The sequence below is a fragment of the Polyodon spathula genome, chromosome 15 (genome assembly GCF_017654505.1).
Source record: "Polyodon spathula isolate WHYD16114869_AA chromosome 15, ASM1765450v1, whole genome shotgun sequence".
Classification (NCBI taxonomy): Eukaryota; Metazoa; Chordata; class Actinopteri; order Acipenseriformes; family Polyodontidae; genus Polyodon; species Polyodon spathula.
Genome location: NC_054548.1, coordinates 26,019,140 through 26,080,087, shown reverse-complemented (window position 1 = coordinate 26,080,087; position 60,948 = coordinate 26,019,140). Strand labels below are relative to the sequence as shown.

The following is a 60,948-nucleotide window of genomic DNA, read 5'->3' as shown; positions in this document are numbered from 1 at the left end:
AAAAAACACATTATGCAGAAAAACAAGCAGCTACTACTAATCAATACTGCATCCATTCCTCTTCCAAGGACATGGCCTGTTCAGTTATTTCCTACCCCAGTCAAGCTTATGGAAGAATGCTCCACTTCTTGCTCTGCAACACTGCTTTTCCACCACCTTGGAGCATATTTGGTTAACATGAAATCAGGTTTAATTTCATAAAAACAAACTTGTTTAGGGGTTGGGTTGTTAAAAAGTGTTCAATTTTTTTGTAGCCAAGTGCCAACACTAAAATTATGAATTTAATTGTTTTTTCTATACCAATTAGGATATTACAAAAGCTAGTCCCCATTAATATATATATATATATATATTCTTTTACTTATAATGAACATAATATATTTAGAACACAATAAAATAAAAAATAAACAAATATGAAAAAAGAACATGTAAAGCTCCACATTGTTTTACATAATACAACTCTGCGCCCTGCAGCTACAGAAGACACAGGATGAGTTTTATTGTCCATCATGGTTGACTCCAAACACGTAACATCTCTGAAAGAGTATCTGGAACAATATAGTAATAGTTAACAGTAGAGCCGCTTTTCCCCCTACGCAGCTTCGTAATCTTCACAGATCTTTGTTTATCTGCCCTTTTCTGCACCTAGACCACAGATAAACCAATTGAAGCTGAAATCATATAGAAAATGATTATTTAAATCTTTATTTAACTGATGCTTTTTGCAATTTAAGATAGTAAGTAACAAACGATATTACTGTAAGTCACTTATTCTAATTCATCCTATAATTTCAGTATTGACTATATTATTAAAAAGTGTTGATTCTAAAGGCTCTTGTTGGTATACCTACCTTTACATTGATGATTTTGCTGTGGAAACTATTCAACACAACAATGACATTGTCAGAATCAATAGGCGACTTGGTGCCATCATGACTAGAAGGGAAGAAATATAAAAACATGACAGTCTAAATAACTTAAGAAAAAAATACTATAAAAAAGTAAAATTCAATGGCAAAGGTTTTGATTTTAACTCTTTTTCAATGTCTTCAAATGTAGTTATGGATGACTCATCTACGCCATCACCTGATACACCGAATATAAGAAGAAACAGATCTCTGAAATACCTCTCTCACACTGCTTTCTTTTCTATCTGCAATGAATGCAGTTTTATTCCGAAGTGCTTATAAAGCAAATGAGCTTGCATACGAAACAAAAAAGAATGAGACAAAGAAAACATGACAGAATCACTCTGCAAACTAATGCCAAAAGAACATAGACAATCACTTCACTGAAGAACACAGGATTCATAGCAGAACACAACTATCACCATAGTAGTCAAGCAACACAAGAGAGAAACTACTTTTCCTTTATTTAAACAACTTCCTGTGGACATACACAGTGACAAACTACATGATAAACTATATTTTGTCATAATGGATCAATAAATCTTCATAATTCCTCCGCACTATCACAGACCTGTATTTCTCTAATTAATGAATGAAATCTCCCCATTACCTATAGCAATGTCCAAAGTGGTGAGAAATGTCTGTAACATACAGAAATGAATACCAGCTGATACCTTTTGGATTAGTCATGAAGGTTGCATCTACCACTAATGAACTTTAGGAACAAAGGGTCCTAACTAAGCAATGAGTGCAAGGGCAAAGGCTATGTTTTTCAAAGGAATGAAACCTTTTTAAATGGCAGATGTTCTGAGCAATTCCTTTCTAGTTTTAGTGTGCTCATTTTTTATTAGAAATGTCCTTTGATGATAAATAGGGCCTCAAGAGAGCAGAAGGGCAGTAGAACATGTCCTTCTATACCACTTGAAGAACAGTTTGCATTTGTCAGTTTATCATCATAAAGCAGGCTCTCAAATGGTGTCATCTTGAGTTACTACCTGGCAAAATCTGCTGTTGCTGGAAATCAGATGAGAGCTGCAAAGCAAATTAAAATCACGCTGCCATAAATAAAGAATCAAGTGGTATTTTGCAGTGCCGAAGCTTTAATAACTTAAGAAGCACCCAAGAATCTCAGGCATCTCAGCCCAGATCTCTAGTGAATGTGTTCATATGTCAGTTTAGACAATCTGCTGAAGCAAGAGCAAAATACCGATAAAACAAGAAACTTTTCTATAAGTGTTCACTGATAAGCCGTCACGACTCGCTGACCCTTTATGACCTGAGCAGTTACTGAAAGCAGGGAATTAGCCTTGTCCTGATGAAAGAGGCATAACAGTTATTGTTCACAGTGCAGAATGCATAGATTGATGCGTATTAGAACTGATGTTTTTCTTTTAAACAGAAAACTATCTGGCCAAATCGTAGAAGTAGTGGATATCAATTTCTATCCCACCTCAAGAGAGGATTCATATCTCATTCCTCCCTGTCAAAGACAAGCAGTAATGCCAATGCTCACTGGACTGGGAGACTGGGAGTGAAAAGTTTTTTCATCTAGATTTGCCCTATAACTAGAGAAGGCCCTGTAACAACCACATGAATAATGGCACTGTCAGGATGAAAAATTAGATCTCCTTTTACCTTTACGAGTACAAGAGAAGAAATAAATCATAACAGATCTGAAGGTTCAGTGGGCATCCTCTGATCCCAGACCAAGCCAGCTCGAGAACAGATGTCGGCGAGCTAGCGGCCTCTGGAGGACAAAGGCCAGCCCTGCAGGTGTCTGTTCTGTGCTCACAGGGCCCCTGAAAGAGTTTGCTGTAGCAATTAGGAGAAGCAGTCTCTGACTGTTTTGCCTCGCTAACCCACAGGAGCGCCATAGCCAATGCGACGCTCCCTTAGGAATCCCAAGCGAAGACCGGCGACGAGGTAGTGCTTTTACCAGATGAGCCACTATGGAACCCCTGCTGGAAGCATTTTAATGCATAAAAAAAAATGAAAACTCATATAAATTTTTTTTTTTTTATTATTATTTTTTTTTTTAATATATCAACTATAGAGAGGGAGTAATTGCATGCTATATTTTTCCAAGACGTTTTAACGCCCCGTCCGGTCAGTTTTGTTTTAGTCTGGCTTTCACACACTCCCTCCTGTAAATTATGATATGTATGATAACAGTTTTGTGAAGATTTCTGCAAAATGAAGCCAGTTATCATGTTCAAAGTGTATAAAGAGAGACAGGCAGAGATGGATGGATGGACGGACACCGTTCGGCACAATTGTGAAAGAGAAAGGCCGACGTAACATTGCCAGTACCGGTATGTTTCAGTCAGAAAGCAACATAACAGTTATCACTAGCAGTTCAAATTGCCCTTCCTGTTAGGCATAACTGTTTTCACTAGAATGTAGGCGAAGATATACAAATTTGAATATTGCATAACGGTTATATGTACAATAGTAAAAAAATTAATAAAATTAATCAGTGTTGATACCAGTATTTTCCCCATGGGTCATGCATCTCAAAAAGCTTTATGAAAACATTTGTAATTCTGTACAGTAATTACAGTTATGTACTACAACTCGTTAACTGATAATCATTTTAAAACAACATGATTTAAACTTAAAACTGTGCATTTTTTTTAAACCACAGGATTTAACATGAATAAAATCCATGTTTATTTTGTCCGCTCTGATCATTTTGAATCCCTTAGCAACAATTGCTACAGGTAATGCTGAAATTACCTAACAACCTGTCCTCCAAGCTTCTGAGGTGAGAAACTGTAGCTTTGCAAGAGCAGGGTGATGCATTATTGTTTTAATGTTACAACAGCAGTAAAAAATCAATGCAATGCATTGGAGTAAGGGAATGATGCTAAACTTTTTTGTTAAGCTATCCAATCTATAATATTCCCTTTTTTTAATATTTGCTGTATTGTTTATTTGAAGTGTCTACAATTCTAGATGACACATTTCAAATAGGATTTGTCTTGGTAATATAATTAAACAAATACTCAAGCAATTAAAACCAATAACAATACAAATGCTATTGCACCAATAAATCGTTTTTTGATAGCTTCTTTTGTTTTAACAGTCAGCCGACAGAAGCATTCTGGCATGGTTAAACACCAAGTATCCATGAAGTCAGAGTTTCTCCCAAGTTGCTCCTCATGGGAGGGAAAGGTTACTGTGAATAACATCTGCCAACAAATCCATCTTAACTCCTCTGTGCTCAGTATCTTGTAGCAGGTGATGTTCACCACCTGCAGAGGATAGACTTCTGGGTTTGATTTATGAAGGGAAGGTCATCTGCTTTTTAGATTCATAAATCAAATGCAAGCTACTGCTAAATGAATATAGATGTTAGTATTTTTTTAAGAGGATGTTTAAAGATAAACACAGCTCCCTGTAGCAGATATAGGCTTACCTTTCTCTAGCCCAAGTCATGCTCTGCAATACGATCTGTTATGAGAACATCATTTTGTGAATCCTGAACAATGTTAAACATTTTCAAAATGAAATGGATTAGCTTTGCTGTTTTACTGATGTATGGGATTCATATTACAGTAATACATCCACAACTATAATGCCTGCCTCCTAAAATGAAACGTACTATAATATGTAAGCCTGATTTATATTGTATATGTAACACAAAGCAATATCTCATAGATATCTTCTGACCTTCCTTTTAACGTAACCTTAAGCTCCAGGAACCAGGATTTGCTTTTAATTGAAAACAGCGCTGTATTAAATCAAGAGAAAACCAACAAAAAGGCATATATTTTTCTACCTCTACATTTTCATTTTCAGAGTGCTTTACAACAAAGACTGATGCAACAAAATAATTTGATTTTTATGAATCATGACATTAATGATTTTTCTGGCTAAAGGTTACTAAATGCAAACCCTCTGAACGTTGATGAGATTAAGGGAGAGCACTAACGAATACTTTTAAAATATGACCTTGCAATCTCTTTATATAGCAGTCAATTTTTTTTACCAGAGAATGTCAGTCATAAAAAATATTATTTTTCCAAACCCAGCCCAGTACACTAGTGTGCTTACATCAGAGGAGTGCTGATGTTTATATTGGCAGCAGAAAGCTTTAATAAAGCTAGCAGTTTTACATTGCGCAGCAAATGAAGCAAAGTGCATTCAGTGGGGATACTGCAATTTGCAAGTTCAAAATGAAAATATTCATCTCAGAAAAGTTATTGATTATTTGTTGTTTTCTGTAATCCAGGCTTTTTGTTGCCAGTTTAACTCTTTCCAGGGCTAACACCCAGCCTCCACAGGCAGCTATAGCTACGTTTACAATAACTTGTGGCACCTAGAATAGAACGCTTTCTTGAATTTTGATGTCATCATCCCATCATCGTGCTTTAGTTTTCTATATTTTGATGTCCTCATCCCGTCATCGTGCTTTAGTTTTCTATATTTTGATGTCATCATCCCATCATCGTGCTTTAGTTTTCTATATTTTGATGTCCTCATCCCATCATCGTGCTTTAGTTTTCTATATTTTTATGTCATCATCCCATCATCGTGCTTTAGTTTTCTATATTTTGATGTCATCATCCCATCATCATGCTTTAGTTTTCTATATTTTGGAAATGCATGTTCCAAGCATGGAATGCTTGTAGGGGGCTGGCCAGTGCCAGTTTGGTACGATTGACACATTTTGCCCCATGGAATGATGTTAATTTCACAGGACAAATTGAAGAATCATCATCATCTTCCTGAGACAGAGATACACTTCCTTATACCCTGTAATCCTGTTGCAAGTCTTGTGTTAACATGGCGCAACACCATAACAATAGATGGTAGATCAAATTCCCATTCTTTATCATTTATTATTCAAAAAGAACAAAGTTAAAAATCAAGCAATGTTTTGGCCATACGGCCTTCAACAGGCTGTAGTGAATAAACAAAGCACACACCATTAAATACAGCAACACTTGAGCTCAATTAGTTAATTAACGATGCAATCATTGAAAATTAGCAATTCAAATACTCATAATAAGTGCAAACAATGCTATTCCAATACAACACAAATATTTGAAGACATGCATACCGATATTTACTTCTCTTCAAATTTTATTTTATTCTATTTCCATATATATATTAGCTCAAAGAGCCAGCTGACCAACGTTTCAATATGTTGTACATATCTTTCTCAGGGGATATAGATAGATATGTATCATTCGATCTCCATGAATTCCAGTTTACCACTATCTTAACCAAATCAACTAATATTCCTGACAGCTAATAAATAGCTAATTTTGAATAATGGCTCCGTTTTTATGATATGGGCTATTTTTGTAAACATGGGGACTCTTTTAAAACAACCAAGAGTAATCCAAGTAAGAACTAAAAACCTACCAGATTGGCCACCACTATGGTGTCTCGTATAAGGGGGGCAATTTTTACTATAACCCACTGGGGGGGTGACCCACTTGTCACATTGAAGCAGTGCCCTTCAAGCAGCGGGTACTCCTATTCTGCTTTCACAATGCCGTCAATCTGAAAACGTACCACAAGTACCAGATTACCATGTTGAATCTTACTGGACTCTTAAGTTAATATTTTTACCATAAGTTAACTGCTATATGTCGAACTTTCACTTAAAGGGTACATTAGGACCTTTTGATTTTATTGCGTTACATTTTCCATCACCCTCCTGCTCACTGGTAAATCCATCTCAGTTGCATATGTGAGCAGAAGGATGATGGTAAATGTAGTTCTGAGAGCTCCATGCGGGTACATGGGAAGCCATCTTGAGGCACGGAATTCAATTTTAAAAAGTTTTAAAAAGTGGTCAAAATGTAAAATAAATAAATAAATAAATAAATAAATAAATTACACACACCTTACGTAAGCAGTTGTAGCAACACATGGAAACATGTAACACAATAAAATAAAAAGGTCCTTATGTACCCTAATTGTAATTATTTACTGTATTCTTTATTTTGCTCTTATTTGAATTTGATCTTTTTTGCTACCGATTTTAATTGTACTTTACAACTGCTCTTATCTGTAATATGATACTTTGCACCATGATATTTTGTAACAACTGTAAAGTCGCCCTGGATAAGGGTGTCTGCTAATTAATAAATAAATAAATAAATAAATAATAATGCTAATTACTTGCAGAATAGTTAAATCACTGATATACAAGCAGTTAAGTTATATAATCCTGGATCGGTTCAGTAGCTGGTTTTCAATCAGAATGCAAAATGTTGCTTAATGAAGTAGACCACCTTCCTGGCTTAGAGATTTTCACTTTTAAAAGGTTTAAGGTGTGGTTAGACATAAATACATATTTTGTACCTATTTTTTTGTTCGTTAATTATTAATAAGTCTGAACTTTTTTCTTGTACTTGCTTTAATCAACGTTACCCTTTCAACAGTCAGGGTTTTCATTTGCAAATATATCTACAGTCCCACCCTAAAATAAATAAATAAAGCCACAATTATTCTACAATAAGTTTCTTCAAGAAGAGATCCAGCTTGTTCCCTCCTGCAGGTGGATGTTATCAAGGTCATGTGAGCTTTGCACAGCTTCCACCAACCAGCTCTCTGGTGTGATCATGTGGAGCGTGAGAAGAGGAGATTTAGGCATTTCTAGAAACTTTGCTACAGGCCCTGGAGACAGGTTGTTACTGTTGTTAAGTTAAGTTACATTATCAGGCTGTGTCCCTGTCTACAAACTCAAATAAGCATTTTGGGTGAGGCTGGCCAATACTCTAATCAAGTCGTGTTTTGTCATTGTGGCAGCGTGGCAGGAAAAGCCACACTGGAAAGGATATGTGTGTATATGTGGGGAGTATTGGGTGGCAGGGAGGGAGTTAAAATCCTCCCTGCAAACATATGTGGGAATGTGGCTGGAGCCGTCAATTCAATACATGTTTAAAAGATTAATTAGGCTCCAGCCTCAGGGGTATAAATAAGGTGATGGATGTTAGTTAGAATTGTGTTGGTGAAGGAATAGTGCGGTGGATGGTGTGTTTTGTTTGTTTGGAAAGTGTAAATAAATGTGTGTGTAAGCGCTTGGCTACAGCTTCCTGGTCTCTGAGTCTCCTTGGCAACGTGCAACCTGTCACAGTCATGTTTAAAATCAAGATGCCAGACTCAATCCAATTAACTTTTTTAGCTGGGTAAGCATTTTGATAATATATAAATCCACGCTATAAACAGATCAAAATGTGAAATTCTGTTTATTTGGAATAAATCTAAGGGTCCTAAAATTGCAAGGCATGATTTGAAATTATAATGCATTGCAGATACTTAAAACGTAAATACTTGAAAAATCTTAAATTGTTAGGGAATAATTGGATAAAACATGTTACAATCATTACTTGTGTTAGTCAGCACAAAACAAAGTGCCATCTCAGTTGCCCTTGTTATTACACTTATTGAACTGACAAACTACAACCTCAGTTTACACGCAGAGAGATTTTTTACATTTATTGAATGCAAGACGGAAATATGCAGGGTCAAATAAATGGGGCCTGGTTTTCATAAAATACTTGAAGAACAGCTGTGGCTCAACTGAGCACCACCTGACTGCAGCAAATATTAGGAAGGGGTTTTATTACCATATTTGCTGTCGCAGTTGACAATTTCACAAGAACTCGAATAAACTGAATAAAAGCAAGATTACCTGTACCTCTGGCAATGTGTATAAGGCTTTAATGGTTATTGGCACCACTCAACCAATATTTATCTTACAATGCAATTGCTAAGTGACACTACCCTTTACACTGGTCATTAGCCATCTTAATATTCACTTCCAGGATTGTAAAATAATTATGTTGGTATGAAGAGAGTAATATTTTCTTTCACATAGCTATTACTTGCAATTGAAAGATTACAGGTACTGTATACATAAGCCATCAGAAGAAAGCTGCATTTATGTATAGGTAAGATGATTGGATTTCTAGTTCAGCGTTTTCTATTCCAGTAATGTTGAGATTTCTTAAAATGCAGATCTCCCTTTAGCCAGGAGGAGGATCTTTATAAATATACCGGAAATTGACATTTTCATTAGGGAAGGAGGTGCTTGGATAAAGTTTGTCCTATGTTCAAAGAATATATAATTTTCACACATTCAATAGTCCTTTGGCTTTACCTGAACTTTAATTAATCTGGCTCAATGCAAGGAATGAGGGAGCCAGAATACAATAAAGTTAATAAACAACTCTGGTGTTTTTGCAGCATGTTATTAGTTTTAGTTCAGATGGCCTGCGAGGCAGAGACTTGTGTAAAAATACCACTGACCCATGGGTGCTTGCGCACATAAACAGAGTTTATTATATTCTGCTGCTTACCTCTTCAGAGGCCTCTCCGAAAGCTTGGGCTTGCAGTTCATAAACACCCGCAGGTTCATATTGATGACTTGGCCAAGTCTCTGAAGGAGAAAGGGTTTCACTTACTTGAGAGATAGTAATAAATACTGCTATATATTAAGCTTTGGGATGTTGTTTAGCACAGAACGTTTTGCAAATATGTAAACTTCACTAGCTAAGGTGAAGTTAACGTAATCCTTCTAGGAAATAACTGCAATAGAAAACATGATTTAGAAATGCCAGCTGTTTACAATTGAGCAACAATAAAGGAGCATTATAATACCAATCTTTGGGAAACTTTGGTGTACACTAAATATCAGAAGACCTATTCTATTGAAATGTTGTCACAGTCCCTAATTATGGGATACTGTTGCTGAGTGACATCAAAAGAGTACATTAAAAGGTATTCTTCTCAAATCAAATACAGTTCTTTTTCTGATTAATTTAGTCAGAAATAGTGTTTATTTCACTTAAAATTCACTATGTTCATTGTAATGGTTATGTGAAGAAATATGTCCCTTTTGAATGTTTAGTCTGCCATTACTTTAAGTCCGCTAAATATGAATGTATGTTTTTCTAAGCAGTGTTTATTTGTTTTTTTTTTAAACTATTGCTGGTTTATTGAATTATATTTAATATACAATTTTGTTAAACTCTAAACATTCCTACAATACTCTAATAGGAGATGATGGTAAACAGTATCTGGCAAACCAAACTCACATATATTGTTAAATCTTTCACTAGCCCATGAATTCAATTCCACAATTACGAATTCTCATTTTGCCTTGCTACCCAAACCATTCATGTAAAAATACAAATCATAAGCTGTGACAGCATTTGGGATATGGAAATTGGTGGTCTGAAAACTGCTCTGTACAGGAGTTTTAAGAGCACCAGGTCAATTTTATTTGTAATGAAATGCTAATATTGTTGTTTCTTACATTCCTTTTGCAGTGATTTTCAATATGATGTTTATCTGTAGTTTTTTCTAGAATGAGTGCAATAAAACATATTCAATTGTAATGGCATGCAAAATTACCTTGTGCGTTAGTGCACTTGTCTTTCTACACAGTGCTAAATCTATTAGAAAAAAAGCACAATGTTATTTAGTATTTTTAAAATGTAGTAACCTTAGAGAGACACATGAAGGTTTCTCGGCAGCAATATTTGTTTTATATTCTACTCTCTTTGGGGGTATATAATTAGATTGTTTACATCTAATATATTTACTCTGTATTTACTCTGTGTTGAAGGTTTGACTTTCATTGTGATATTATTGGAAAGTTATTATCAATAAATGACACCTAACTGCATTTAAATGCCTTACTTAATTACAGTCAAAGGTTTAAGAGTAGAGTTTAGCAGGCTGGGAAATACAGTAGGCAGTTATATTGCCATTTGGGAGCAGAGTTACAGCTTGGTCCTGTAGTTGTTTTCAGTTTGTAAGGAGTGGTGGTGGGAGAAGCACAGTGGTTCTTTTGTTTTTATTAGAGTACTTCACTATTTCAAAAAATACATGGCCACATGAATACCTGTTAACAAAGAAGTAACACAGGTGCATATATAACGTCCTGTAACATTCATTGAACGTGTAACCTAATATGCATGCTGGATCTGTGCACTTTAATACCCAACTCTGACATTAAGTTATTTCTATTGTACATGTATTTTTTTGTGTTCAGAAACCCAAGGGAATCATGTATTTTTATTTTTTAGGAAGTGATTTATATTATCAGAATATAAATTGTGAACTCCCTGGGGCCGTAGTGTTGGAATTGGACACTGGCTCAAAAAAAAAAAAAAAAAAAAAAAGTGTTAAGTCTGGCATCATCGTTGCTTCAGTCTACAGTAGTCAGTTCTGAGGGTGCTATCATTTTTTATTATTATTGATAATCCAATGATATGTATAATCCGTCCAAAAACGTGCCAGGTGTACAAAACACAGTCAAGTTAGCATAAAGGTTAAAAAGAAATGAGACACAATGCAGTATTGCAGTGGGAACTAGTAGCCACAGGAATATCAAAGTGGGGCCCATTTGTAGATATCGTATGTTTACATGGCTGGACCCTTTGTGCTAACTTGGCAGTTTCTGTACCAGTTTTAGAAACCGTGTACCTGATACATGATCACATTGCTTTAGAGCCGCTAGGCCATGAGGTCTTCTTTATTTTATATAACCAAACTTGGATATCTGCAACCAAGGGGCCATATGAACTTACTGCGTATGTGAATTCCATCAAAAAACATGGACAGAAAAAATAAATACAAGTGGTACAGAGCTTAAACAAATTGCATTCCCTTATCATTCCCCACAAGAATCCCGAGTTGGTCTTTCACTGGTCTTTGTGTTTACTGGACATTGCACAGAAAAGTAATGAGTTCTTAAGATTAATAAAGGCGCCACTTTCTGGGTATCCTCTTCTCGAGGTGATAGCTGTACTACACTGGAATACAACAAACCAGAAAGATTACAATGGTAAGGTGTGTTTGGCTTACAAATATGAACAGGACACTAGATGGTTTGAACTGCATTCCTGCAGTTGTATTTATAATCAAAACATTTGTAGTGAAACTCCCATCTGTTTCAGAAGCACACCGAAGATGACAATTTTGAGCACTTTCCATCATTAAAAGCTGTTGTCGACAATTTTTCCAATGAAAGCACGCATAAATCAATGGGAAATTATGTTTCTAATATGTCAGCCTTAATTGCCGAGTTTGAGAAGCGGTTTGAATATTTCAGTGATTGACAAGGACATTCAAATGTTCTCTTTTCCTTTCACAGTCAATATCGATCAAAGTGATTGAAGTGCAGTGTGACGACATGATTCACAGCCACCATCAAGAGCAGCCTCTGACAGGATCTTACAAAAACTTCGACAAGACCTGTTTCCTTCAACTGAGAAGACATGCAGAAAAGAGATCTAGTGTAACCGATGACCCTCTCCAAGACATACTGCGACTCCCAAGCACAAATCTCACACCAGGTATCACCCAGATACTCAAGTCCAAGCCTCAGTTGCACAGGTTGCATTAAAACATTGTAACCTACAGCGTAATGGATGTATAATACCTACCTTTTTTTTTTTTTTTTTTTTTTTTTTTTTAAATCAGATGATGAAACATTATACATGTGCATATTTTACTACACCTAAGTTTGCTAATAATATCACATGTAGAATGTGCAGTTTGTAATAAAGGTTATGTGGCCCGCTGCTCATAGCATGTTTGTCAATACGGCCCTTAATGCAAAAAGTCTGGACACCCTTGTTGATTCTATTTTAAAACAAAGCTGCGTGGCCTATTTCTATGCCCTAGACATTGACCTTGTGTAACATTGTGCATAAGTAAAAAAAAATAAAATGGACCCCAAATCAAATAACCATATGAAAAGTAAATTAAAAAAAAATTAAATAAATGTTCATGATATACAGTACATCCAGAAAAAGGGGAGGGGCTAAACAAGGTCCAGTGTGATGCAGTGGTTCAAGAAAAGGGCTTGTAACCAAGAGGTCCCTGGTTCAAATCCTGGCTCACTCACTGCCTCACTGTGTGACCTTGAGCAAGTCATTTAACCCCCTTGTGCTCCATCTTTTTGGGTGATATGTTGTTGTAAGTGACTCTGCAGTTTGTACCTAGTTCATACACCCTAGTCTCTAAGTTGCCTTGGATAAAGGCATCTGCTAAACAAACAAATACAACAGCAAAGTTCAGGTCCTATATAGCATTATATCAGCGGGCTTGAGTAGAGTTCTGACAAGGAGTACATGCTGGGTGTAGTTAAAACGTTGCAATCAGAAAGGACCAAGGAAAGCAGTAAACTGTAGAATTTGTATTTAATTTCTTACCTCAGTTCATCTTTAATAAACCTGACATCTCTCCTGGTTTCTCCCTTGATCACCTATGTCAAGAATGCATCCACTTTCATAACCAAATCACTGAACCTGTATACAAATACAATACAAGTTGTTTATCTGCAATATAGAAAACAGCATAATTTCAACTGTTTAAAACATATTTCATATCAGTTTTTTTTTTTTTTTTTTTTTTTTTTTTGTAAAGAAATGCTTCAGGTAATGGAGAACACATTTGGTATACATATTATTTTGTACCTAATTACTGCACTAGAGAGATGGGCAAATGGCTGGACAGAATTTGTCCTTGCAATCTCTGGTATAATATATACTATTAAACATAAAAGCCAAAAAAGAATGGACTGAGACACATTTAAATATGAAAGAGTTTCAGACATCATTGTTGCTTGTCAATTACTTTTAATGACAGCAGCTATCCATCTCTCATGGTAATTTTTGACTCAATCTGCAATAGTTTTTTTCTATAACAGGAAAAGCCTGTTTGTTATGTGGCTTGATAAAGGTGAGGGGTTGCAGTCTCATTTTGATGCAGGAAGCTGGAAGAGACACTGCAGAAAAAAAAGTTGTTTCCAGTTAGGAGAAGGTGAACATAATCCATAGCTAATAAACTTAAGAAATAGTGTAATGCACTTTTATTAGAAAAAACATAAAAAGAGAAAAGAATATCATCATACTTTTTTGCTTGATTTTAACTTTGATCTTCTCTGCGGAACTGCTAAAAGTTATTTTTCCCAACAAATGAAAACACTATGTAACACAATTTTTGTTCCTGGGTAGTAAGTGTTATTTCCTAATTGCTTATGCCTCAAAAGTATAGAAAATGGCTATTATTCCCCACAGACTTTGCTTTTGTGACCAGAACAGGTAAATTTCTAAATATCACTATCTCCAATGAGAAAACGGGCGAATTTGTGTCTTTTCGTTCACATAAAGTCAGAAAAAAACAACATATGAATCCAAATTAACATGTATTTATACTAAAGTAATGCAAAAATGACTACAAAAGATTTAGAAGTGAGTAGTTTTTCAAGATTTACGATTATACTGTAAATTTACAGTATAATCGTAAATCTCGAAAAACTACTCACTTCTAAATCTAAATTTTTTGAGATTTACGATTATACTGTAAATTTAAAAAAAATTGTTACACGGTGAAATCTTCTGCATGAAATTCTTAATTTTCTTCAAACGGTCACAAAACCTAGCGACAATAAAGAGAATCATTAGATCACTCATCATTTCTTTAAAGAAAAAATAAAACCAACATCTTAATTATCATATTGAAAGAAAAACACCTCTCAACCATTACTTCAAACACTTAAATCAGGAGGAAAAAACTTAAGTTAACTTTAGTTAGTCCAAGATTAGCGCTGATCAGTGTGTGTGAATCCAGACCTAGATGTTCAGGTTTTATTTAATCAACGCACAGCGCTTGTACCTGCCATATGTGACAAAACCATTTTGGAATCTCCACTGTATGTCAAGCATTCTTGATTTCGACGAGGAGAGCTAGTGATAGGATCAATAGTCTGTCATACTGCCCTACTTTGACTCCATCACATTTGCGGAGTTGCATTGAGAAAGTATTTTCTATCACTCTGACTATCACATTTGCAGAGTTGCACTGAGAAAGTATTTTGTATCACTCTGACTATCTCATTTGCAGAGTTGCATTGAGAAAGTATTTTGTATCACTCTGACTATCATATTTGCAGAGTTGCATTGAGAAAGTATTTTGTATCACTCTGACTATCTCATTTGCAGAGTTGCATTGAGAAAGTATTTTGTATCACTCTGACTATCATATTTGCAGAGTTGCATTGAGAAAGTATTTTGTATCACTCTGACTATCATATTTTTAGAGTTGCATCTTGCACTTGCTGATTAACACCTGCAAATAAAAGGGAACTTTTGTTTTACTTGAAAGAGTCTTGTGGATTTATGATTTTCAACACTTAAGATTGCACCCTTCATACTGTTCTTCACGCCTCTATATTGAACTTTAAATACTTCCCTATCAAAAATGCTATAGTACTTTCCTCCAGGTAAATTGTGCCCTTTGAATATATGAATATATTCTGATGCAATAAAGAAGATCAAATTCTATGAATGTGAGCTTCAAGATTTTTAAAAAAAAAAAAAAAGCACTTAAAAAAAGGATATGTTGGTTGTAGGATCTAGGGTAGCGTCTCACAGGGCGGTATCCCGCTAGTGGGGCAATGTGACCTTAGTCTAGTCCTGTGTTAATAGACTTACAAGGACTTACCCATCCATTGATCACAACAGCCACCTGACCACGCAGCAGCTTGAAAACGCCTTGGCAGAACAACTGTTGAGTATGGATGAAATCCACTCCCAGGGTGTTGTGCTCCTTCGCAAAGCCATCGTTACCCATTCCATAAAGAAGCAGTAATTAATCATTCCTGGCGATTAAATGCATATCTGTTGTTCTGCAGGAGATGATGTATTACTCATTTCCAAACATTCACTAGGCCTGCTCTCCAGTTGTACTTGTACAGCCTGCTGAAAACAAAGATTACTCCAGTACATGAAATATGCAGGCAGAGGATTACTTATTTATTGACTGTGTTTTAAAATGTAAGCAAACTGGCATGAAACCATTTAAAAATAATTATTTTATACATAGACGCAAAGCTATGAGGATTCATAAAACTAAATCAAATGTGATTAATCAATGGTGACACTTCTTCTTGGTTTAATCTTCTGTGGACCAGTAAATACGCTATTTATTTTATCATTCTCATGTTCTTTAAAAGTCAAATGTAATTAGTATGAATACAGGATTAGTTGTGACAAATGGTTTTGTTAATATGGTTAACATATTAAACAATTAAACATGTTTTCTGAAAGGTAAAAAGGAGCCAACAATATTCTACAGAAAATACACCCATCAAATCAAAAACAAATACTACCAAACTGTAAGATTTGGTCACCAAATCAAAATTAGATTTTTGTTTTATAGTAATAAGCACCACAGTTGGGATTTAAAAAAAAAAAAAAAATTGAAATAAAAAAAGAATAATAATCCATAACACAGTATATTAAGGATAACGCTCATTTTAATTAGGTATGTCTAGATATGTAAAATAGCATATTGCTGTAATTAATCCTAACTTTAAAATAATTTAATCTATTTTTAAATTACATTTTCTATGGATATTTTATGTCATTTCTATATATACTGTTGTACTGAAATATAACCGCAAGTTATTAATGAAGTACTATAACAGGAGGAGTTTTTAGGGGCGAGAAACCTGGGCATTTGGAATCAGCTCATTCATTTTGTACTAACCTGGATGACTAAATCCTTCATTTTAGTTCTTTGGGCAAGTGCTTGTACACTTTCTTCCTTTGAGTTTCATTACGAAATGAAACGCCTCCTTTATTTTCTGTGTGAGGACAGCTGCCATAATAGCCCTTGCAATCACAGTGTTCTCTTCTGTGGGTTTGGCGGCTGGGTTACTCACCACCCCCATACGAGTGTTACTACTGCTTTCCTGTAAATATTTAAAATTAATAAGAAGTAGGTTGTGTGACCAGCTGTGAATAACTAGATCTTTCTTTCAGTCACAAGTGAACAGAGTTTGATAGTCTTAGTGCAGTCCACAGTGCACGACTTCTCATCAAGATTCCAGTTAGCCAAGTCCTGATTACAACCAACACTGACAAGTTAAAACCTGCAGTAGAATTGGAAAAGAAAAATTAGCACCTCTAAGCTTTGCAACCTTTCCATATTGACTGCTCACTCTGAAATCGGTGCAAATCTCAGCATTTACAGTATTGGCTGCAAACCAGCCAAAGGCATTTGCCAGTCTTGATTCATACTGCTCAACGCACTTCATTTCAGTGCTGCATGCTGTGTACAAATAAATAGACAATATGGCACACATGGTGACTAATCTGTAGCCGTCTTCATTATTTTAAAAATGTATTATTTTATATATTTGTATTTTTAAATGATATAAATTGTGTATTGAATTGTTTTGAAGGCGTGTTTTGGTTTTGATTTTGTTTGTTGATTTAAGTGTGTATTTTTATGCGTGCTGCTTTTTAACACGATCCCAAGACAATATTAGTCGAATTGTTACCCCCTCCCATAGTATTTAACATTATGAATCACGGGACTTGTAAACTGGCTATGTATGGGGGTCTTTTAATTAATGTTATTGCATGCACCTGGGAGTGTTTGCGATTGTTTTCCCTATTTAAGAGAACTTTTTGTAGCAGGGGCTGAGACACTAAGGAACGTGAAGCAGACGGGAAAGTGAGACACAGTATTTTTAGTCTTTGTTTTTAAACTGATATGGTGGCTACCTATTAGGTTTTTATATTCTCGTTATTTTAAAATTATAAAAGCATTTGACAGTACAGCTTTCTCTTAAGGTACAAATGTATAAACAGTATCAACTATAGAAGGTAGGAGTTGGAGGCAACTGTTGAGTGGGAGCGACTGTAGCTAGTTTGCATATTTCTGGTTGGAATCGATTTGTGTTTGGTCACTTGCGTTTTTTTTCTTCATTTTTGTTTGTAGTGATTATTTTAAGCGTGGAGACGTTTTCCTGGTTTGATCCAGCGCCTGATTGTCTGCTACAGGAGGATGCTGGACATATTTTTTTCTGCACATTGGACTGCACCTTTTTAAAATTTCTTCGAATGGATATTGGAGTTTGCGGGACACTAGTTTTGTTATTGTTATAGCACATTTTGTGTTTATTTATTGCTACTTTGGCTTCCAGTCAACCGAGGGGGCCCTACCTATTTTCTTTTGTTACTTTGGCTCCTAGCCGAGTGGTGGAATCTCTTATACTTGTGTGTGTGTGATAGTTTTTGTTTGTGCAATAAAACTCACTGTTATATCTACCCTTGAAAGCTGTCTCTCGCACTCCTGCTTGGTATCAGGTTTTGCAACACACTCCAAACTAGTCGGTATTCAAACCTGTGGTGGGTGGGGAATAAATTGTCATCTTAATATTTCTTATATTGTATCTAGGGTCCTAGTGCCCTGCAAAACACAGGTGGCGTTGATCAGCAGACTACATTAGTTACATTGGGTGACTGTGACAGAAATACAATGAGTTCTGGTGATAAATCTCCCTCCCAATCTGTGAGGGCGCTAAAGAATGGGAGTAGAAGCCTCTGTTGCAAGACTGTATTGACCTGAAAGGTAAACGAGGGGCAGCTGCAATAAGGCAGCTGCAACCGTTTACCTAGATGTCATACGGGAGTACATATAGGAACCAGGGTAACGCTGATCTTTTCCTTCGTTTGTGTTAACATTAGGAGTAACCAGCCGGGACATAGGGCCAGGTCATGTCCTGCTGCCATGGAGTGTGATGTGGCTGCGTGCAACTGGGCACTTGGAACTGGTAAGCATGGGGAAAACAGTCGGGAGGGGCTCTGTCTGATTGACGTGGTTTTAGGGAATGTGAAAACCCACACGTTAGTGGACACAGGGTGTGAGCAAACCTTGATTAGGGCAGCTCTCTTGGGCGGTGTGTCGTGGCGGCCACAAGGTCAGGTGGCCATCTCCTGTAGGACCGATAAAACGTCACATAGTAGTCGGGGTGATAGAAAGGTTGCCACACCCAGTTATTCTGGGCCAAGACTGGCCAAAATTCAAACAATTGGTGCAAATAACGGCAGTCTCAGCCACACATGTAAATATGGCAGAAAAAAAAAGAATGGATTGGTGATGTGTTTCCTTTTCACACTGAAATGTTTTCCCCTCTATTCCATCCTAGAAAAACAAATAAGAAGAGATGGACTGCGAAATGGGAGGGAGCGTCTTTGAGACAAGGCTGGGGTCTGGTGGGAGAGTGCTGCAATGGTAACAAACACCAGTCGAAGGGAGTGGGAATGCAGTGTGACCTAGAGAGCGAGGTTACTGGGCCGACTAGGGCAGAGTTTATTCCAGCCCCTCTCAATGTACCGGACCTGTGGTACTCAAGCGCGGACATAGTGTGGGGCCAACATAACGACCCGTCACTGGTGCACGCTTGGGGGCAGGTCCAGTCCATTGAAGGTAAGGATGTTGATGGCGCTGGGGCGCTAGTGTATCCACACTTCAGTATAAAGGGGGAATTACTGTAAAGGGTAAACCTAGCCATGGACACAGGACAGCCTGTAACACAATTGTTGGTTCCCCTGTCTTGTCAGACCGAGGTCATGAGGCTGGCGCATGAGATCCCTTTTGCGGGGCACCTTGGAGCCAAGAAGACGAGGGGACAGATACTGGCTCGATTCTATTGGCTTGGTCTTCATACTGATGTGTCGAGATATGTAGCCACATGCCCAGACTGTCAGCGAGTAGCGCCGGGTCGAGAGCGCCCCGCCCCTTTGGTCCCACTGCCGATTATTTCCACTCCTTTCGAGCTTAAAGTCGATGCTGAGGCAATTCGTAACACAGGAGAAGAAACATTGGGCATCACTTCTTCCCTACCTCCTTTTTGCGGTGAGAGAAGTGCCGCAGAGTTCAACGGGGTTCTCCCCCTTTGAGCTCCTGTACAGCCGGCAGCCTCGCAGCATTCTCGACCTGCTGAGGGGTGGGAGGAGCACAAAGGCTCATCCAAAAATGTAGTGAAGCATGTGCTCCTACTAAGAGATCACCTGGATTTGGTCGGTCGTTTGGCCCAAGACAACCTCAGATCTGCTCAGCACCGACAGCAGCAGCATTGCAACAAAAATGCACGGATTCGAACCTTTCGACCAGGGAACAAGGTAATGCTGCTACTTCCCTCATCAGAGTCAAAACTGTGTGCTAAATGGCAGGGGCCGTATGAGGTGATTCGGACTATAGGGAAAGTAAATTATGAAATTAGACAGCCCGATCGCTGGAATGAACGTGAAAATTACCATGTTAATTTGTTAAAGCCCTGGCAGGCAAGGGAGGTCTTATTTATAGCCCCAGGCAATATGGAGGATGATTTAGGCCCCTGTCCAGAGACCCCAAGCACAAGAACGATTTCAATGGGGGAACAATTGGTTCCGGATCAGCAAAGACAGCTGCGTAAGCTTATTGAGGAGTTCAGCAATGTTTTTTCTGACGTGCCCGGCAGAACAAACTTAGTTGAATGACATTATCTCTCCACCAGGTGTCACAGTGTGAGAGAGACCGTACCGGATCCTGGAAAGTCGATGAAGTGGCGTTCGCAAAGAGGTATGGGATATGCTCGAGCTTCGGTTGATTGAACCTTCCAGGAGCGTTGCAGTCCAATTGTCATAGTAGCCAAGAAAGATGGTACCAGCCACTTTTGCGTGGATTTCAGAAAGGTAAACGCTATTGCTCAATTCGATGCATATCCCATGCCTTGGGTCGACAAACTTTTAGACAGACTGTGAAAAGTGAGGTTTATTTCCACTCTGGACCTAACGAAGGGATACTGGCAAATCCCTTTAACCCGCAGCTCCAGAGAGAAAACCGCATTTTCAACACCAGAAGGGCTGTTCCACTTTAAAACCATGCCGTTTGGGCTACATGGTGCGCCCGCTGCCTTTCAGAGACTGATGGACCAGGTTTTACGCCCACATCATGAATATGCAGCAGCGTATATTGATGACATGGTGATTTACAGCTCCACCTGGCGAGAGCATTTGGCTAGGGTTACAGCCGTTCTTCAGTCTCTAAGGGCAGCCTGGCTGACAGCTAACTTGAGGAAATATGGGTTTGTCAAAACAGAGACTCAATATTTGGGATTCTTAATGGGGAATGGAAGGGTGAGACCTGTGGTCACCAAAATCCAGGCTTTGGTTGATGCAGTGATCCCCAAAACCAAGACTCAGATGAGGTCACTACTGGTCTTAGCCGGTTATTACCGCCGCTTCATCCCCAAGTATGCCACAGTGATTAACCCGTTAGTCGACCTCACCAAAAAGAGTGCTCCAAATTTAATTAAATGGTCAGCCGAGTGTTAGGGTTTTATCCCCGAGTATGCCACAGTGATTAACCCGTTAGTCGACCTCACCAAAAAGAGTGCTCCAAATTTAATTAAATGGTCAGCCGAGTGTCAGGGGGCGTTCGATACGATTAAGCGTACACTTTGCCAGGCCCCCACTCTTATTACTCCAGATTTCACCAACAGATTCATCCTCCACACCGACGCATCGGATGCAGGTTTGGGTGCAGTCTTGTCCCAAAAACTAGCTGGAGTAGAGCACCCGATATTGTACCTGAGTAAAAAAATGTTACCTCGGGAACGTAATTACTCCGTAATCGATAAAGAGTGTCTGGCCATTAAATGGGCTACTCACTCTTTACAATACTACCTGCTGGGACACTCATTTTATCTGGTCACAGACCACACCCCACTCACGTGGTTAAGCACAATGAAGGACAGCAATGCCCGGACAACTCGGTGGTATCTGGCACTGCAGCCCTTCATGTACCACATAGTACACCGTGCAGGGAAAGACCACCAAAATGCGTATTATTTTTCCCAGGAGGGGGAGTAATGGAAAAGGTAGATTTAGCCGAGTGTTCCTTCGGCTCTACTCTGAGCTGTGGGATATGTGACAGAAATACAACGAGTTCTGGTGATAAACCTCCCGACCTGTGAAGGCGCTAAAGCACGGGAGGAGAAGTATCTGGATGGGCTGGCCTGATAGTTAGTTTCCAGGACCGGGAAGTGGGTCAGCCTGGAAAGAAGTGAGACTCTGTTGTAAGACCGTATTGACCTGAAAGGTAAACTGGGGGCAGCTGCAAGTAATAAGGCAGCTGCAACCGTTTACCTAGATGTCATACGGGAGTACATATAGGGGCCAGGGTAACGCTGATCTTTTCCTTCGTTTGGGTTAACGTTAAGAGAGAAGAACTGAGAGAGGAGCTCTCAGAGAATATTTGTGAGAAGTGTTATACTTTTTGTGTGTTATTTCTGTCTGTCTGTAATTGTCTGTCTTTGTCGCACTAATAGACAGTTAACGCATACCTCCGGAGCTGTTGAAAGGAAAGCACTGTCCGGAGCACCACTGCATGAAGCACTTGCACGTTTTCGATCACCCAGGACTGGTGACCGTGCCTTTGTTTTTGGTCGGGACTGTGCCCTTGTTTTCATCATCACCGTGCTTTACACATCATTGTGTATTGCCGGGGATTTATTATTTGATGATCGCCAGACCTGGAGAAAGAGCAATAAAGCACTTATTCACTGAATCACCATTGTCTGATCATCAGTCCTGCACCGCATCACCACTACACCTGTTCCCCTTACCAGCCACTTTCCCACTGTGACACTAGCCATATTTAAGTCAGGGCTGCGAAGGGTCCTGAGACCTTTGGCTGCCCCCATGTGGCAAACACACTCGATGGCAGTCTGGACAGAAGAACATTGCATATCAAAAGCAGGGCAGGCCAATACAGAGGGTCTTCGTAATCTCGTATTAAGCGCATGTTTATTGTGAAATACAATCTAAAACTCCTACAGAAGGCTAGGAGTGTGTAACGAAATAAAGAAGACTGGTGCAAAATCAATGCAGCTGTTATGTGACAGACAGGCATGTCGGCCAGTTAAATAGTTAAATGAAATGATTAATTACAATTTTAGTAATACTTTACACAGTAGTAATACTTTACACAAGTCATACTACGGTAGATACCGTTCTTTACAGAACACTGATTCTGTCCATGTAACAGGTTAAATGTAGATGTATTATATTCATAGCCGTGGAAATTTGCCCTTGCAGAACTGATCAACAATGGCACTGAGTGAAAGGTACATTTGTGTTCCTAATGACATTGGGGGCTTGAATATTGTTGTTTGTTGCATAGAAGTAACATTGACATACTCCCCTAACAACCAGAGAACATAATTATAATGATGCAATGGTGTTGGTCATCTTTCAGAACAAAAGTCTAATGTTGGCGACAGTGATATGATATAAAACAGTGTTGCACAACTCAGGCCATGGAGGGCCGGTGTCTCTCCTGGTTTTTGTTCTAACCATACCCAAAATTAGTTAACTGGACCATCAAGTGCTTATTAGAAGCTTAATTGGTCCAATTATCCACAAACAGGATTGAAGACCACTGCCTTCATTACTTGAATAAGTTCTGACAGCTCTCTACAGTATACTTTGTGCACTTACATTAGGCTGATACAGTATAAAGGGATGATGTAATGCTTCATGTCTGCTTAAGGTAAGAAAGCAAATGAGTGCATGTACAGATTAAAAATATTCGCAAGATTCGTATGATAAAAGTTGCAAAATCAAGATAATTATCATTTTCACCCAGTATAGTGCAACAGGCAGATGACATGATCAGCGTAAAAAGCTATTGTAACAGTATTTAAAAGCAGCCCATTCATCTGCAATCACAATGAGCAAAACAGAAACAATAGAAAGCTAGCCAAAGTCAGTGAAAGCGATCAAACAAAAGGGAAACACGTCCTAAGATATATTTACACGTTAAGTGTAACTTGAATATAACTCACTCAAAAAAAAAAAAAAAAAAGAAGAAATCAATCAAGTCAGCACTGAACAAATTGTCCATGGTGATTAGCCAACCTAACACAGTTAGTATAGGGAGCTGGTGCTTTAAACCTGTGGTCTGATCTGACCAGAAAGTCGAACTGCAGTTACCAGGACTGTATTTGTGCTTGAAAATTATCTTTCCATTTCAAAAAAGCTATAAAAAAGGTGTTAAAGAAGCCCAAAGAAACTTTGAGAAACCTGTTTACTGTGGGCACTGCTATTCTGTGGAGCAACAGGAATCACTAAACTCACCACGTGTTTCAATGCATTAGACAGCTGTCTTCTCCCAGAGGGCATGTCGAAATCAGCAATAACCCAGATGCTCTCCGCGTAAATTATATCCTCATCTAAAAGCAAAAAATAATCAAGTCAACTGTGTATTGCTTCTGGGTAAAACAATTCAACCTATAACAGGCAACTAGAGACAACATGGAAAATTGCATTTAATATAACGCACAATGGTTTAATTTAAGGCTTGGTTACAACAAGATAGATAGCAGAGAATAGTTTTGCCTTGGCCAGTTATAGCAGACAGCTGTGACAACAAATCATTACTTTCTGCCCTGTGAATGAAAAACAATGGTAATTGCTGTAACGCACACTCTACTGTATAAACTATTCATATTTATAAGCAAGCTTCTGTCACATTGTACCTGCCATTACTGAAAGTATACAGGGCTCCTCATTGGGTATAATTCAGGCACTTCAATCTCTCGATCCTGGTTTCTGGTGTCTGCCCATCACCCCCCACACCTTGTGCCCTTTAAGTGGCATTCTTGGTGACACTAACCCCACCCAAGTACCAGTGCTAGGGATAAATATATATATGTTCTTCTCTTAGCGGTCTGTGAACTGCTGGTAATGTTGCTATGGGCAGCTGTCATTTTTCGCACAAGGATTTTCACCCAACTTAATTTCAAATAATAGTTCAATAAACTGGAATGTTCAGTTTTGTTTGATTTTTAGGTCTCTCTCATACTTTGGATTTTGATGTATATTGTTTTTATAGTTACAAGGACTGAAAAAGTGGTTTACATTTGCATCTCATTCAGGGGTTCAGAAGCATTTAAACTTGAAGTGAAGGGGGAGAAATCAACAAAAAACAGAAGGGAGACTACATAAAAATAAGGGCAACAACTCAAGTAAGACACCCATTAAATGTATTTATCTAAATGCTAGAAGTCTCAGAAACAAAATGTTGTAACCTGAAGCTACTACACTAACAAGTAACTACGATGTAATCAGGTGTTGCAGAAACTTGGCTATCCGAGAATGATGGAGACGAATATGATATTAGTGGGTATACACTGTATAGGAAACAGGCAGGACAGAAGAGGTGAGCGGTAGTGCTATACATAAAAAATAGTCCGGAAGCCCAGAGGTTGGTTGTACTAAATAGATCTTGATCTTGATTTTAGTTGTGTTCTACTAAACGGATCAGAGCTCAATCTGAGCTCATATCTTAACTCAAACCTGATCTTGCTTTTGAGCAGGATCAGAACTTTATCCCACTTTTGAAAAATGGAGGAACTAAACGTAATTTGTTTTATTCGAAACCGTCAGACACGTATAAGTCAGGTTTTAAAAGATAGGCAAAACCCTCTTGAGGTTTTCGGGGAAGAAGTTACAAGACAGTACAGATTAACACTGTGTACCATAATTAAATTAACAAACAAGGTCTGATCCTGTTTCGATCTTGTTTCAGACCAAGATCAGCGTGGGATCTGAGCTTCATTGAACGTCTTATAAATGGAGAGATTAAATGTTTTTAGTTTTGAACGAAGGAATAAATAAAATAATATAATTCTTCCATTTAAAACTCAGCTCTGATCCCAATCTGATCCTGCTCTATGGCTGCAAATTAAACCAATGAAACTGTAACACCAATGGTATAATGATATATATATATATATATATATATATATATATATATATATATATATATATATATATATAAACAATGGAGATGTTTCTTGAAATAAGTGCACTGTAGTTAGGTAATTGATCGACATGACGGTAACTTAATAAATTTTCAAATATTTGCAGGATTTCACAAAAATATTTCCCACAGATTATTATACGAAAACGGAGATACTTTAATGTTGTAGAAATCATTAACGTTGTCTGAGTAACAGTGCATTTAAAAGTAGCCATAAATACTAAATGAAGAAAATATCGCTGTCAGTAATAAAACTCTGGTCAATAATATATCAGAGCCTAATACAGTATACCTGACTGAGTGACGAACCCTCCTAACTAAATAGTATCACACACATTTTGTGTGTTGACAAAAACATACTGCTGTTATCATTTTATCAACTACAATTAAATCATTGGTTAATGGTCAATTCCCATTTTTTTTCCTTAATGAGCTTACCTTCTCTGACAGCCTCGATCTCCTCGATCTAGTGCAGTGCTTCTCAAACTCCCTGTGGCTGCTGGTTTTTATTCCAACCGATCTCTCAATTACTTAACTAGACTCTTAATTGAACTGATAATTTGCTTAATTAGACCTTTTTACTTGTTTTCAGCTCTTGAATAGTTGCATATTTGAAGATAGCTGTAACATCTGATAAGTAACTTGAACTGCAACTGCTTAAGAGCTGAAAACATTTTATAAGTTGAAAAAAAAAAAAAAACAACCAGATGTTAGCATTCAATCTGTATATAGAAGCGTTGGATTTTTAAATTATAAACGTAGTAGTTGCTTCTAATAGGTTTCAGTGTGGACAAGATTAAAAAAAAAAAAGTATGGACGTTACTTGTGTCGTTTTAAATTAAACGTATTTGATATTCTGACATTCTGAATCTTTAAATGCGCACCACGAATATTCGCTTCTCATTGGTCATTTTCCCTAGTTACGGCATGGGCAGTGACAGAATCGGATCAAAAAAAATAGGATCAGTGGAGTCTGTTCATGATCCGTTTAGTACAACTCTATCTCAGGATCCAGTTCCAGTGAGTCTGGATCCAATCCTGTTTTTTGATGTCGTTAGTACAACCAGCCCCAGGTGTTAAATCTGGACGAAGAAAACAATCAATATGGGTCAGAATAAAGGACAAAAATTCAAAGGGCATAATAATAGGGGCATGCTATAGACTGCCAAATTCAGATGAGGGGGGCAAAATAACATAACATCATACATTGACATTAGAAATGCATGTAGCAAAGGAGACGCCATACTAATGGGGATTTCTATTTCCCCCATATAAAATAGGAAAACCCCGTGAGGAGCACAGGAGCCGAAATTGAAATGGTGGAAATGACATATGACTGCTTCCTAACACAATTTGTCAAGGCACCGAGGGGAGGCATTCCTTGATATAGTCTTTTCAAATAACGAAGACAGAGAACCATTGGTAAACTCAGACCACAACATGGTCTCATTTGGAGTGATTTTTAAAACCCCAAAACTAATGACTAAAGTTAAGGTTTACAATTTTAGAAAGGCAAACTATGAAGGTATGAAACAGAGACTAACAGAAGTAGATTGGAGTAAAATAGAGAAAACATCGACAGAAAAAGGATGGCTTTTTAAAAAAAAAAAATGTAGTATAGAGGCGCAAAACAATTACTGCCTAAAAGTAGACAAATCTAAAACAAAATGGCCAAAATGGTTTAACAGATCAATTAAAAAAAATATTCAGCGAAAAAAGGCCCTTTACAGTGTGTTTAAAAGGGACCAAAAACAAAGTACACAGAAAGAATACTTGAAACTGCAAATGCAAGTCAAAAAGGAAGTTAGAAAGGCCAAGGGAGAGATAGAAATAAACATTGCTAAGGGGGCTCAAACCAATTCTCAAAAGTTTTTCCAATATTATAACAGCAAGAGAACATTCAAAAGAGGAGGTTACATGTCTAAGAGATACAAATGGCAAAAATATAGACGAAGAGAAAAAAATAGCAAATATATGAAATTATTACTTTTCACAAGTTTTTACAAAGGAGGATACAGACAACATGCTCCACATGTCATCCAGTTCATATCCAGTTTTAAAAAACTGTAGCATAACAGAGACAGAAGTGTTAAAGGGACTAGGAGCTCTTAAAATAAACAAATCCCCTGGGCCAGATGAGATCCTGCCAATTGTACTCAAAGAAATGAAAGAAGTTATTTACAAACCGCTAACCAAGATATGCAGCAGTCTCTTGACGCAGGGGTTGTACCCACAGACTGGAGAATTGCAAAAGTAATACTGATCCACAAAAAGGGAAACAAAACCAAACCAGTTAACTGCAGACCAATAAGCCTGACTTCTATTATATGTAAACTTGTGGAAACTATAATAAGATCCAAAATGGAAAATTACCTATAAGGTAACAGTATCCTGGTAGACAGTCAGCACGGTTTTAGGAAAGGGAGATCATGTCTAACTAAGCTAGTTGATTTTGTTTGAGGATGCAACATCAACAATGGTTAATTGCAAAGTATATGACATGGTTTGTTTAGATTTCCAGAAAGCTTTTGTCAAAGTCCCACATAAAAGATTAATTCTCAAACTGAATGCAATAGGGATTCAAGGAAATGCATGCACATGGATTAGGGAGTGGTTAACATGTATAAAACAGAAAGGTACTGATTAGAGGAGAAACCTCAAAATGAAGCGAAGTAACCAGTGGAGTACCACAGGGATCAGTAGTAGGTCCTCTGCTATTCCTAATCTACATTAATGACAGATTCTGGTATAGTAAGCAAACTTGTTAAATTTGCAGACGGCACAAAAATAGGAGGAGTGGCAAACACTGTTGCAGCAGCAAAGGTCACTCAAAATGATCTAGACAGCATTCAGAACTGGGCAAACACATGGAAAATGACATTTCATAGAGAAAAGAGAGGTACTGCACACAGGCAATAAAAATGTGCAGTATAAATATGGGAGTGTAACAGGGCAAGCAGCCCTGTACAGTGTTTATTTTAAAACGGGGCTTCCCCTCCGCCCCTGTACTGTGTTTTGTGTTTATTTATTATTTACTTTTGTTTATAGATGACGGTGAACCGCTGTGTGTTTTGTTTGTTTATTATTTTGTATGACAGTGTAACTGTGCTTTTGTACTTTTGTTATTGTTTTGCAGCGTGGATGGGAAGCCCCATCCACATTATAAAACTCATGCAGAAGTTGGCCATCTCCCAAATTAGTTAAGTGATTAATTTGTTGTAATTTGTTGCTAATAGGGAGATGATCCCCTGTATAAATACCTGCAGCTCTCTTCACTCCGAGTGGCTGTACGGAGCGAGATATTGATATTGATATTTAAAACACAGGATCAGTGATAGCAATCTGCCCAGCCTGACCTGTGTGTAGTTTAGTATTGTGTTTTATTTTGGTTAATTGTTTTGCTCAGTGAGCTGTGTTTATATTTGTTTAAATATTTTATTTATTTTTGTTGGCTTTAAAATAAAACAGTGCACGTGCCACTGCACTGTACCTTTGTTTTTGTTGTTCCTCCTTCTGGTCTGAGTCATCGCAATGCTATTTCTTGCCACACGTGGTGTACATAGTGGGATCACCAGCGCCTCCTGCACTCAGGCCAGAGGAAGTATTTTGGAAGGGGGAAAAGAGGATGAAGGATAAGAGGAAAAAGGAGGAGCTGGAGGAAGCAGCAGCAACAGCCACAGCAAGTCTACCTGACATGCTTGAGGGGGGAGGAGTGGTATTTTAAAGTTGGTGAGGTCAGCCACATGTCACTTGACTGCTGCCACTCTCCGCCTCAGGAAGAGGAGGTGGAACCAGGGCTACAGCCACAGGAAGAGGTTGGCTGGGAATCCCTCCTCCGCAACATGGGAGTACAGTATTGCTGCTCCATTTGTAGGGAGTGGGGGCATTTCCCAGCAAACTGCCCCCTCCCACCAGAGGAATGCCTGCTGTGCCCACCCCCACTTCAGCTCAAGTGGGAGGAGCCTGAACGTCCTGTGCCCAAGTGGGAGGAGCCCGAACATCCACAGCCCAAGAGGGGGAAGACAGTGCGTCCACAGCCCAAGAGAGGGGAGTCGGTGCGTCCACAGCCCAAGAAGGGGGAGCCGGTGCGTCCACAGCCCAGGTACCCACCAGCAGAGGGAGAATACCTGCTGGTTCCACCACCACCTCAATGGGAGGACTGCTTGTCACTCCCATCTCCACCAGCAGAGGGAGAATACCTGCTGATGGCACCTCCACCTCCATGGGAGGACTGCTTGTCGCTCCCACCTCCACCACTGTGGGAGGACTACTTGCCGCTCCCACTTCCAGCAGCAGAGGGAGTATGCCTGCCTCCTTCGCTGCCAGAAGGAGAAGAGCCCCTGCCGCCGTCGCTGCCAGAAGGGGAAGAGCCCCGGCCGCCGTCGCTGCCAGAAGGGGAGGAGCCCCGGCCGCCGTCGAGGCCAGAAAGGGAGGAGCCCCGGCTACATTCACTGCCAGAAGGGGAGGAACCCCAGCCGCCATCGCTGCCAGAAGGGGAGGAGCCCCTGCCGCCTTCACCAGAAGCAGAGCAGCAGGAGCTGCCTCTGTCTCCACCACCACCAGGAACAGAGCAGCAGGAGCTGCCTCTGTCTCCACCACCACCAGGAACAGAGCAGCAGGAGCTGCCTCTGTCTCCACCACCACCAGGAGCAGAGCAGCTGGAGCTATCTCTGTCTCCAACCCTGCTAGAGGGAGAGAAGCAGGAGCTGCTTCTCCCTTCAGCATTGGAGGGACCAGGGCTTTATGCTGCCGGACCTCTGCAGCCCCTGCATAGGTTGCTGAGGGGAGCACAGTGGAAAAACACCCTGCCACAGTGGCTGCGAAGAGGGCCAAACCCCGCACCACAGCTAGACGTGGCTCTCCTCCCGCTGTCGCCTCCTGGCTTGCATGGCCTAGAGCTGATACTAGTCCTACAGGACTGCAGGAAGCACCGGGGCTGGCGCCTTGGAAAAGGGGGCTGCCGACTACAACTTTCGCGGCAGGAAGTATGGTGGCCGGAGCCCCACAAAGGGGAGCTGCTGGCCATAAAGAAGGGGGAGGAGGTCAGAAGACCAGCTCCCCCAGCCGCACTTTTGCAGCAGGAAGTACGGTGGCCGGAGCCCCACAAAGAGGAGGAACAGTGGCTGAAGCCTTGGAAGAGGGAGCTGCCAGCCACAAAGGAGTGGGGGGGAAGGACCTCCCACCGTGGCCGCCACCATCGACACCTTGCTCCCCCTCTTGAGACTAAGGGGGGAGGTGGCCATTGGGGCCATGTGTGGTTTGCACAAGGTGGGGGGATATGTAACAAGGCGAGCAGCCCTGTACAGTGTTTTGTGTTTATTTAAAAAGAAAAAAGAAACAAGGACAAGTGGAGAATAGATAAAGGGACATTCAGAACAGAAAATAAGAGGCACTTTTTCTACACAGAAAATCGTGGGAATCTGGAACCAACTCCTCATTAATGTTGTTGAAGATGACACCCTGAGATCCTTCAAGAAGCTGCTTGATGAGATTATGGGATCAATAAGCTACTAACAACCAAACGAGCAAGATGGGCCAAATGGCCTCCTCTCATTTGTAAACTTTCTTATTTCTTTTGTCCTGAAAAATGATATAAAGACGAGAAGAAAAACTCAACTTAATGCCAATGCCACAGTTCACCCAAGGCATATGTTATACAGAATTTCTTTAGACATCAGTCCATTTTAACTACCAATTAGCAAAGGTCACACGTTTGCTGCAGAGTGGGGTCACTGGGATTTAGACTTTCAAAAGAGTTTTATTTTGTGGTGTTTAGATATTTTTTTACAGGGGTCAAGGCATGCTGCTTACACAGCGTGACATTCTCTATGATTTCTCCTCAGGTCAGAGAAAAAAGCATTCCTCCTCTTATTCTCAAAGTATTTTGAGTAACTATTTGCATTAATTAAAATCTAGTAAGCATTCAGCTTCACTTTTAGTAATTTTTCATACATGAGATGCTTAGATCATTAAAACAGGGACCTTTGTGTGCCAAGGTTTTCAAAATCAAAGATCAAAGATCTTTGAGGTCCCTAGCAGCTCACCTAGGAAAAGTACTGCCATTTGGAGTGCAGGGTGAACCATTTGTGTATAGAAATGCAATCCTGTTAGTTAAACACCTACAAAACATTTAGAAAGTAAAAGTTCAAAGGCAGACATGAATGTTTATTTTCTTTATTCAGTACTTATAGAAACCATGGAAGAAAATGCCTGTGCAAAGTCCTACTCCTCCGTTATGTAGTTCAAGGCTCTAAACAGGGCAATGCCAGCGTCCTTGTTACCATCACATTTCTCATCAGTGTTGACAATGAATACAAACCCCATCCTTTTGGGAGCGAAAACACATTAATAGGTTACGATTTCATCTGTGTGCATATCAGCTTTTTACAACACAGAATTAAAGCAACAACAACAGCCGACATATAAGAAATGAGTTATCTTCATACTCTGGCTTGATTCAAGGCTGTTTTGCTGCTGCATCTGCAAAAGATAGAACTGGTCTGAATTCAATAGAAAAATATAATATGTTATAAACAGTGCAGCAGTGGTTTGTAAACTTGACAGCTGCACCTCAAGGTTAAAGCTTTGAATTCTGCATATAAGGGAGAACCTGGCGGCTGTTCCATCATTTCTTTATTTTCTTCAGAAATAGGAGATGCTACATTAAAAAAAAGAGAAGGTACTGGAATGATGTCTTAATTGCCTCCAAGTTTGGGAGCTGGATGTTCCATTTTCCTTTATTAAGGTAAAACTGCTATAAACTAAGTCATGTATACAAACATTCAGGCTAGTTCCTTCAGTACTGAACTGATTTATTTACATGACTAAATTCTGTGTATTGAAGTTGTGGATGCTTTCTCTTATTAGCTTGATGACCATTTATGTAAAGTTTAAAAATCAAGTCAATACGTTACATTTAAATGTATGACTTGGATGAAAATATAAAAACATAACTGCCGAAGGTTGGATTATAGCATCAGCCTATTTAGCCTTCTATTTCCTATTTAGCACAGTGAAAAGCAGCAAATAATAACAACAATAATACTGAGGTTATTAAGTACCGAAATTGATTCTTTTTGTAAAACATCATTTTAATGCAGAATTATCAAGGGATTTACAACACATTAGTCACACAATGTGTTGTGAACCCCCTGAATGTTTTTCCCACCTGGAACCAAAAAGAAGGTATCTGCTTAGGAAGGGTACACTACAATAATCATTTCACTCCCCTCATGGATTACAATCCTTCTGTATTTAGAGAAACTTGACCCAGCCGACGGCAGTGTTCTGCTCTATTTCCCACATCACTGACACCTTCTCAACATCTAACATGCAAATCTAACCTTACCCATTTAATTCGTTACAATTTCAATGTGGAAATAATTTAAGATCTATAGTGAGTTAAACAATCTTCTGCTTGTGGTAGATTATTATTTTCCCTGTAATTAATAAAAAAGGATGACTTTGTGCATTTTTTTCAAGTTCCTTTGGTAAACAGAATCTTGCTATTTCAGGCAATAAAGCTGTACATGATGTATACTGCCACTTTACATTTTTTCTCCTACTTTAGTTTCCAAAGTGGTTTCCATGGAAACAAACTAAGACTTAAAAGAAAAGAGATCTGACAGAAACAGAAGACTATTGGAGTGTATTGACATATCAGTGCATTCTTCCTCTCGGGTAACACTGACCTGAGAGGAATCGTGTGCTGGTAGAAAAGTTTAGCTAGTTTAACAAGTTCAGCTGTTTCTTCATGAGCAGGATGGATGCACAAAACACCTGAAAACAACAAAACAATTAGAATCTGGGTTCACTGGAGGTTGGGGATGTGGTTTTGCGGATTAGATGACACTGGAGAATTAAGAGCTTTATTTTTTCCCCAAAGGTCACACAAATGGCAAAGAGGGCAAGGAGCCCAGCTCAACCTCACTCCTGCTGGCTAATGTTTAACTGTAACTCAACTTGACTGGGACCACACACAAACACATACAGCTACGGCCAAAAGTTTTGCATCACCTATAATTTTAGGACTGAGACGATTTAAAAGAACAAACTATAGGAACATAATTTAGACTTTTTATTTATCATGTATTCAAAGAAACTGCAAAATGATATTGCAAAAGTCTACCAGAAACCATAACAGTAGTACAGTATGTCATTAGATTTTGAAATGTCACATTTTTCAATTTGTCAGTATTTCATTAAGTACATGAAAAACTACAAAGCAGTAGGCAATTCAATATGTTAACGTAAGCAGATTTCATTTGACTGCAGAAAGCAATATTAGTTAATTCTATAGGGTGATGCAAAACTTTTGGCCATATCTGTACAAACATCAAAAGTTGAGGATTCTAATTAGTTTTCAGGTCTGACAAATAAGACATATTTGTATACCAATACCATGGTTGTTATAACTGGATCCATTGAGTTAACAACAACAACAACAACAACATAGATCTGTAAAAAGATGTAGAGATTGTTTTTGTATTCTTTGCCAGATTTGAAATACATTTTACTAATTTGTAAATTTGTGTAAAATAGCAAAAATCAACTCACTGGTTATGACATTTTTTTCAAGGGCCAACATCAAACAATATGATTTTGGGTGTTCATATTTCATGCACACGCAATTATAAACAAGTCTTGAGCTGAAAAGACCACTGACAACATCTTCAGCAGGGCACATCAAGGCAGCTTGTCAAGGCTTACCAAACAGAAAAAGTTTTGTCTGATTTGACGTATAACACCTGGAAACATTTGCCTTAGAAGCTCCTGACAACTCGACGGCCAGGAATGATACATGTGGTCTGTTTCAATATCATTGACCAACTGAGAAAAAAAGATAGGTAAATGCATAAAAAATTCAATAGTCTAATAAATCAGCTTCTGCTTATTACATAGCAAGTCCTGAAGTTTGGCTACCATTTTGATGGTTCATTCATGTGTATCTGTTGAGAAAATCCTAGCTTTTTTTTATTAACATCCTTTAAAAAAAACTCAAATATACCACTTCCAGTAAGCAAAAACCCATGACAGGGAATGCGGTAAGACATGCGTTGTGAGGCACAAGGCCACGATCCTGTAATTTTGAATGATCCATGTTGGTTAAACATAATGGAGCGTACACTCAGAGCGAGGGAAATGGGAAAGACCAGGATCAGCGTATGAATATTAGACGACTACTGTGGACGAATGCAAAGTTTAGTTCAATTAGGTAATTCACAAATCAATTCAAATATCAAAAGGATGAACAACTCACAGAAATATTTTAACCTTGTGTTTTTTTTTGTTTGTTTTGTTTTTGTTTTATAATTTGTTCTTGTAATAAATGTCCATGCAAGCTTAATCAAATTGGAGAATCATTTCCCCAGATACATCATTTATTAGTTTAACCTACTATAGAATGCAGCTGGGTATCACATTTGACTCCTGTGCACCGGAAAGTGAAGCCTTCTGAAGGTTTTGCAACACTCACACATACTGCAGCAGACAGAAAAAACATGGTTTTCCTAAGTCCTGAGTGAATTGAGGAAAACAAGTTTCTGTGCCAGGGGGACTAGTAAGAGACAGACGAGTTTCTATTGTTGGCAAATTAACTTCTGTAAGATGACAGCCTCATTAAAGAAGAAGGGCAGTAAAAATGTCAGTGTCCCGTATGAGAGGAACGTTTGTTTCCAATCGGCTTTTAAAACACACTCTGTGAGGTTAGTTAATTGCTATTGATTGGAACTCAGCTGTGAAGGTGGAGGGGAGGACAGCTTTTCTTGTTTTGAAATCGATACATTAATGAATGGATTTATTTAATACCTGTTAATAAATGGTTCTAAAAGGCAATTATGAGTACGAGTATCAGCACACCCCTAGTACAGCGCTCCCTCGTTTTACAATTCAATACTAAACAGTTAGGAAGTTGTAACATGATTATCTACATACCGTACTATACTGTACAATGGCCCTTTACTAATTCAAGATTTTCAATGTTTTACCATTTTTGGATGTGCAAGTCAAACAGCAGAAATGTCTTTTAAATGTATACCCAAATCAGTAAGCAGTGTACGAATCAACTGTCGTGTAAAAATAGGCATTATAGCATTGCCTTGTCTAAAATACTTTAATTGTCTGGTGTAGTATATATTTTTTCCTTTTATTCTCGTAGGCGTTTGCTTTTAAATAGTTGGCTCTCTTACATGCTTAATCTTTGCTTTGATTGTTTCTATTGAGAAACACACTACTGCTGGATGGCGAATGCCCAGAGCAAATCTATCCTCCGCTCAATGAATAGCAAGCCTCTGCAGTTTAATGTCTAGAACACTAAAAGAAATATACAGTGGAAAAATTATATACATTTACAAACACACACACACATATATATGTGTGTGTATGTGAGAGAGAGAGAGAGAGAGAGAGAGAGAGAGAGAGACAGAGAGAGTAATCTAAGTTTAAAAATAACTTTTTAAAACTGTGCCTGAGTGATTTCTGAGTGTCTAATTAATCTGAAGTTCATTAATGAATAAAGCAGCATTGCCAGAGTTAATTCCCAAACTCTCTATGAGGTGCTAAAAAGAATAAAAATAAAGGTTCAAGACACACTGTCGCTGCTTATATTGTTTTTGCCGTAGCAAATGTGCAGCAGCTTTCAGCTCGTGCCCATCAATTAAATAGAGAATAAACAAAGGCACTTGTTCCACCTTGTTTTCATTTCTTGAATGTTTGAGAGTGGGCCTAAAGGGTACATAAGGACCTTTTTATTTTATTCTGTTACATGTTCCCATGTGTTGCTACAACTGTTTACGAAAGGTGTGTGTATTGTTTTAATCTTTTGTTGTTGTTGTTACATTTTGACCACTTTTTTAAACTTTTAAATTGCATTGCATGCCTCAAGATGGCTTCCCATGTACCCACATGGACCTCTCAGAACTATATTTACCATCATCCTCCTGCTCACATATGTAACTGAGATGGATTTACCAGTGAGCAGGAGGTGATTGGAAATGTAGTTCTGAGAGGTCCATGAGGGTACATATGAAGCTATCTTGAGGCAGGGAATGCAATGTAAAAGTTTAAAAGAGTGGTCAAAATGAAAAATTAAAACAATACACACACCTTATGTAAACAGCTGTAGCAACACATGGGTAACACAATAGAATAAAAAGGTCCTTATATACCCTTTAAATTGTATTCAGTATTTAGATTATATAGCTATGAAATTAGTTTTCAAATGTCTTGCGTAAAACCGCTAAAATTAACTACTGTTACCAAACAAGTTCTATTATGACACCAAGGGGTAGATGTACTAAGATCGGCCAGTAGCAGCACAAACATACTGCAAAAAAGTACAGGCGTGGAAAAGTATAGAGCAGTTAGAAGCAGTAAGGAGAAATTACATCTTTAATTGCTTTAATTAGAAAACACAGTAAATTGGGAAAACACTGCAGCTTAAAGTTTAACAGCTGCATATCTTTTTCTGATAACAAGCTGAAGCTCAGAGCAGCTTCCTGGGCACCGTCCTGAGACACGAGGTGGAGGGGTGGAGCCAACAGCACAACAGAACAACAGATATACAGTGCCTATAGAAAGTTTACACCCCCTTGAACTTTTTTCACATTTTGTTGTGTCGGTGCCTGTCACAAAGACGGCCAGAGTGGGGGACGTCAGACCAGAAACAGGAACCTGGAAATAAACGACAGAGAGAGATGGAGTTTGGTGGAGTTGAGCAAATGGTTTCACTCAGCGTTTAATGAGTGAACAGAACAGTAAATAAAAAGGCTGTAACAAAAGCAGCACACAGCATGTGAGGCCAAAATAAACAGACAAACAAAACGGACTATACCGACAAAACACGGTGAGCAGATATTTATCTACGTGAATTAATAAAGTGCAATTCCCCGTGCTCACATATTATTACATTTTACTTGCATGTGAAGTGCTGTGCAGTCCTCGTGCCTAAATACAAATATACATTTTAAACACTTCTGTTACACAGACCCATTTATATCCCATGTACCAATGACTATACACCAACATTAACATACAAAATATAACACAAAATACACACAGGGGTGGGCACTTTGCCACATATACCCCCCCTTGTGCAAAGCATACATGGCCTCAATGGCCACCCCCCCCCCTTAAAATCCCAAAAGTCTCGCTCAAAGTCCTGTGCCAAGAACAGGGACTTTAAGGGGTTGATGGGCGGCAATGTTGCCAGTAGCTAGGCTGCTACTAGCCATGCTGTCAGCAGATGTGCTGAAAGTGGAGCGAATCTCTTCTGCTATACCACTGGCAGCGGAAATGATGCCAATGGTGCGGCTGTCAGCAGACATGCTGACAGCTCCCAGACTGACTCCTTCAGCCAGGGCAAGTCCAGCAGCAGAAAAGCTGCTGGGGTTGGTGGTCTCCAGACCTCCCCCAAGATCTCCGGCAGCGAAACTGTTGCGTGGGAAGGTGGTCTCCTGACCATTCCCCCCTTTATAGTCGGCAGCTCCCTCTGGGGGGACTCCAGCCCCCAGAACTCCTGCAGCAAAATTGCTGCGGGGAAAGGTGGTGTCCTGACCTCTACCCCCTTTTTCATAGCCGGCAGCTCCTTCTGGTCAGGATCCAGCCACAATGACCCCTGCGGCCAAGCAGAGCTGACTGAGGCTGGCAACCCCAGGCAATGTGGAGCGGCTGGCAACCCCAGGTGATGCGGAGCGGCTGGCAACCCCAGGCGATGCGGAGCACCAGGCAACCCCAGGCAATGCGAAGCACTAGGTAACCCCAGGCGATGCCAGGCAGGCATCCTTGGGTGAAGCGAGGAAGGCATCCTTGGGAGAAGCGAGACAGGCATCCTTGGGAGAAGCGAGACAGGGAGTCAGGACATCAGGCCACCACCAAGAACTCAGGGCACGAAGGGAGTCCCTCTCAGCAGCCTATGCTGGTCCTTCTGGTGCAAGGAGAGGCATCTCCTGCTCCTCTCCCCCTGGTGGTGATGGAGGCAGAGGCAGCTCCAGCTCCTCTCCTCGTGATGGTGGGGGAAGTGATACCAGCAGGCATTCATCCTCTGCTGGTGGGGGAAGTGATACCAGCAGGCATTCATCCTCTGCTGGTGGGGGAAGTGATACCAGCAGGCATTCATCCTCTGCTGGTGGGGGAAGGGATACCAGCAGGCATTCACCCTCAGCTGGTGGGGGAAGTGATACCAGTAGGCATTCACCCTCTGCTGGTGGACGGGGACCCAGCAGGCATTCACCCTCTGCTGGTTGACAGGGACCTGCTGCTCTGCTCCTGCCGATGGAGGTGGCGGAGGCGTATAGTCTCCTGGCGACGGAGGTGGGAGTGGGGTGTAGTCTCCTGGCGAAGGAGGTGGGAGCAGCCTGTAGTCTCCTGGCGATGGAGGTGGGAGCGGCATGTAGTCTACCCTGGTGCGGCTCTCCCTCACTTGCAGGGGACTGGTGTGGCTCTCCCTCCTGCTCTGGAGACAGCGGTGGGACCGCTCCCTCTGGCGCTGGAGACGGCAGCAACGGCTCCTCTCCCTCTGGCGCTGGAGATGGCTCCTCTCCCTCTGGCTCTGGAGGCGAAACCAGCAGGCATTCTTCCTCTGCTGGTAGAGATGGGAACTGCAAATCTCCCTTCAGCCCAGTGAGGATGCAGGTAGGCGTGGCTCCCACTTGGAATGCAACCTGCTGAGGCAGTCCCATATCGGCAGCCAAGTAGTTAATCACCACAGCTGCCGGGTTCACGAAGGGCACTGGGTAAAAATGTTGTTCCCAGCATTCTCAACGTTCCCCATCTCTGGCCCACAGCAGATCAACAACCAGTAGAAGGTCCTCCCCGCTCCACTCCGGGTCCGACACCTAGTCTAGCATCTCCTCAGAGAACGGAAAAGGCTCTGTTTCCTCCCTCCTGGGCTCTAGTTCCTCCTCCTCCTCCTCCTACAGTCGTTGCTGTTGCTTTCCTCTCCTGCTTCTCCCCATTTCTTTATTATTTATTTATTTATTTATTTGTAATCCAAAAACACTTTTTTTTCCCCCACACAAAAAAAACAACCGTCCTTTTTTTTTTTTTTTTTTCCAAAAAACTGCAGTCCCTGCTCTGGTCTGCGTCTAGGAGGCGCTGTTGTCCCGGTTCAGACACCACGTGTCGCAAAGACGGCCGGAGTGGGGGACGTCAGACCAGAAACAGGAAATAAACAGAGAGAGAGGTGGAGTTTGGTGGAGCTTTGAAATTCATTACCCAGCAGAGGGAACCTACAGAAACTTCTGAATTTATTTAGAAAAAACAATTTTAATGCATTGTAATTCCAGGCTATAAGGCAACAAAAGGTGAACATTTTGAAAGGGGGTGTAGACTTTCTATAGGCACTGTATACTAGGCAGTCTTCCCAGCGACAGTGTGGAAAAAGTACAGGTGTGGAAAAGTACAGAGCAGTTAGAAGCAGTTTGAAAGCAGGTTGACAGCTGCAGAAGCTAAACTAAACTTCCAAAAAAAAAGCCAGTAATCTGTGACACCTGCATGATGTGGGACAATGCAAGACTTGCTTAAACTAGTACATGTGCTAGAAATGGAGCTGGAAGAAGTGAGACAGCAACAGGATCTTGAGGAGCTGGCACACCCACAATTCATGGGAGTCCTCAACACCCCTAACAGACTAAAAGCCACCAGGGAGATAGAAGAAGGTCAAAACAGCTGGGTTCAGGTAGGCAGAAGCATGGTTAAAAAAAGAAACTTCGTCAAATACAGCCACCAGAAATCAAAACATCCAACAAATTTGAGCCACTTCAAAATTTTGAGGATCAAAACCAACATCTAGGACCCTATTAACAGTGGTGGCCAGGCAGCAAAAAGAAGGGAGGTCATATTTGTTGGGGACTCCATATTGAGAAACTAAGCAAGTTCAGTTCACAGTCTGGACCCCCTTACTACAACAGTGTGCTGCCTTCCAGGAGCCTTTGTCACGCATGTCACTGAGAATGTCCACATCGGTACAAACAATATTTGAAGAGGCAGACCAAAATCACTGCAAAACAAATTCAGAGATCTAAGAAGGAAATTAGAAGACAAGACCAAAACTGTGGTATTTTCTGGAATACTGCTGGCATCTTGCAAAGGAGCATATGGACAGCTGGAAATAATTAATCTAAACGCATGGCTGAAGACATGGTGCATACAGGAAGGCTTCACCTGTCTTGATCATTGAACCACATTCTACAACAAGGACGATCTATATAGGCTGGATAAACTGCACTTAAATAAAAAGGGAACCAATCTATTTGGAGAAAAGATTCTCGAGGAAGTTCAGAAGCATTTAAACTAGAAAGGAAGGGGGGAGAAATCAACAAAAAAACAGAAGGGAGACCACATCAAAACAAGAACAACAACTCAGGTAAGACAGCCATTAAATGTATTTATCTAAATGCTAGAAGTCTCAGAAACAAAATGTTAGCACTTGAAGCTAAACTGCACTAACAAGTAACTACGATGTAAATAGGCGTTACAGAAACTTGGTTTTCTGAGAATGATGGAGACGAATATAATATTAGTGGGTATACACTGTATAGGAAAGACAGGCAGGACAGAAGAGGCATAGGGATAGTGCTATACATAAAAAATAGTCTTGAAGCCCAGGGGCCGGTTGTACTAAAGGGATCCGATCCTGGATCCAGGCTCAGATCTTGATCTTGATCCTAGTTGTGTTGTACTAAACGGATCAGTTCTCAATCTGACCTCAAATTTGAGCTCAAACCTGATCTTGCTTTTGAGCTACTATTCCTAATCTACATTAGTGACTTAGATTCTGATATAGTAAGCAAACTTGTTAAATTTGCAGATGACACAAAAATAGGAGGAGTGGCAAACACTGTTGTAGCAGCAAAGGTCATTCAAAATGATCTAGACAAGATTCAGAACTGGGCAGACACATGGCAAATGACATTTAATGAGAAAAGTTTAAGGTACTGCACATAGGCAATAAAAATGTACATTATAAATATCATATGTGAGATAATAAAATTGAAGAAGGAATCTATAAAAAAGACCTAGGGGTTTATGTTGACTCGGAAATGTCTTTATCTAGACAATGTGGGGAAGCTATAAAAAAGGCTAACAAGATGCTTGGACATACTGTGAAAAGTGTTGAATTTAAATCAAGGGAAGTAACGTTAAAACTGTACAATGCATTAGTAAGACCTCACCTTGAATATTGTGTTCAGTTCTGGTCACCTCGCTACAAAAAGGATATTGCTGCTCTAGAAAGAGTGCAAAGAAGAGCGACCAGAATTATTCCTGGTTTTAAAGGCATGTCATTTGCAGCCAGGCTAAAAGAATTGAATCGATTCAGTCTTGAACAAAGAAGACTATGCAACGATCTGATTCAAGCATTCAAAATTCTATCAACCCAAGGGACTTTTTCGACCTGAAAAAAGAAACAAGAACCAGGGGTCACAAATGGAGATTAGACAAAGGGGCATTCAGAACAGAAATAGAAGGCACAGAGAACTGTGAGGGTCTGGAACCAACTCCCCAGTAATATTGTTGAAGCTGACACCCTGGGATCCTTCAAGAAGCTGCTTGATGAGATTCTGGGATCAAGCTACTAACAACCAAATGAGCAAGAAGGGCCGAATAGCCTCCTCTTTTGTCATTTCTTATGTTCTTAAGCAGGGTGTACTTAAATCTCGGTAAATTTACATATTTTTCATGGTAGGTTGCAGAATAAATTTTGAGGACATTTCTTGGACCTGTTTAAACATTAAATAAACCTAAGTAGGCAGTATTTCAGACCACTATAAAGCCTAAAAATAGTGGTATTTGCTTCCTTACTAAAACAGAGTGCTGTCATTTGTTAAAGGCAAGCATGCAGCATCCCCCTGCAGTTGACTTGCCCATATATAGAGACTGCATGTTCTGCATCCACTGAATTGGTTGGAAGTGCAAGGCATAGCTTTGCCAAGTTATACAGATGTGGAAATTGATTAGAAACACTCCGAAAACTTATTTACCCAAGAGCATCTGGCATGCGTTAATAAAAGCACAAATAAGAACTGCGCTGCAAAGCATTCATTAAAATGATGCTAACAGCGTTGTGTTTGTGTAGTACTTTTCACGCTACACTTCTGACTGGTTTGCATGCGGGCTGCAATGATTGCGACACTTTAGTACATCTATCCCCAAGTAGAATATAGTTCTGACTGTTTTCCTAAAGGTATATAACAATGGGGTTGCTAATTGAACGACTTCATGGTTCACACTTATCTAAAGGTAAATTGAAAATGCATTATTCTCTTCCAGATATCCACATAAATGTACTGTTAATATATCCAGCATTAAAAAAAAGCTTTTAAATATTTTAAATGAACACGCCATAGCGTTTCAGATTTTCAATTTAGAATAGAATATTTGTTATCTATATTAAAACACCCTAACCTAGGTGAATAGCATTTATTTTGACCTGCTACCATATTATTGCTATTTCTTTCCCTTTAAAGGCGTGCTAGCAAAGGTTTTAAAACTTTGTATTGGTACTCATCATATTAGCATTGGTTTCCTTTTCTCCTACTGAAGGTGATTTTTAGACAATGCTATACAAGAAGGTGCAACTTTAAAGTGTCGGTTATTTCTCCATTAAACAGGGATGATTTAAGGCCTAATTGAATATTTTTTTCTGAACAATTAAAGTGTATATAATAAAGCAGGGAAACTAGGGGGCAATATAGGTTTGGATTGAATTAACACACACTTGATGTGTTTATTGGCTGAACTGATGTTCCTTCATAGTTGCTCTATTATTTAATCTATAAAACTTCCCCAGGAAAACAAACAAACAAACAAAAAGGTTATTTGACCTTTAGATTTCCAGGCATGCAAAGGCAGTGATCCAAAACATGATTATAAACAATGACAGTGCTTCTCAGATCCAGCAGAGTCTCCAGCTATAGGCCCCTCATCACTCGTCTCCTGCTTTCTACCTATTGCCTCGTCGCGGACTAGATGAGATTATAGCACCTTTAATCTTCTTCAGTCCTTCTTTCAACCTGGCTTTCATGCAGCCGGATGAGACATATCCAGAGCTACACAGCATGTGTCTGCATGGTCACGCTGAAAGGCCAACATATTGCAGAATGCGATCAGCTGCATTCAGTTTTTCCGGCAGATTTAAATATTACACCTTCTGTCGGACAATCAACATGAGATGAAGGCAGTTCTGATCAGAAGGTAGGATTTCATTAAACCTATACAACCTGCAGGGCCGTTGGCTCTGTCTTGCTTCTTAATCCTTTGTTCTCATCACAGCTTGTTAGTGGTACGAAAGTAGTGGCATCCTACAGGCATATTTATCACTTTATAGGCCAGTGCAAATATTTATATAGAATGATAATAAGGTGGTGTGACAGGGTAGCCAAAGTGAGGAGACTCAGAGACGGAAACTGCAGAAAATAAAATACTTTTAAATTAAATAATAATCACCACACAAAACTAAAGGGCACGATGGCCAAATAAAGACACACAAAACAATCACTAATAAACCACTCACACTCACACTCACACTCACACTCACACTCACACTCACACTCACACTCACACTCACCAAAGTGGTCCTCTCACTCTCACAAACACTCACCAACTAACACTCTCAACCACTCTCCTTTTATACAGGTGCCTGAACTAATTGATTAATTAACACTTCATTAGTCCAGACACATTCCACGCATTCCTCACACAAAATCATTTTCTCACAGATCCACTCTGCAGACTCACTCACATGTATTTGGCAGGGAGGAATTTAACCCCCTCCCTGCCAATCCAAAACAAACACTAATACAAATCACAAACTATAGGGGCCGGGCGGGCACTCTATCACAAGTGGGTACACAGGAAGATTTTTTTCAACCATCTTCATGACTGGAGGTTGAACAGCAGATGGTCACAAATCTGTGCTTCAATACCACCCTCCAGTCAACCCAGCTGTGACTGGGTACCAGTTCTGTTGAGGCACCTATTGTAACAGCAGCTAACTTGTGACAAACCAAAAAATGTCAGCCAACAACAAGCAACCAAATTAGTTTCTTTGTTTTTACAGTGTATTTGTTTAGTTCGTTTTGTTGATTCTGTGTTTGGCAAGACTGTCTTTTCCTTCAAAATCAGTCACAAGATACAATCATTCTGGGGCGTATTTGAAACCTCTTTGAGGGACGCACATTTTTGGTACAGCGCTCCATGCTTTCTGTTTTATTTGATGCTGTGTTAATGCACCCATTGTCCCACTCTGCTTTTCTACCTTCCCTGCAGGTGAACAAGGGGGCTTAGTTGAAAGCAGCACTCAGGAAGCTCAGCAGGGCACCTCCAGTCCACAGGGATGCAATGTTGGGCAAGGCAGGATTATTTTGTCTCAATTTGTGCAAACTGAAATTGAGTTAGGGGTGACTCAGGAAATAAAATTAAAAACACATTTGCTAGCATTTTAAGAGTATGTTATTCTGCTTCAACATAATTAGTTTAAAATAATTATGGGGGTTGTTTTTGAGACAGACAAAGAGGGTGCCTCAAAAAATCTGAAAAATATAATGTCAACAGAATTTGACAAGGAGTTATCCAGATAAATGAAAATAAAGAGGCAGTTGATCAGACAGACATCCTCCATACACCCCTAGGTAATGAAACAACTAACTTGTGCTAAATAATGTCCTTAACAATTCATTACAATATCTTTTCTCAATATCAAAATTCAAAACTTACCATCAATTAACAGTTTACATTACCATCTTAGGGATTTCATTTTAATTTGTCACTTGATTTGCAGACTTTCTGATTTGATCATTTTGCTTAAGAATATTCATTTTAGAGGCGGTTAGAAAAAAAAAATTGTAACACTGCCAATCAGATTTGAAATCCAATTTAAAGTCTGTAGTTAACAGTAATGCAAAGAGGACATTTTTAGATCGACTGTCATTAACATACTTATAACCAGATGTTATAAAAAAATATTACTATACAGCCTTCTTACAAAACTTTGCAGAGTACTTGGGTTAGAAATCCTTTTATCTCAAAGTTGCCATGTGACTTTTGGGATAAAACATAACCTTTACCTGTTTATCTTATTAAAAAATAAATAACACTAAGACATCAAGTTCACACATTAAACAGCACTGCAAATTAAAACTCCAAGCATAGTTCTAGCATAGTCCCACCTTTTGATTTTCCTAAATTTCTTTTCTCATTTTTTGGTTCATGACAGTTTTTGTCAGTGATCTGTGGGAACAATAAAAATGTCACTGTCACCGACAGCTCTTCTTACTTCTGGCTAAGCAGTACAAATCCATTATTAATTCTCAAATCTCCTTCCCAATGCCCTTCTGATGATCTGTCCATCTTTCAGCATCCTCAAGGTGGATTGTTTAATTCATACCCCTCAACAGTACAACCAATTTGAATATCGGCATGGGATGGCAGCCCATATATTGTGTACTCGCCTTTTATCATTTTCTTGAGTATACCAATACATTTTTTCACAACAATAATAATTATAATCTTTATACTGATGCAATCAGGAGCTCTTTCTAATTCTAACATCATAAAATGAAAAGCATTGTATGATTACTATTACAATTCATCAGCTAAATGTTGTACATTACCTGGCTTTTGTTGGGAAAAACTTTGACTTATGTCTCTTATTAACTTCATAGCATCATATTTTGGGGCCAAGGTAATCAGAGCTGTGTCCTGGAAGCTAACGTCTATAAAAGATAAAAAAAAAAAAAAAGAATACAGAAATTAGAAGCTTTCTGTTTTTGTTTTGTTCATGATTATTCCAAGCTTTACAACCGTCCTCTACCATTCTGAACACATGATCGAATGCGTGATAAAAGTAATGGATTATACGTTACAATGGCATGATATAGAACAACCTCTGTGCCACATTATTAGAAAAAGCACAATGATTTATAATTCAATTCAAACTCTGCTCCTGTGACAACATGTCTGCCTGCAGGTCAGCAACCGAGACTCTGCATAGGAAATCAGCCTCTTCACATCTGCTGCATGGCTTCCAAAGAATGTTTTTAATAGCCTGTCCTTTCAGTTAATGTTTCTATTCAAATGTATTAGGGGGGGTTGTGAAGGGCTGATAACAGAACAACTTAGAAGATAACAGATTTTGTGATTCGTTCGACATTCACAATTCAATTGGAAGTTAGGAAGAGCCTTAACACGCAATCACCCGTTCTGTACATTCGTTCTCACAGCAGGAATACCTTGAAGTTCCCAGACTTTCAAGGAGTCATGTCATTAGTACTCTCAATGAGGTGCTTTCTGATCTCTCCAAGCTCTTCCTTCATATCGGGATGCACTTTCCTGCAGGGACAAGATTACAAAAATAAAAAATAGTGTCAAGTTTAACAGCATGCACCACCCTGCTGACGGTATCTTTATATATAGCTGCTATATCCTTCTATGTCACACCATGGATTCAACACTGAATTTTTGGATTAAAATATAGAAAATATAAATCCAAGGTATTTCCACAGTATCTGTGGGCATATTGCGTGTAGAGTGGACAAAAATCCAAAACAACGTCAAGTTTTTTATACTAGTAAGACACTTGATGCATTCTCCAGCTATAACTTGTTTTGATACTATTATTTGATAAGTCTTGGGTTTTAACCCTTTCATGCATGGTATGGATTTAAAAAAAAGCACCTCTCTTCTAATGTTTATATGGAGAGATTTGGCAGATGCAAATGCACTGTAGCCTCATATGAGGATGTCATTTTCTCCCAAAAGTATTTGTGTCCAAAACTTCTTATTTCAGCTATTTTTTGAAAATATTTATGGATGAAAGGGTTAATAAAAAAGGGAGTTATGTGCTCACTTGGAGTTGGACTTCAAACAAAACTGTAATTTGGCTTGGAAACCGGCAACTGGCAACTGGCAACAGGCCCCATGCTGTGAATGGGATGTTTTGTGAAGTTTGTTTATTTCAACTGTACTGTTACCGGAGGATAACAGATCAGATTTGGAATGTCAATCACAACATATAGCAATCCTACAGCTGTGGCATCTCATTTCCAGGGATTTTTGGTTGGCTGCATATTGTTTTGGGCAAGAGGGTCAATCAAGCCAGAGTTTAATGTGCACAGGAATTTGGATGGTTTACAAACTTGTTGTTCAAAATTGTTTCATAATAGTTTTTTTTGGTTTATGTCCACACAGAATATTTTTATTTTTATTGATATGAAATACTTTACATACTTTAGATTCTCAAAAAGAAAACCTTGGACTTTATCGCCATCTTCACCATTCTCAAGCACAGTCATATTTGTATCTGGTGTTAAACCAATAAAGAAAGCAATGCAAAATGCAATTAAAGCGCTGTTTCTTTGGCCGGTGACTCTAAAGGCCTAGTCATACTAGACACTGTGCGACAATGGAATCTGTAGTATGACACACGACAATAATTAATAATACATGCAGTTTTGATATGAACCATTCGCATTACCTGCGATGTGACGGGTATTTGCAGTCTTTTGTTTGCGATTTGTCACACAGCAGCTAAGGAATGACCAATCAGAGGTGTCGCCTATCACATCGCGCACACCTCTCGCCACAGGTTTGAAAGATAGCGTTACAGTCAAAGTATAATTTTATTGCAGGACAAATCGCACCACGTCTGGTGTGAACAGGCCTTAAGCCTTACTGTGGTGTTAATGAATGATTAATCGCTTTGTAATGAACTGTTATACCTTGCACTGAAATGTATTTCTATTTTGCATAGCCACTCTCCTAGGGAGTTCCATCCCTTGTAGCTAGTTTCAGTAGTCAAAGGATAGTGAAAGGAGAAGGGAATATGGTGGTGTGACGGAAAGATGAGTTCTGGTGATGAATCTTCCTCCCAACCTGTGAGGGCGCTAAAGAACGAGAGGAGAAGTATCTGGAAGGGCTGGCCTGACAGTTCGTTTCCAGGTCAGGGAAGTGGGTCAGCCTGGAGGGAAGCGCGACTCTGTTGTAAGACTGTATTGATTTGAGAGGTAAACGAGAGGCAGCTGCAAGTAATAAGGCAGCTGCAACCGTTTATCTCGATATCATGCGGGATTACATATAGGGGCCAGGGTAACGCTGGTCTTCTCCTTCGTTTGGGTTAAACGCTTGGAGAGAGAAGGATCGAGAGAGGAGCTCTCGTTGTAAAGAGGAATTGCGTGTTGTGTTTGTTTTGTAATTGTCTGCGTTTTGCACCACCAGACAGTTAACTCACCTGTCCGGAGCTGTCGACCAGGGTCAGCACAATCCGGATCACCACTGCACGGAACCGCCACAAAATACAGTGTCTTCACCCACCACAAGCACGTCTGCACTCACCCAGGACTGGTGACCGTGTGTTCGTTTTGTTCGGGACTGTGCCCTATTATTGCTATCCCCGTGCTTTACACATTGTTGTGTATAGCCGGGGATTTATTATTAAACGGTCACCAGACCTGGATTATAAATAAAAGCACCTTTTCACTGGAAACTGTTGTCTGCCTGTCACTCCTGCATCGCATCACCGCTATACCTGTTCCCCTCCACTAGCCACTTTGCCACAGGAGGATAACTGATAGTAATTGTGTGTTCTCTTGTTATTTTACTTTACAACAGCTAACTAAGTCTGCTTGAAACCTTTAACTATGCTGCCAGTTATACTTTACTTATGCCTGTAGGTTTACACACTATGATAAGTACTCAGAAGAAAGCAACAAAAAAAGAGCTTGTATAACCTCCATTCCAGAGAATAAACTCAGCTTGACTACCAAAACTGTGTCTTGTTATTTCACCATCTCAGTGATCCTGAAGGTCCAGCACTACTTACTACGAGGACTCTACAACTTCCATGTTTCTATCTAACACAAAAAACTTTCTAACTGTTAAATAAAAGACATCACACATCATATTTATAGAAAAAAAAGCATCTTTCACTTGGGTGTCATCCACAGCTCTATACTCTGTACTTTTAATAGCAAGCTCTATGCCATATGCTGATAAATGCATTTCACCCGAACTGGAAGACTAGCAAAAGAGAGGAGAGAAAAAAAACAGTTTAGAAGAAATGCGTCTGTGAATTATAAACCATGGACTGCAGGCAGACCAGCAAAGATCAGGAAAGAGTAACAAGCAATATACCACTGTTATAGACACCATCAGAACATGTATTATCCTACATGAGAATGTCTGTACCTCTCAAAAGGAGTAAAATAACCCCAATATCCAAAAAGGATGAATAAGTATGTGGTGGATGCCAACCTTGAATTCACAGGAAGAACAATTACACACAATAAAAAGCAACTAGACAGCTAATTGCACCCTGAATTAAAATTTCAAAAAGCCAATTACTGTATAGAGGATAAAATGGTAATAAAGTAATAATTAAAACCAATTCAGATATGAAATATGTTTGTTCTTTGTTAACTGCTGAAAGCCACTGCTGTCCTTTTTCTAACCTTTCATTTGATGTAATACCATTTTGGCTGCTCATTTATCACGCTCACTCCCACTTCACAATGCTATTCTTGAACAAGATTATGCAGCTGAAATGTTAATACCTTTTTTTTAAGATTTTCAGTGCAGAATAAATCTGTGCCAACATTTGTCGGCTATGGATTCCTGTTTCCCTCTAAATGATCAGTGGAGACATCAACCACAAATAACAAAGAAAATATCCCCCAAACTCAGTAACCAATGTGACTTTTGGAGGTATTTGTGTTGTGTGTCCTCTCCCCACAAATAGATTACAGAACACAAAGTGCCTGTTGACAAAGCTTGATATTTCACTACCTTTCTGATTTTGTTGTTAATTCCAAAGGTGCTTCACATTGTTTTATCTGGATACATTTGGAATAAAGCACAGGAATCTCAGGCCATTTTTCTACTCCTACGCTTTATTAAAAGTTTATTTAACAGTGCTCCACTGGGGCTTTAAAGTGATGCCCACACAGTAATGGGATTTTCTCACTAGACTAGGAGCCAGGATTTGTCAAGCGCTACACTTAAAGGTAATTACATGCAGCATCTTAAAAGTGATTGTTGCCATTTTCTCCTTAAATCTGGACTACCGAATGATACACTTCTGACTCATCTAACAAATATCACAATACTTATATGAGTACAATGTGAACTTGAAATGCTAAGCTGTGTCCCAACGCACAATTCTAGGTATGCCCATTTCAATGGATCTGTCCTTGTTTTAAGGTCCAAGTGCTGGTTCTGTTCCAAGTGCTTGACTTGAAATGAATCAGTTTGGCAACAGACAGCTGTCGCTTTTCTCAACGTGCCCTTTGCGATCTAGAATCTCACTGAAAGATGTGTTTAAAAACAATTAGAAATATTAAAGAATCTGTTAATTGTTGAAAGTCCAGTGCTCCCTCATTATACTGCCAACTAAGGGTCCCAAATTGGCATGAAAGCAAGGATGGCAGTGCAATGGGGGTTAGTAAAAATCCACATTTTATAATGTGTTTTGTACATTAAACAACATGGAAGATGACGTGTCCGAGAACAAGTAGTTATTTTCAGCATTGTAGCTGGTTACGAGTATCTTGCCAGTGGTAAAGTGAGGGAGACTTCATTGCATTTGTATGATTTGCTTGGCTTGCTGCATTGGAAGATGAGGTGCAGTGAGGGCGGCAGATTCACAGTGGGGTGAAAGCATTGATTTAAATTGATGCACTTTGCTTCAGAATTAACATTTTAACTAGCGGCGGTATAACAAGGGGACCTGTAGGAGTTTAAAATGCATGCTGAGAAGCAAAAGACTAATAATATTGCTAGTGATAATGAGAGGTGAACAAAATAATAAACAACAGTAATAGATCCATGTGAAGCAATGGTATTATGGCAGCATATGGTTAAAGTATACATATATATATATATATATATATATATATATATATATATATATATATATATATATATATATATATATATAGTTCTACATGGTTCAAAACATGGAACTACAGCATGTGCTCTGCAGATAAACAACTCAATGATGCCAGAGCGTTTCAAAGTGAAGTACTCTCCAAGTCACCTGAACCATCTAATTCAACACACTACAAATGCTTTGCTTTAAGGATGTCAGTTTTTACCAATTCTTCCAAGAAGGGAAAAAAAACATTTTGTCATGTTGTCAAAAGAGAACAGTGCTCGACATTTGTTTTAAATTTCTCTAAAATATACTTTGTTCAATGAAATGAAGAACACAAAATATAATTACACCTACCGTTGGTTTCTGGATTAAATACTAGTGCTAAACCTTCAAATGTCCTACTTATAACACATCTACTTCCAAAAGAGGAATAAAAAACTCTTCCTGTGATATGAGAGTGCTTTAATATCTATTGTGAATTCTGTACTACACTTTTAGAACTAAATCAGCTTTTCTCTTTCTACATAGTTTCTTAGACCTTGTCGAATACGTGTAATTATGAATATCATGCAGGCAGACAACAAGCTGATGAAAAAGTCTTCCTAGAATGGCTAGCTTGACTAAAACTCATTATCTGTTGGGGGGAAAAGAACCACCTGAATGCAGAACAGAAGAAGAAAAAACAGGAATCGGTGTCTTCCCTGCATACCAGGTGAAAATCAACAATTATGCACAGCAAAAAACCCAATAAGAAATACTTACTGCAACAAAGTGGCACAACACAGATAATTTCTCCATTCTCAGCTTTCATCTTGTGGAAGTTATTAAATGAGTTTGTACCAAGCTCAGCATAAAGGATGACAACTGGGGGATCTCCCCCATTAATCCCAGGAAATGTATGGTCACTCTTGTACAAGTATGGCTTGGGTCTGCAAGAAAGAACAGGACACTTGTTTCAGTATTGTATTTGAGTGACAACGCTTTATTCCGTTTCACAATGCGTTAATGTTAAGGTCTAGTTTTTGCAATGCTGTTCAATTCCAGCCAGATTGAGAAGTGACAAGTCTCAGTTTCAGACAACCCCACAGTAATTGACCTCTGAAAGTAAAGATTACCATATATTATACATTTCACAAAGACTACATTCTCCAAGGGTTTTCACTCGTACAGTATGAAAAAGCTTCAGACAATTTTAAATCTTCTAGTGTACATCAACCGACACAGGGCAGAATTACCAAGGCAGCACTCCTCTGCGATCAGCTGTTACAGTTACTTTACACAACTGAAATTCATTACTTGCTGTTACAATTATATATATAGTCCTTGATTTTTCAGAATTTATAAAGAGCATCCTGTTATACAGACTAGCAGATGTCTCTAGTAAAACCAATGCAGATTATAATACAGTTGACTTGTTAACCTAAACCAGCTGGGGCTGGACCCTGTTCAGATACTGATAGGCTATAATTCCGCTGCCCTTTTGTATTGTTCTCTGACCTCTACTCCAGTTTTAAACTAACGGTTTCTCATGATAAAGGGATACATTTTATTTCTCCAGTATAGTTTTCTGCCAGGATGTATTTGATGTTTTACAGGGGCAATCATCTTCCTGCTATAATGGGCTTCTATCTGTGTGCATTTTTTTAATTTTCACTCTGATTTCCTAAGCCTGTCAGTGTCCACTGTCGACTCTTTCTTGTACTGCAGATGACTCACTGCTGCTGGTTTAAAGGCTGGGCTGGTATAGGCTTGGAATAAGCTCTGTGACCTACTGTCTTGTTTCAGCAACAACTACAAGCAGCTCAGACCCCGACAATCTGTTTTTGGTTTTTTTTTGTATTGGACTTGTCGGGACTATTAATGCTTTTCAGTGGAAAGATGCTTGACAAACCATACGAAATCAGGAAACCAGTGCAGGCACATACAGAGGGTCCTCATAATCCCATAGCAAGCACAATATTATTATGAAACGTTTGCTTTAGATGGGAGTTATCCTGTAACAGACAGACATGCCATGTGATTCAGTGAACTGTTTAAATGAAATATAGAATTAAAATGTCAGTTACATAAAACATACTGTAATATAGATCACAGATTATAGCCACATAACAGTTTTGATGTAAATGCATTCTACTGACAGGAACGGAGTACATGGGTATTTTAATATAAATTAAGTTGAAAAACATATTTGTTTGTATGCACACCAACAGTGCCCAGAACAAATAGATAATTGCATTTACAGTCATCAGTGTTGCATAGTTCTTATAAAAACTTTGAATTGAACCAAGCACAAATACACATTATTACTTTCATCATTAAATGTTATAGAACTGTTTTTCATCATTTACAGTGGCTTGTGAACGTATTGACCTCCCTTGGCATTTTTCCTATTTTGTTTCCTTACAACCTGGAATTAAAATGGATTTTTTGGGGTTTGTATCATTTGATTTACACAACATGCCTACCACTTTGAAGATGCAAAATATTTTTTATTGTGAAACAAACAAGAAATAAGACAAAAAAACAGAAAACTTGAGCGTGCATAAGTATTCCCCCCCCCCCCCCCCAAAGTCAATACTTTGTAGAGCCACCTTTTGCAGCAATTACAGCTGCAAGTCTCTTGGGGTATGTATCTATAAGCTTGGCACATCTAGCCACTGGGATTTTTGCCCATTCTTCATGGCAAAACTGCTCCAGCTCATTCAAGTTGGATGGGTTCTGCTGGTGTACAGCAATCTTTAAGTCATACCACAGATTCTCAATTGGATTGAGGTCTGCGCTTTGACTAGGCCATTCCATGAAATTTAAATGTTTCCCCTTAAACCACTCAAGTGTTGCTTTAGCAGTATTCTTAGGGTCATTGTCCTGCTGGAAGGTGAACCTCCGTCCCAGTCTCAAATCTCTGGAAGACTGAAACAGGTTTCCCTCAAGAATTTCCCTGTATTTAGCGCCATCCATCATTCCTTCAATTCTGACCAGTTTCCCAGTCTCTGCCGATGTAAAACATTCCCACAGCATGATGCTGCCACCACCATGCTTCACTGTGGGGATGGTGTTCTTGGGGTGATGAGAGGTGTTGAGTTTGCACCAGTCATAGCGTTTTCCTTGATTGTCAAAAAGCTCAATTTTAGTCTCATCTGACCAGAGTACCTTCTTCTATATGTTTGGGGAGTCTCCCACATGCCTTTTGGCGAATACCAAATGTGTTTGCTTATTTTTTTCTTTAAGCAATGGCTTTTTTCTGGCCACTCTTCCGTAAAGCTCAGCTCTGTGGAGTGTATGGCTTAAAGTGGTCCTATGGACAGATACTCCAATCTTCTCTGTGGAGCTTTGCAGCTCCTTCAGGGTTATCTTTGGTCTCTTTGTTGCCTCTCTGATCCATGAGTCTTGGTGGGCGGCCCTCTCTTGCCGGGTTTGTTGTGGTGCCATATTCTTTCCATTTTTTAATAATGGCTTTAAGGGTGCTCCGTGGGATGGTCAAAGTTTCGGATATTTTTTTATAACCCAACTCTGATCTGTACTTCTCCACAACTTTGTCCCTGACCTGTTTGAAGTGATCTTTGGTCTTCATGGTGCCACTTGCTTGGTGGTGCCCCTTGCTTAGTGGTGTTGCGGACTCTGGGGCCTTTCAGAACAGGTGTATATATATATATATATATATATATATATATATATATATATAAAAGAACCACCTGAATGCAGAACAGAAGAAGAAAAAACAGGAATCGGTGTCTTCCCTGCATACCAGGTGAAAATCAACAATTATGCACAGCAAAAAACCCAATAAGAAATACTTACTGAAACAAAGTGGCACAACACAGATAATTTCTCCATTCTCAGCTTTCATCTTGTGGAAGTTATTAAATGAGTTTGTACCAAGCTCAGCATAAAGGATGACAACTGGGGGATCTCCCCCATTAATCCCAGGAAATGTATGGTCACTCTTGTACAAGTATGGCTTGGGTCTGCAAGAAAGAACAGGACACTTGTTTCAGTATTGGTGAAATGTCATGTCATGTCATTGATGTCATGCCTTTGGACTATTTAATGTAAGAAAGTGAATGAGTGCATATACAGATTAAAAATACTATATAAACTCTGAAGCAGCGTTCCTTCTAAGGCTACAATGTGCGCATTTTTCGCAGTAACTGGCAACAACCTTCAAGTTATTATCATAAATATTAACCTCAATCGAGACTCCAGCCTCTCGAGGTAAACCTACTGTTATTTTGAGACCAAAATGGATACCACCAAAGGCGCCACTGAAGTAGCCACATACAATCGGTAAAACCATATAAACATGTGTGGTGTAGTCCATGCTGCAGCGTTACATATGCCCCATAATCACTGCCGAAGACGTCATAATCCCTCTAGTGGAGTGAGCTGTAACATCACTTGGAGAGGGTAGGTTAGCCAGCTCATAAGCCAGCTGGATTGTATCAACTATCCAATGCAACAAACGTTGCTTGGAAAGTGCCTGACCTTGAGTATGCGACCCATAACACGCCAATAACTGGGTTGTCTGTCGCCATGATTGAGACCTATCAATGTAACACCTCAGCGTCCTGACAGTGCAGAGTGTATTAAGTTTCTGATCTGCTTCAGAAGAGAAGGGGGGCGGGTGGAACGACTCCAATTCCACCAACTGGTTCAAGTGTAACAACCTTAGGCAGGAAAGCCAGGTTAGTGCGTGAAGTAACATTATCACCTCTGCTGGCAAAGTGCAAACAGGAACCCTCTATGGAAAGGGCCTGTAACTCACTGACACATTTGGCTAACGTGACGGCCAGAAGAAAGGCTTTCTTAAAAGACAGGTATTTAGGGTCCACTGAATGCAGAGGCTCGAAGGGAGCCTTTGTAAGATCCTCTAGAACCAAGTCCAGACATCGGAAAGGAACCATTGTAAGGGGATGGTGGAGCCGCCTAGCCCTTTTTAAAAACTGCACTGCCAAAAAATGAGGTCCGGGAGATGGTCAATTTTGATGTGGCACACAGATATACAGTGTCTATAGTAAGTATTCACCCCCCTTGGATGTTTAAACAGTTTGTTGTGTTACAACATAATATCTTGATACATTTAAATGGAATTTTTTTCCTTTTGATTTGCATAACCTACTCAATACTTTGAAAGGCAAGAGAATTTTTATTGTGAAACTACAGTTAATAGGGGGAAAAAAAACCAAAAAAAACTGAAGAGTCTTGGTTAGACAAGTATTCACCCCCCCGAGTCAATAGTTGGTAGAACCACCTTTTGTAGTAATTACAGCTGTGAGTCTTTTGGGGTAAGTCTCTACCAGGTTTGCACATCTGGATTGCGCAATATTTGCCCATTCTTCTTGGCAAAATTGTTCAAGCTCTGTCAAGTTGGATGGGGATCATTGGTGGACAGCAATCTTCAAGTCTTGCCACAGATTCTCAAAGTCCAGGCTTTGACTGGGCAAATCTAGGACATTCACTTTCTTGTTTTTAAGCCACTCCAGTGACGCTTTGGCTTTGTGCTTGGGGTCATTGTCCTGTTGAAAGGTGAATCTCCATCCCAGTCAGGTCTTTTGCAGACTGAAACAGGTTTTCCTCAAGGATTTGCCTATTTTTAGCACCATCCATTTTGCCATCTACCCTGACAAGCTTCCAGTCCCTGCCGATGAAAAGCATCACCATAGCATGATGCTGCCACCACCATGCTTCATAGTAGGGATGGTGTTACCTGGGTGATGTGTTGGGTTTGCGCCAGACATAAAGCTTTGCATTTAGGCTAAATAATTCAATTTTTGTTTCATCGGACCACAAAATCTTTTGCCACATCTCTCACATGGCTTTTTGCAAATTCCAAGCGGGATTTTACATGGGCTTGTTTCAGGAATGGCTTCCTTCTTGCCACTTCCATACAGGCCAGATTTGTGGAGTACCTCCACTATTGACACATGGACAGTTTCTCCCATCTCAGCCATGGAACGCTGTAGGTCTTTCGAAGTTGTCATTGGCCTCTTGGTGGATTCTCTGACCAATGCCCTTCTTACCAAGCTGTTCAGTTAGGGAAGATGGCTTGCTCTAGAAGATTATGGGTGGTGTCATATACCTTCCACTTCTTAATGATCGACTTGACTGTGTTCCAAGGGATATTCAATGTCTTTGAAATCATTTTATACCCCTCCTCTGATCTGTGCCTTTCCACAACTTTATCCCGGAGTTGTTTTGAAAGCTCCTTGGTCTTCATGGTAGTATCTTTGCTTCGAATGCACTACCCAACTGTAGGACCTTACAGAGATGGGTGTATTTAATCTGAAATCATGTGAACCACTTTTATTGCACACAGATGGACTCCATTTAACTTGTGAATTTAAGGCAATTAGTTGCACCTGAGCTTATTAGGAGTGTCATAGCAAAGGGGGTGAATGATTTCCATTACATGAGTAGATGTTGAACTTCATGCTGATTTGAACTCTGCTCTCGCCAAGATAAGCACCAACTAAGACGTAGCTTTGCAGTAAACTAATGTTATCCATTTGCGTTGTTTTCCATCTGATGTAGATATCCTTCTGTCTGGTGTTGATTGATGAAGTGTAATGCTGGCTCCAGGGATCAGCTCATTTTGCCTCCCCAGCAAGACACTTACCTAATGAAGACTTTTCAGGTTTTTATTTAATTGATTTGTTTTTTCACCACCACCACCCCAGCCCCCATTTTTTCACACATTGAAAGTGTTGAGTAGGTTGTGTAAATCCCAAAGGAAAACAAATCCCATTTAAATGCATCAAGATTTCAGGTTGTAACACCACAAACTGTGAAAACGTCCAAGGGGGGTGAATACTTCCTATTGGCACTGTAGCAGGCAGGTACACCTTCAACATAGAGGGGGATTTACCCTCTTCTAGGACTTCCTGTAGAAACAGTAAAACAACTGACATTGGGCAGAAGGTGTGGTCATGGCCTCTTGCCAAGCACCACTCCTGGAAAATCCTCCTGTGGCAGAGCAAAGCTCTGCCCTTTAAATTGGCAGGGATGGGGTTAATTTCCCCTACCTGCCTGGGTTTATTATGTTCAGGTGGCTGGGGTTGATTAGTTGATTAGGTTGATTAACGATCAATCAGCGCCCAGCCACCTGACATAAAAGGAGGCCTCTGCTTCTCATTTGAAAAGAGGGAGTTGAGGAAGCAGGTTGGTGTTTGTGGTTTTTTGTATTTGTGAATACAGTGAAGGCATTGCCCAGCCTGGAAACCTGAATTTTGCAAGTTTTGTTTTTGTATTGCTTTATTTGTGTTTAAATCCCTTTATTTTGCCCTTGTGCGCGTTTATTTTGTGTTTATTTATAATAAAAGTATATTTGTTTGAACTGCAGTCTGTCTCTGGGCCTCTATCCACTCGCCAGCCTGCCACACCTCCATTTATAAAAACAGAGACCTCGCTGAAGAGGCTCTAGCATTCTGTAGTGTGGCTATAACGGAGTCTGAGTTCAGGGGCCAGACCCACAGCTGGTCCGGGTGCCACAGATGGCCCTGAGCCTGACTGAGAAGGTCCCTGCATAGTGGGATCTGCCACGGCTGTCCCTGAATGAGGTGGCTCAGAGCAGCAAAACAAATCCTCCAGGGCAAGTGTGATGCAATCAGGACCTTCGCGCCCTTGTTCTTTACCTTCTCTAAGAAGGACGGGGTCAGTGCTAGAAGGGGGGAAGGTATACAGCAAGCCCTGAGGCCAGCTGTGGGCTAGGGCATCGATTCCCAGAGGGACCCTGTCTCTCTGAATTGAGAACCACAGAGGGCAATGTGTGGACTCCTCTGAAGGAAACAGGTCGACTGTCACGCTGCCGAACCTGTGCCAAATCATGGCTATCACCGGGGTATGCAGATGCCACTCATCGTGCCGGGGAGCCCCCCTCAAAGGCAGGTCTGCTGCCTGGTTCGAAACCCCCGGAAGGTGGACTGCCCTGAGGTAGAGAAAGCAGTTGTGCCCAGGTGAGCAACTGGAACGCTGCTTGGTGCAATCCCAGGGACCGTAGCCCCCACCCGGCAATTGACATATGCGATGACAGTGGTATTGTCCATGCATACTAGTACATGCCTGCCCTGCAGCACAGATTGAAAATGGTGCAGGGTCAGGTGCACTGCCCTCGGTTCCAGAGCACTGATGTGGGCAGACTGCCATCTGCCAGTCCAGACTCCACAGGTTCCCCTGCTGTTCCAGACCGCCCCCCAACCGAGGTTGGAGGGGTCCACGGTCAGCACCTCTCTTCGGTATATTAAACTCATAGTTACTTCTTCACTGAGGTGGCAAGGATTCTTACACCAACTCAGGGCATGCTAGCATGACCGAGACACCATCAGCTGGCGGTGTCTGTCTCGAGCTGGGTGAACTACTTGGGCATTGAGCCATGCATGCAAGGGGCACATATGGAGGAGACCATGAGGGAGGACAGAGGAGGCTGCGGCCAGCAGACCTAGCAACGTTGGCACAGCACCACCTGTGCTGACTGTCTGTGATGAAAAAGGGACAACAGGCTTGCAATGTGCTTACCCTGTCAGCTGATAGGGAAGCAAAATGGAGCAGGAATCCAGCTGGATCCCCAGAAAAAACGTCTCTTGCACCGGCTGCAGGGAGCTCTTCTCCCGGTTGAGTGTGAGCCCCAGCCGGGTAAGATGCTCTGGTACTTGGGTAGTGTGACAGGCTGGCGAGTGGATAGAGGCCCAGAGACAGACTGCAGTTCAAAAAAATAATACAGAATAAAAAGGCACAAGGGCGAAAATAATGATGTTTAAACAAATAACCAAACAAAAAGCAAAACTTACAAAAATAAAGATTACCAGGCTGGGCGATGCCTTCACTGGAAGAGAAAAATACACAAACAGCAACAGCAACAGCAACAGCAACAGCAACAGCAACAGCAACAGCAACAGCAACTTGCTTCCTCAGCTCCCTCCTCCTAATGGGAAGCAGAGGCCTCCTTTTATGTCAGGTGGCTGGGCGCTGATTGATCGTTAATTAAGCTAATCAACCCCAGCCACCTGAACACAATAAACCCAGGCAGGTAGGGGAATTTAACCCTATCCCTGCCAATTTAAAAAGGGCAGAGCTTTTTAGCATGAGATATGGCTTGCTCCCATGACTGGCCACAGATGAGCCAGTCGTCCAAGTAATTGAGGACCGTGACCCCCTGCAGCAACAGTGGTGCCACAACTACGTCCACGCTCTTGGAGAAAGTCCTGGGAGCAAGAGACATACCAAATGGCAGAACACAGAACTTGTACATGCTGACCCAAAAGGCAAAGCAGAGGTACTTTCTCTACAGAATAAGAAAGCAAATAAGACGGCAACAATGGAAAAGCACTGCATTCTATGCTGAAAAACTAAGACCTAAGGTAATGCGCTCAAGACGGAGTTTTCACTTAGTAAGCTAAATTAATTGCGCATTTCATTATTGTTTAGTTTATTTCTTTCTACGCTACCTGCCTTTAATGAAGCTGTAATTAGTCATTTTAAAACCATGGCTGTTTCTTAATTGAATCATATTTTCTGACGAAGAAATGAGCTCAAAACAATATTTCTAGC

The 60,948-nt window shown here is 39.8% G+C and overlaps 1 pseudogene; it reads right to left on the bottom strand.

The window, feature by feature from the left end:
• Window positions 1–507: 507 nt before the first annotated feature.
• On the bottom strand, window positions 508–56,309 carry LOC121327785 (annotated as a pseudogene).
• Between the last annotated feature and the right edge of the window lie 4,639 nt (window positions 56,310–60,948).